The sequence below is a fragment of the Triticum dicoccoides genome, chromosome 7B, assembly GCF_002162155.2.
Source record: "Triticum dicoccoides isolate Atlit2015 ecotype Zavitan chromosome 7B, WEW_v2.0, whole genome shotgun sequence".
Lineage (NCBI taxonomy): Eukaryota > Viridiplantae > Streptophyta > Magnoliopsida > Poales > Poaceae > Triticum > Triticum dicoccoides.
This window is the reverse complement of record NC_041393.1, coordinates 79281141-79353229: the sequence shown is the minus strand read 5'-3', so window position 1 is coordinate 79353229 and position 72089 is coordinate 79281141. Positions and strand designations below refer to the sequence as shown.

The window sequence follows — 72089 nt, the reverse complement described above, 5'->3', positions numbered from 1 at the left end:
ACATATGCGTGATAGGATGATGAGACTCGTCGACAAATAGATTACAATAGTGATGATTCATATGGGTTCTAGAAAATGTAAATTCTTTTAATGATGATTGAGGTAGAGTACAATAGTATGCTAAATGTGCTCTTATGTTATTAATGTTCTTTTCTGTATGCTTAATGTGCTCTTTTGTTATTAATGTTCTTTTCCGTATGCTTGTTTATTTGATATCCTTACTAATTGTTTATTCTCTTGTTAATGCAGGTTTACTAATCATGGGCAAGTCCAGCGGCGCCGGTTTCCTCAACAAATGCAAATCACTTACTCGGAGTGGACGAGCCCACAAGGTTCCCTCCCAACTACGCGATGATGACACCTCATAGGGAGGTCGAGGGATCGGGCGAGGAGACCCTAGAGGAGAAGCGGGTGGGGGGAGAGCCCCTAGAGGAGTAGGAGGTGGGGGAGATACACCCGGGGCAAAAAACTCCGGGCCGTGTCTGAAATAGGAGGGTCTTCTTCGATGCCCACCTATATTGAGGCACCTTTTGAGTCTGAGAGGAGGAGTATGTTCCTGAGGGCGAGGAGGAGGAGGCCGAGGAGGGTGGTGGAGGGTGATGTCTACTGCACAACCTTCTTCTTGTAGACGTTGTTGGGCCTCCAAGTGTAGACGTTTGTAGGACAGTAGAAAATTTCCCTCAAGTGGATGACCTAAGGTTTATCAATCCGTGGGAGGCGTAGGATGAAGATGGTCTCTCTCAAGCAACCCTGCAACCAAATAACAAAGAGTCTCTTGTGTCCCCAACACACCCAATACAATGGCAAATTGTATAGGTGCACTAGTTCAGCGAAGACATGGTGATACAAGTGCAATATGGATGGTAGATATAGGTTTTTGTAATCTGAAAATATAAAAACAGCAAGGTAACTAATGATAGAAGTGAGTGTAAACGGTATTGCAATGCTAGGAAACAAGGCCTAAGGTTCGTACTTTAACTAGTGCAAGTTCTATCAACAATAATAACATAATTGGATCATATAACTATCCCTCAACATGCAACAAAGGGTCTCTCCAAAGCCACTAATAGTGGAGAACAAACGAAGAGATTATGGTAGGGTACGAAACCACCTCAAAGTTATTCTTTCTGATCGATCTATTCAAGAGTCCGTAGTAAAATAACATGAAGCTATTCTTTCCATTTGATCTATACTAGAGTTCATACTAGAATAACACCTTAAGACACAAATCAACCAAAACCCTAATGTCACCTAGATACTCCAATGTCACCTCAAGTATCCGTGGGCATGATTATATGATATGCATCACACAATCTCAGATTCATCTATTCAACCAACACAAAGTACTTCAAAGACTGCCCCAAAGTTTCTACCGGAGAGTCAAGACGAAAATGTGTGCCAACCCCTATGCATAAGTTCATTGAACACGCAAGTTGATCACCAAAACATACATCAAGTAGATCACGTGAATATCCCATTGTCACCACAGATAAGCACGGCAAGACATACATCAAGTGTTCTCAAATCCTTAAAGACTCAATCTAACAAGACAACTTCAAGGGGAAAACTCAATTCATCACAAGAGAGTAGAGGGGGAGAAACATCATAAGATCCAACTATAACAGCAAAGCTTACAATACATCAAGATAGTATCACCTCAAGAACATGAGAGAGAGAGAGAGAGAGATCAGACACATAGCTACTGGTACATACCCTCAGCCCCGAGGGTGAACTACTCCCTCCTCGTCATGGAGAGCGTCGGGATGATGAAGATGGCCACCAGTGAGGGATCCCCCCCTCCGGCAGGGTGCCGGAACGGGCTCCCGAGAGGTTTTTGGTGGCTACAGAGGCTTGCGGCGGCGGAGCTCCCGATCTATTGTGATCTTTGATGTTTTTAGGGTATATGGACATATATAGGCGAAAAAAGTCGGTCAGGGGAGCCATGAGGGGCCCACGAGGGTGGGGGGCGCCCAGGTGGGTAGGGCGCGCCTCCCTGCCTCGTGGCTTCCTCGTTGCGTCCCTTACGTACACTCCAAGTCTCCTGGATTGCTTCCGTTCCAAAAATAACTCTCCCAAAGGTTTCGTTCCATTTGGACTCCGTTTGATATTCCTTTTCTTCGAAACACTAAAATAGGCACAAAAAAACAGCAATTTGGGTTGGGCCTCCGGTTAGTAGTTTAGTCCCAAAAATGATATAAAAGTGTAAAGTAAATCCCATAAACATCCAAAACGGGTAATATAATAGCATGGAACAATCAAAAATTATAGATACGTTGGAGACGTATCAGAGGGGAGGTTGACCTCGAGTTGTGGGGTGACTTGCCGCCGTGTGCTCCAAAGGGGTGGCTGCGTGGTACTGCTGGAGTACCTACACCACCTTCTATCGAGGCGCACAAGTGGCACATTGAACCTGCGGGGACAGAGTAAGTGCCTCTCAATCATATTTTCAACACATGACAACATTTTCTTATTGTACACATGGCAATCCTTTGATTCTTTTGCAGGAACTGGATCCTTCACGGAAAGGGACGTAAACAGAACGACCTTATCACTATCCTTTTGAAGGAGTTTTGGCCGGGCCTATTCTGCCCGCGGCCAGACAGGGACCCGGAGCTGCGGGTTTTGGCCACGAGCTGGGCCCACTACAAGGCTTACATCCACGTGGAGTACGGGACGGCCGCTAAGGCTATGATCACCAAATTTTGGGTAAGTTCTCTTCTGAATCACTTGGCTTCAATTTCGTTCATAGTTTATCATTGAATCACTCAACTCATGCCTTGTTTGCTTCTGGTTTTATGCATCATTGCAACAACTCTATAGAGTTCTTGACGAGCACAAGGCCAGAGCCAACATGGTCTTGCTGGCGGCTGCGAAGAAGAAAGCTCGTCAGTTGCAGTATGAGGTGCGCTGGGTTGCTGTCTTGCATTACTACCACACCTACCTTCATCAAAAGATGACCAAAACTCAAGCGCAGAGGCAACGACTTACCTTGAGAAAAAGATGACCAAAAATTGCATAGGTTATTCCTCGTTGGTGCTATGGAAAGGATGACGGATGGGCGAGTTTGGTGGATAGGTGGCTCGGCGATGATGCAGAGTTTGCTGCCAAGAGTAGCAAGGCCCGGGCTAACCGTGGAAAAGACGGGACACACGGCCAAGGAAACAGGAACCACTAGGGCTTCAAGGCCATGAAGGTATATCTATATGCATGATGCATTTTTGTTCTTATTTACCGTAATGTTCTTATGTATGGCTAACTTCTGTTTGACGTTGCAGGGGGCAGGTTGAAGAGGCCGCTCTCAGACATTAAGTCGTGGAAGCTGGCCCGCAAGTGGAGTGATCGCAAGGATAGCGAGAGCAAGTACTTCGGCAACACCGAGGATGACCTGGAGGTTTACACTCAGCAGTTTCAGAGGTTGCATCTGGATGTTCCTGACGTTGTCCAGTCTCAGATCGATGACACGGCGGTGGTGGCCATCCAGGGGAAGTCCCATGGCCAGTATATGTGTTTCGATGGCTTGATCACTCCTTCGGTCTCGTACACACAGCTTCGGGCTACCAACCTGAGCTCGTTAGAGAGTACGGGGCATTCGCAACCTCCCTTAGCCTGCCAGCATGATGTAAGTACTTCCCCCTTATCTTCTTTCTCTCTAACTTTCTTAGTTTATTTTCAGCACTGCTCACTTAGAAACAACCTAAATTTTGTAGGCATATAAGGCCTTTGTCGAGCATAGGAATCTTGAGGTGCGGGAGTACTTGCAACGAGTGAAGGCAAACGATGATTACAACTGTCAAGCGATGACAGTTAGTTTTGCCCTCTTAAAACCAAGCTAAAATTTGCACTTTCATTCATTCTGACCTTCTAGTTTGCTTGTTTAACTAACATCCAGGCTATGTTGGCGTCTTGGACTAACCGTAGGGATCCACCACAAATTGGACCCCCACTACCACCTGCGGGAGAACCCCCACCGTGCCCACATTCGATGAATGGGTGGCACTAGGCAGTGATAGTCCGGTTAGTACATTTGCCTAACTACTGACAAACTAGTTCTCGTTCAATCAACACTATCATATCATATTTACCGTTAGAATCTTCTCTCAAACATGTAGGGGACCGGTGGCTCGACTCCTGCTTCGTCGACCCCAGTCACTCCGATCTGGCAGAGTGGAGGTGCTCTTGGCAGTGGCGGTTTTGGCGGAGGTGGTCTTGGCGGTGGTGGTTTTGACGGTGGTGGTCTTGGCGGTGGTGGTTTTAGCGGTGGGGGTCTTTCTTGATGTCGATGACGATACCCGTGCATGTGGTCGTCGTGCCATACCTTTCATGTTCCTACTTGTTAGTTTCTTTAGATGACGATGATGATGTTCCATGTCTTGCAATACTTATGTTCATGAAGTTTCGCCGATGATGATCTTTAGATGATGAACTTGAGTATGTTTGAATGATGATGATGTGAACTTGAGTATGTTTAGATGATGATGATGATCTTGAGTATCTTTAGATGATGAACTGTCATATTTTTGCATAATCCCATATTTTCTACTTTGAAATACTGTCAAAATGAATAGAAACAGAGAAAACAGGGAAAATAAAAAAACTGCACAGATCTATGCCGACGGCAAAGCCGTCGGCATATATATGCCCAGGATAGCCCAGTGGCTGCCACGTGGAAGGGGTATGCCGACGGCCAAGCCGTTGGCATAGATGGAAATCTATGCCGACGGCTTGGCCGTCGGCATATCTCTGCCACGTGGCAGCCCGTGGTTTGTTAGCATGTTTGACGGCGCCGTCCATTGCCGTCAGGTGAAAATCACTGCCGACGGTGATGATATGCCGATAGCCGTACGAATGCTGTCGGCATAGGCTCCTATGTCGACGGCTTTTCTATGCCGATGGTCTGACAAGACTACGCTGACGTGATCTATGCTGACGGGGATATGCCGATGGCTGTCGTCGGCATAGATCTAAGCCGACGGCAAACAGCCTATGCCAACGGCCTGGGGCCGTCGGCTTAGGGGGCGAGTCCGGTAGTGAATGGGAAGGCGATCCCTAAGGAAAAAGTAGCTCACTTATCATCGATAGAAGACACTGAAAAGTAGTTCATAAATAAGTGATGGACGGGTCTCAATTATTTTCACGAGGCTATCATGTTGACAAAAAAGTTGTTGCTCACCCTATTTTTACAACCAGAAAAATGCAAGATGGGTTCTTCGGTACAACCCCCTCCCCCCAAAAAATGTATATTGGGTAGGATGGTCATTTCACATTTGGTATAGAAATACCCACCCAACAACGTACGTCCGCCCACGTCGTCATACGCTCGCCCTTGTATTCTGCACCCGTCGCCGTACGCCCACCCGCGTATGCCGTACCCGTCGCCGTAAGTCGTTGATGTATGCCGGCATGTCTGCATGTTCGCGTCAATAGTTGTGGGGGGACGTCATGGGAGCTGCCGATGCCCGCCGTCATAACCCTAAACCCTAAACGTATCCATGTAGTCGCCGTCTCCACATAGTCACCGTCTCCCTCCATGTCGCCCTGGTCGCTGCCCCAATAGCCCGCCGCGCGTGCTCCGTCGCTCTTGCTGCTGCTGCCGTGTTCCTTTGCCGTCGCCCGGATGGCCGCCCACCCATGAATCTTGGTCACCTCCTTGCTCCCCGGACTCCGCCTGCCTCGACCGACCATCATCCTGACACCATCGACGCCTACCTCGGCCGGCCAGTAGCGTCACGCCATCAGCAAATTCGTCATCGGACAAAATGGATCCATCTGTCATCCTCGCCTCCGTGCAAGAGGTCGGTTTGACTCTATCCTTTGTGCGATGTAGTGTTAATCAATTTCGTTGTGCTTGGTGAACTAAGTGTTGTAGCGATGATGTTACATGGTGTTCGATTGATCTTAGAATTTTTTTATACATGTATAGATAGAGGAGGAGGGCGATTATGATGGCGATGATTACAGCGACGACAACGGATCCTCGTCACTGAATATGGACGGACCTACTGAGGAGAACTACATGAGTTTGGATGAATCTTATAGTGGCAATGTAAGTGTGATCAATGTTGATAAAAACATAAAAACGATCAACTACATGGACACTTACATGTTTTTTCATCATGCAGCTACATGACGAGAATGCTGATGATATGGATATGGATGATTCATTTGCTGAAACGCACTCCAGGTATGTTTTAAAATATTTAGGAGAAGAAATAAAATAATAACAGCATAAGCGCTTACATGAATTTTAAAAAATGTGCGCAGATGGACGCGGACGAGGACTTTGTGAGGAATATTGTGGATGATGAAAGTGACAAATCGCACGTTGATGCATCTCATGATGAGAGCTCGAGCAAAGTAAGTTTCAAAACTTACATATATTATATATTAAAATAATAACTGACTGACATACATGGTTTTATGCCTTAATTTACAGGGAGATGTAGATGGTCCTAGCGGGATGGATGAGCATGTTGTTGATGATCTATTTAATTTTCACATCGGATTTGATGAATATCAGCAAGATTCATTGGACAGGCATTGGAAGGTCATGAGGAAGACGTTCAGGTCACTAGGAGAGGCTTACATTTTCTATAACTTTCAGCATTAGAAAGGACTCGCTGATATTTCTGAAAGGTCCGGAGGGAGGTATGTACTTGAGGAGGTATCTGTGTTCGAGAGTTAGGAAATGACAGGCAAAATTTGTACAACGGAAGGCAGGACCCGCAGGCTTAGAGCGGAGAGTCGATGCTTCTGCGATGCGCATATAAATTTGAAGCTTGGTAAAGAGCATGACATTTGGTATGTCAGCAGTTTCAATGATGATCACAGTCACGTTATAGCTAGACAGGATGATGTCCCGTTTCACTGGTCTCAGAATCAGATAAAAGAATTTCAAAAGGATGAGATCTTAACTATGGCAGTTGCTAGAACCAGGAAACATATGATTTATGATACAGTAGGTACGGGTCATATGCAAAGGCCGGTTTTGGGAGGAAGAAGCTTTATAACATGTGTTATAGAGAGAGAATGAAGTTGCTTGCACAAGGTGATGCAGACACAGCCATTGAGATCATGATGACCAGAAAGGACAGGGATCCAAATTTCTTCTTTGAGCACACCGTTGATGATGAAGGATGGCTAACAAACCTAATCTGGTGTGATTCTCAATCACGTCGAGACTACATTGACTATTGTGATGTGACTGTCTTCGACAGCACATACAAGATGAATAGGTATGGCATGCCGTTTATACGTTTTGTCGGTATGAACAACCACCATTACACCACAGTATTCAGTTGTGCTATTGTGTATGACGAGACGGAAGATACAGATGTCTAGCTACTTCAGACGTTTTTGAGGGCTCACTGTTAGAAGAGGCCCAAGTCAGTAATTCTTGATGGAGATGCAGCTATGATTAAGGCCATCATAAAGGTACTTTCGGATGTTTGGCATTGTCTTTGCTCATGGCATATTGAGAAGAACATGCAGAAACACCTTCACCACAAGTCTCTAAAGGAGTTCAGGTCTCTACTTTATTATGCCACTTCACATAAAGTATTTGAGGAGAGATGGGCAGCGTTTACCGCCAAATGGAAGTCGGAGAAAACAAAGACATGGTTACATAGGATGTGCAAGAAGAAAAGGCTTTGGGCTGCATCATATCTGTCTGGTGGGTTTTTCCTATGTATGTGCAGTAACCACCGAAGGGAGAGTCTAAATTCAAGCCTTCACATGCATCTAGACTCTGGTATGACTATTATTGACATGATTGTGCACTATGAGAAGCTGCTTCAGACGTTTTTGAGAGCTCACTGTCAGAAGAGGCCTAGGTTAGTAATTACTAATGGAGATGAAGCTATGATTAATGCCATCAGAAAGGTACTTTCGGATGTTTGGCATCGTGTTTGCTCGTGGAATATTGAGAAGAACATGCAGAAACACCTCCACCGTAAGTCTCTAAAGGAGTTCAGGTCTCTACTTTATTATGCCACTTCACATAAAGTATTTGAGGAGAGATGGGCAACGTTTACCTCCAAATGGCAGTCGGAGAAAACAAAGACATGGTTATGTAGGATGTACAAGAAGAAAAGGCTTTGGGATGCATCATATCTGTCTGGTGGGTTTTTCTTAGGTATGTGAAGTAACCAGTGAAGTGAGAGTCTGAATTCATGCCTTCACATGCCTCTAGACTCCGTTATGACTATTGTTGACATGATTGTGCACTATGACAACTGCATCGTTTGTCTTCGTGAGAACGAGGCGCATGACGATTACACAAACACACAGACAGACACATTACTAGTCCTGGACGAGTGTAAAGACATTGAGAAATTAGCTGCCCGTGAGTTCACTGCGGCAAACTTTTATATCTTACAGAAGATATGAAGAAGGCACGGGAGCTTGAGGTCCTTGAGAGACTGAGAGGAGCAAACACTCACAGATTCATACTGACATGGAACGAAAATAGGGATATCAGATTCACTATGGACTACACCCCAGGTAACACCGAACAAACCATGAACTGCAGAGTTGCAGAAGTATGGATCGCAAAGGACTTCCTTGCAAACATATTCTTACATGTTTTGATTCCGCTACGCTTATGTGAGATACATAGGTGTTTAGTACTGCGGAGGTTGACCAAAATTGCAAGGGGTGGACTTCTCGTGAAGCACACTAGCGATTTGTTTGCGTGGGGATGGGCAGGTACAGGGGAGAGAGCTAGGTACAGCGAGTTGACTATATTATCTGCCGAAGCATCTCATAAAGCATGCCATAAACCATTTTTATTTGACAAGTTGAAGGCGGCTCTGAAGGACATAATAGAGAATGATTGCACTAAGGATGAGCCTGGTGCAAAATAAAAGTTTGTGAATGGCGATACATTTGAGCCTAATTGAGATCATGTTCTGGTTCGTGATCCCGCAAAAATTTCAACCAAAGGCGCACCAAAACAGAATATTAAAGACCACGGTAAGGGTGGTCCTGATGTCACTAAAAATGGGTGACCTAAAGCTTTTGATGAGAAAAGCCAACGTCTATGTGGCTAGTGTGGTCTTCCAGGTCATTATAAGTCCACATTGAAGGAAATATGCCCTAGAGGCAATAATAAAGTTTTTATTTTATATTTCCTTATTTCATGATAAATGTTTATTATTCATGCTAGAATTGTATTAACCGGAAACTTGATAAATGTGTGGATACATAGACAAAACACTGTGTCCCTAGTAAGCCTCTATTAGACTAGCTTATTAATCAAAGATGGTTAAGTTTCCTAACCATAGACATGTGTTGTCATTTGATGAACGGGGTCACATCATTACGAGAATGATGTGATGGACAAGACCCATTCGTTAGCTTAGCATTATGATCGTTCATTTTTATTGCTATTGCTTTCTTCATGTGAAATACATATTCATTTGACTATGAGATATGCAACTCCCGGATACCGGAGGAATGCCTTGTGTGCTATCAAACATCACAACATAATTGGGTGATTATAAAGATGCTCTACAGGTATCTCCGAAGGAGTTTGTTGGGTTGGCATAGATCGAGATTAGGATTTGTCACTCCGAGTATCAGAGAGGTATTTTGGGCCCTCTCGGTAATAAACATCATAGGAAGGCTTGCAAGCAAAGTTACTAATGAGTTAGTTGCATCATGATGTATTATGGAACGAGTAAAGAGACTTGACAGTAACAAGATTGAACTAGGTATGAAGATACCGACGATCGAATCTCGGGCAGGTAACATACCGATGACAAAGGGAATAATGTATGTTGTCATAACGGTCCAACCGATAAAGATCTTCGTAGAATATGTGGAAGCTAATATGAGCATCTAGGTTCCGCTATTGGTTATTGACCAGAGAGGTGTCTCGGTCATGTCTACATAGTTCTCAAACCCATAGGTCCGTACGCTTAAGGTTCGATGATGATATTGTATTATATGAATTATGTGATTTGGTGACCGAATGTTGTTCGGAGTCCCGGATGAGATCACGGACATGACGAGGAGTCTCAAAATGGTCGAGAGGTAAAGATTGATATATAGGACGATAATATTCGGACACCAGAAGTGTTCCGCAAGTTACCGGGTACATATCGGAGTACTGGAGGGGTTACCGGATCCCCCAGGGAGAAGATATGGGCCATATGGGGCCATAAGAGGGGAGCACACCAGCCCACAAGGGGTGTCACGCCCCCTACCCTTAGCCAGAAGGCCGAATTGGGGAAGGAACAAGGGGGGTTCGCCCCCCTTCCTTTCTCTCTTCTCCCTTTCCTTTCTTCTCCGGCAAAATAAGAAAGGGAGGAGGCCGAATTAGGGAGGGCCCCAAGTATGATTTGGCCTACTTGGGGCGCCCCTTGGCTGCCTCTCCTCCCCTCCAACCTATATATATGTGGGGAGGGGGGCGCCTACAATACACAACATCAACTGTTAGCCGTGTGTGGCGCCCCCCGCCATAGTTTACACCCCCGGTCATATTGTCGCGATGCTTAGGCGAATCCCTGTGCTGGTCACTTCACCATCACCGTCACCACTCCGTCGTGCTGACGGAACTCATCTACTTCCTTGACACCTTGTTGGATCAAGAGGGTGAGGAACGTCATCGTGTTGAATGTGTGTAGAACTCGGAGGTGTCGTACGTTCGGTACTTGATCGATCGGAGCTACAAGTAGTTCGACTACATCAACCGCGTTGTCAAACGCTACCATTTTTGGTCTACGAGGGTACGTATACATACTCTCTCTCTCTCTCATTGCTATGCATCTCCTAGATAGATCTTGCGTAAGCGTAGGAAATTATATGAAATTGCATGCTACATTCCCCAACACACATGCCCTCAAAATCCTAAGTACGATTTCCGTATGTTCATGGCAATCATGGTGTTCTCTAAATTTATTTGTTTTTTTGTGAATTAACACATATCTTACTGTTTTTGTATGCAAGAACTTTGCTTGAATTCCGAAGTATGGAAGATTACTTAGCCCTTCGATTGAAGACAATTTCATAATGGATTGCTTTGATCTACGAGATCATTTTTTATTTCTAAATGTTAGACTATGTTATACGAAACTTATTTTACTTTGTTGATGTCACACTATGTGCTACGATACCGCTATGACTATTGTTGATGCCAGACTATGTTATGCAAGATGTATTTTCACTCTATTTATTTGGATGTGTTCATGATGCACTGAGTAGACCGTCGTTGTTTACTGTTGCTATTGTGCACTGTGGCCGTCACTTATTCCGACGTCGTTCTTAGTTTTTTTTTTAAACCCGACCAGTGCGCCGGCCAGTCTGACATTAGACAGACCGCACCAACAGCACTGTCCCACGGGGCAGCGCCGGACGGCGGTAGCCAGCGAGTATATCAGAGGGGTTTGACTTCTTGTGTGGCGCCAGCTATTTAAGCCGGTCGTCGCGCCCTCTGTCGAGCGAGGTGGGACTAAACATACTCGCGCCGGTTCCCGTCGTCCCGCGGGGAAGTTGGGCCGTCGTGTGTCACGCTTAAAAGGTTTATTGGGCCAGCCCACGCTGTCATGTGTGTCGCTCCCGACACAGCGACGGTGATGAAATGTTTAGTACCACCTCGCCAGCCGAATGGCGCGCCGACCGGCTTATATACGGTACGTCGGCACTACATTCGAACTTCCCTGCTCACCCGACGGTTACTGGGCCGTCTTGGCCGCCCTGTTGGCCTATTTGCCGACGTGTTGTTTCCGAAACGCTGTTGGTGTCGCCTTCGGCTTGATATCAACGTGCAAAGTAAGATAAGCGTTGGTGTCGCCTTCGGCTTGATATCGCGTGCAAAGTAAGATAAGCCGGTGCATCGGGCGGGCATTTTTTAACAAAATATAACTACACAGAATGTGGACAGTTTTATTTGAAGTGCAATTGTACATGTAGTCTGTGATTTGAACAGTATGAATACGAGCAATTGAACTTTATAGACAACGACAGAAAGACAAAATAATAATCCAAATGTCATTCTCAGCTTAAATATTTAAACAAGTAGTGCCTTCTTCATCAAAAAATATTAGTGCCAAAATAAATGAAAACATCATTCGAGCCTACAATTTTTTTCTGTTACATAAATTTTGCCGCATTTATTTCTTCTTTGCAAGCCGGGTAACTTTGTATTTCACATCGTTGAGCGTGTTTTTCTCTGAAAAATAAGCTGTGCAATAATTAAGTCCCTCGATTTATCAATTGACCCCTGTTACAAATTCATATTAGTCCAATGTGAATTTTATTACATAATGAATTATCTTAAATATGCATATTTGAAATAAAACCAGACCTGCAAAAAATGGCTTTTCCATTTTTCACCGTCCCAGTATTGAAAGCATCGAAGGACAAATATTTCGCATGAGTTGCTGGTTCATACATACAATGATTCATAAGTTCGCATTTCAGGTAAGACATTAAAATAATGTGAAAGTATATATGCACCCATCTTCCTACTGTGGCATCTTATACGTTTTAATAGGCCATGTAGACACGTCTGGATAATTCACAGCACCGCTCGCATTCGCATCACGTATGTCTTCTCCAAGTTGATTTCTTTGTTCATATGAATGATAGCACGCAAAGGATTTAAGTTAGTTAAATTATGAAAAGATAGTTTTAATATGCCCATGTAAATTTATATCGTAGCAGCTCCTCAACTTTGTCTTTAACATCACTATCAAGTTCACGTCCCATCAAAGAATCAAGAACATGAAACTCTTCCTTCGGCCGATGCGTGGCAAAGGTAACCCAGTGGGTATTTCCCTTATTAAGAGGAATGTAAGTCTGCATCACAATGATTATACGATGTAATCAACACATACTGTTTTATTATTTATATCCCGTATATACACACATTTAGCTAGTCGAACTTACCTTATCTTTTTTTAAATACTCATCGGTGCATCTATTCACGGGTTCATTCTTCTTCGCCACTACTTTGTTCTCATTTTTTCCTGACTCGGTGTATGGTCTAAATTCAAGTAACCAATTGACCAGTCAGGTCGGCATTATATGACGATCGTCACCAACAACCCCCAACAGATACGATGAATAAGCATTGATAACCTAAAAATAATGTAAAGGATGTATAACAGTTCCAATTTGCAGTGAACAGTAATATAAAACACAACAATAACTTACATCACCGGTTAGCCATTGATGGTTAAGACTCTTATAAGCCCTCTCTACACTAAGACCTTCGCGCATGCCATCGTTGAATATTTCTTTTTTTTCTATGTTTTCGTGAGTGCTCATAAGCACGGACAAACTTAACACACGACTTTCACCACATCGTATTCATCACTAGAATTTTGAAAGAATTCTCTCGAATAGTTCTGCAGCACATAACTCTAATATGCTACTAAATCAATTATACGTACTAAGTTCAACGCGATAACAATTTGAACAAGCTGAAAATTTATAAAACTCACTTGCTTTTGCAGAACGTTTTGCACGCTTCGTCGGTTTAATAACCACATAAGAAGACTTCACAAGGTTTGATACCTTGCACTTCAGTTTCCCAACAACCTCCTCTAGTACCTCATCTTCTCCAATAGAACCAACTGATCCACGTGATGCGATTTCATCTGTTCCTAAAGATGTAATGGATTTCTCATCTGATACCTCAAGACCTTTGATAGGATCATCTTTATCACCCTTGAAACTATCCCAATATTTAGGTGTGTAATAATAAGGTCTCTTTTCTTCGGAATCATTAACATCATCTTCATCATCCACTTGCACATTCTTTTTTGCTGGCATTTTCCAATCGTCCATATCAGGATGATACACCCATTCTTTACAAGGGTCTCCACCATAGTTTCTAGATTCACTATTATCACCATACTCATTCTCTTCATCTTTTTCAATATCACCGGCTTTGTAGAAGACACTGCTCCAGGGCGACAGATCGGGCACGTCGTCGTCACCTGTGGGAAAAAACTACATGCATGACGTGAATGGCCTCGACGTCCGCGATCGACGGGCATATTCCCTTGGATAGCGATGGTGCCTAGAGATATTACTGGCATCGGGCCCACGGTGATCAGTTCGCAATCGTGCCCGCGGCTGGATTTTACCATCGATCGTGCTTTTCTTTAGTCCCATACCGCTACACGTCCACGTTGACTAGTTTATATAATTTTGTAGTGCAATTTTAATAAGTGTATGTCTTCAATGTACTCTATTTGGAGGACATGTAGGGTCAGTAGGAGTCTTCTCCGGTTCCAAATTAGCGAAGGTTGCTACTGATAGTGCATCTTCTTCAAAAAGATTTTCTCCTTGGGAATGGACCATTCTGATAAAATTTTCTCCATCGCATATGCCGAAAGGGCTAAAAAATTTCCCGGGCTATGATGAGCATGGCAAGCACGCACGCCAATTTTTTCGCGTTTCGACACTGTTTGCATTTTCTATGATTTTCCAGGCTGAAAAACCCTAAAATACAGCCCAGACGTGACGCAACATGCGTTCGGTGTCAGATTTCATTCATTTTTGGCATGGGGTACCGGGGTGGGGCCCCACACGCCCAGCCAAGAGTTTGGTAGTTTCCGTGAAAGCGATCAGGTACTTAATCTGGAAGGCGGTGGTTTCGATATGGGCGGAAGCGACCCTCTGATGCATGTGTCTCTGATAACCCACAAGTATAGGGGATCAATTGTAGCCTCTTTCGATAAGTAAGAGTGTCGAACCCAACAAGGAGCTAAAGGTAGAACAAATATTCCCTCAAGTTCTATCGACCACCGATACAACTCTACGCACGCTTAACGTTCGCTTTACCTAGAACAAGGATGAAACTAGAAGTACTTTGTAGGTGTTGTTGGATAGGTTTGCAAGATAATAAAGAGCATGTAAATATAAACTAGGGGCTGTTAAGATAAAGAAGCAATAAACTTAGTATAGCGAGTGTGGAAAAGTGGTGGTAGGAGTTGTGAAATTGTCCCTAAGCAATTGACTACTTTACTAGACCGATAGCAAGTTTTATGTGGGAGAGGCATAAGCTAACATACTTTCTCTTCTTGGATCATATGCACTTATGATTGGAACTCTAGCAAGCATCCGCAACTACTAAAGATCATTAAGGTAAAACCCAACCGTAGCATTAAAGTATCAAGTCCTCTTTATTCCCATATGCCATGACCCACTTATCTGTTTTTGTGTTTCAGTCACTCAGGCAACACACACAATAAGCAAACCATGAACATATTGCAACACCCTACAGCGGGAATCCCTCACGCTTGCGCGATACAGAGAGCATCATAGGACAGCAACATAACCACAAGCAAATTAAACCAATCATAGCAATTCACCAATTACCGATAGGACAACAAAAATCTACTCAGACATCATAGGATGGCAACGCATCATTAGATAATAATATGAAGCAGAAAGCACCATGTTCTAATAGAGGGTACAGCGGGTTGCGGGGGAGTGGACCGCGGAATATAGATGGGGGAAGGTGATGGAGATGTTGGTGAAGATGACGGAGGTGTTGGTGTAGATCGCGGTGATCATGATGGCCCCCAGCGGCGTTCCGGCGCCACTGGAAGTGAGGGGGAGAGAGCCCCCCTTCTTCTTCTTCTTCCTTGACCTGCTCCCTAGATGGGAGAAGGGTTCCCCCTCTGGTCATGGTCTCCATGGCATGGGAGGGGCGAGAGCCCATCCGAGTTGGATCTCTCTCTCTGTCTCTCTCTGTTTCTGTGTTCTTAGATTCTGCCCTTTCACCGTTTCTTATATATCTGGACATCCGTAACTCCGATTGGATTGAAACCTTCGCCACGATTTTTTTCCAGCAATTAGCTTTCTTGCGGCAAAAGAATAGCAGCAACTGCCTTACGGGGTGCCCACGAGGGTCAGGGGCACGACCCCTATCTCGTGGCCCCCTCAGGCACCGTCTTGCATTGATTCTTCTTCCCAAAAATCATAAATATTCCAAAAATATTCTCCGTCTGTTTTTATCCCGTTTGGACTCCCTTTGATATGGGGTTTCTGCGAAACATAAAACATGCAACAAACAAGAACTTGCACTGGGCACTGGATCAATATGTTAGTCCCGAAAATAATATAAAAAGTTACCAAAAGTATATGAAACTTGTAGAATATTGGCATGGAACAATCAAAAATTATAGATACGACGGAGACGTATCAGCATCCCCAAGCTTAATTCCTGCTCGTCCTCGAGTAGGTAAATGATAAAGAAGATAATTTTTGATGCGGAATGCTACCTAGCATAATCTTGATCATATATCTAAATATTAAGACACGAGTGATTCAAAGCAATAGTCTCTGATTTGACATAAAAACAATAATACTTCAAGCGTACTAATAAAGCAATAATGTCTTTTCAAAACAACATGGCCAAAGAAAGTTATCCCTACAAAATCATATAGTCTGGCTATGCTCCATCTTCACCACAGAAAGTATTTAAATCATGCACAACCTCGGTTTTAGCCAAGAAATTGTTTCATACTTTAGTATTCTCAAACTTTTTCAACTTTCACACAATACATGAGTGTGAGCCATGGATATAGCACTATAGGTGGAATAGAATATGATGGTGGGGGTTATGTGGAGAAGACAAAAAGGAGAAAGTCTCACATCAACGCAGCTAATCAACGGGCTATGGAGATGCCCATCAATTGATGTCAATGCGAGGAGTAGGGATTGCCATGCAACGGATGCACTAGAGGTATAAGTATATGAAAGCTCAAACTGAAATTAAGTGGGTGTGCATCCAACTTGCTTGCTCATGAAGACCTCGGGTATTTGAGGAAGCCCATCATCAGAATATACAAGCCAAGTTCTATAATGAAAATTCCCACTAGTATATGAAAGTGATAATTCAAGAGACTCTCTATATGAAGAACATGGTGCTACTCTGAAGCACAAGTGTGGTAAAAGGATAGTAACATTGCCCTTCTCTATTTTTCTCTCATTTTTTTTATTTTCTCTTTTTTTGGTGGGCTTCTTTGGCCTCTTTTTTTATTTGGGCTTCTTTGGCCTCTTTTATTTTTCATAAAGTCAGGAGTCTCATCCCGACTTGTGGGGGAATCATAGTTTCTATCATGCTTTCCTCGCTGGGGCAATGCTCTAATAACGATGATCATCACACTTTTATTTACTTACAACTCAATATTACAACTCGATATCTAGAACAAAGATATGACTCTATATGAATGCCTCCGGCGGTGTATCGGGATGTGCAATGATCTAGCATAGCAATGACATCAAAAAACGGACAATCCGTGAAAACATCATGCTAGCTATCTTACGATCATGCAAAGCAATATGACAATGAATGCTCAAGTCATGTATATGATGATGATGAAAGTTGCATGGCAATATATCTCGAAATGGCTATGGAAATGCCATAATAGGTAGGTATGGTGGCTGTTTTGAGGAAGATATAGGGAGGCTTATGTGTGACAGAGCGTATCATATCACAGGGTTTGGATGCACCGGCGAAGTTTGCACCAACTCTCGATGAGAAAGGGCAATGCACGGTACCGAAGAGGCTAGCAATGATGGAAGGGTGAGAGTGTGTATAATCCATGGACTCAACATTAGTCATAATGAACTCACATACTTATTGCAAAAATTTATTAGCCATCAAAACAAAGTACTACACGCATGCTCCTAGGGGAAGGGTTGGTAGGAGTTAACCATCGTGCGATCCTGACCTCCACACAAAGGATGACAATCAAAAAATAAATCATGCTCCGACTTCATCACATAACGGTTCACTATACGTGCATGCTTCGGGAGTCACAAACCTCAACACAAGTATTTCTACTAATCCACAATCACTCACTAGCATAACTCTAATATCACCACATTTATATCGCAAAACTATTGCAAGGAATCAAACATATCATATTCAGTGATCTGCAAGTTTTATGTAGGATTTTATGACTAACCATGTGAATGACAAATTCCTATCATCTCTCTAAATAGATATAAGTGAAGCAAGAGAGTTTAATTCTTTCTACAAAAGATATGCCCACACTCTAACAAATTTAAGTGAAGCAAAAGAGCATTCTACAAATGGCGGTTTTCTATATGAAGAGAAACAGGCAATCCAAACTTCAAATGGTATAAGTGAAGCACATGAAGCATTCTATAAAGCCATACTCAAAAGATTTAAGTGAAGTGCAATGAGCATTCTATAAATAAACCATGGACTCTCATACCAGCATGGTGCATAAAAGAAAAGTGAAAACTAAATGCAAAAGACGCTCCAAGACTTGCACATATCGCATGAACGAAACAAATCCCAAAACATACCGATACTTGTTGAAGAAAGAGGGGATGCCTTCCGGGGCATCCCCAAGCTTAGACGCTTGAGTCTCCTTGAATATTTACTTGGGGTGCCTTGGGCATCCCCAAGCTTGAGCTCTTGCCTCTCTTCCTTTTCCCCATATCGAGACCTCCTCGATCAAACACTTCATCCACACAAAACTTCAACAGAAAACTCGGAAAGATCTGTTAATATAATAAAGCAAATCACTACTCTAAGACTGTTGCAAACCAATTCAAATTTTGTTTTTGCATTGTTTCTACTGTAATTTAACTTTTCCATGGCTTAATCCACTGATAGAAATTGATAGTTTCAACAAAACAAGCAAACTATGCATCAAAAACAGAATCTGTCTTAAACAAGACAGTCTCTAGTAATCTGAACATTCACCATACTTCTGGTACCCCAAAAATTCTTCCAGAATTAGGAAAAATAAAAAATTTGTATAGCAAGACAGTGCAAAGAGTTTCAGAACCGTTTGACGTTCCAGTAAAAAATGTAAAATCTCACACTACAGCCTAGGTTTTTGTCCTGCACCGCACAAACCAACAAGCATTGTAAACATCCTAAAGGCAAACCTTAGTACATTATTTTTATAATACAATGGAATTGTACAGGGGTGTAATTATTTTTGATGAAAAGTTTCTGTAATTAAGATTCACAAAGTTTCCGTGAGCATGAACAAAGTTCAAGAAGCTCCCCCACTTCAACAGTTTCTCACTTTCACTTTCCTTTCTGAAAAGTTTTGGGTTCCCCTCTTTATTTTTTATTTTGTTTTAAACTTTATAAAAGCACTCAACAGAAATAAATGACTCTCTAAAACTTCTGGATTGTCTCCGTGGCAGCGCTTTCTTTAAAGCCATTAAGCTAGCATATAGTGCTCAAGTAATGGATCCACCCGAATCCCAAGGTATATCAAAGCCAATTTTAATTAACAATGATTTGTAATTTAGTAGTGAGTGCAAAGTAACATATAGCATGCAACAACGAAGTCTAACTCTCTTCCTATGCATCGGCATGTCATAAAAGAACAATTCATGCACACATAGTAAAGGCCAATGCATAGTATAAATAGTTTCTTGCAATTTCATCGTGTGGGAAACATAGAGAGGTGGAGATATAGTTCCTCTCTCATAATAATTGCAAGTAGGAGCAGCAAGCACATGCATATTATATCTATCAAAATCATCATGTGCAACGGTAAAAGGCAACCCATCAATATAATCCTTAATAAGGGCAAACTTCTCCGATATAGTGTAGTAGGGAGAATTCAAAAAGATAATAGGACTATCATGTATGGGTGCAATAGCAACAATTTCATGTTTAACATAAGGGACTGTAGCAAGTTCATCTCCATAAGCATAATTCATATTGGCATCATGGCCACAAGCATAGCAAGCATCATCAAAAAGGGGTATTTCAAAAGAATCAACGGGATCATAACAATCATCATAGCTACCATTCTTCGGTAAGCACGAAGGGAAATTAAACAATGTATGAGTTGAAGAGTTACTCTCATTAGAAGGTGGGCACGGGTAGCTAATCCGCTCTTCCACCTTTTGTTCTTCGCTCTCCTCATCATCTTTTTCATCCAATGAGCTCATAGTTTCATCAATTTCTTCTTCCATAGACTCCTGCAAAATATTAGTCTCTTCTTGGACACCGGAGGAGTCCTCAATATATGGTTTAACATAGGCATTAGAAGCATATTTATCATAACAATATTTAAGTATGGCAAATTTTTCAGATTTGTAGAGAGTAGCATCATACTTTTCAATCAAAGAAGCAATTTCATAAGCACCCTTAAAAGCAACAAATTCTTCAATTTGTTGAACATCATAGTAATTATAAACACCCTTAGCATACAAAGATGCGATTCCATTATCACTAAACTCACATTGGTAGGGAAGGTGTTTCTTAGGGTTTTCAGAACAACAAGTAACATCATATATTTCACATAAATTCCAAGCATAGCATTGCAAACAATGAATTTAATCCAGTAAAAGTTTCCTTTTTTCAGATATGCGGTGTCGCACATAACAAGCATTCTCATCTAAAGATTTGCCCTCAGGTTTTAGCACGAGCACACAGGGATAAAAAATGATCCAAGTAAAAAGCCTTAGGAGTGTGATAGATTTTGAATGGTTCTTCAACCATTGGTGTAGTAGGTACAACTAATTTTTTTTGGTAATTTGCGTTTCCTACCCATAACTAAAGATAGGAAACAACTAAGAACAACAAATAAAAATTACTTAGTGATAAAGCAAACAAGCACACATGAGAATATTCACCCACGCTATGACTCCCCGGCAACGGCACTAGAAAAAGGTCTTGATAACCCACAAGTATAGGGGATCAATTGTAGCCTCTTCGATAAGTAAGAGTGTCGAACCCAACGAGGAGCTAAAGGTAGAACAAATATTCCCTCAAGTTCTATCGACCACCGATACAACTCTACGCACGCTTAATGTTCGCTTTACCTAGAACAAGTATGAAACTAGAAGTACTTTGTAGGTGTTGTTGGATAGGTTTGCAAGATAATAAAGAGCATGTAAATATAAACTAGGGGCTGTTTAGATAAAGAAGCAATAAACTTAGTATAGCGAGTGTGGAAAAGTGGTGGTAGGAGTTGTGAAATTGTCTCTAAGCAATTGACTACTTTACTAGACCGATAGCAAGTTTTATGCGGGAGAGGCATAAGCTAACATACTTTCTCTTCTTGGATCATATGCACTTATGATTGGAACTCTAGCAAGCATCCGCAACTACTAAAGATCATTAAGGTAAAACCCAACCATAGTATTAAAGAATCAAATCCTCTTTATTACCATATGCCATGACCCACTTATCCGTGTTTGTGTTTCAGCCACTCACGCAACACAGACAATAAGCAAACCATGAACATATTGCAACACCCTACAGTGGAAATCCCTCACGCTTGCGTGACACGGAGAGCACCATAGGACAACAACATAACCACAAGCAAATTAAACCAATCATAGCAATTCACCAATTACCGATAGGACAACGAAAATCTACTCAGACATCATAGGATGGCAACATATCATTAGATAATAATATGAAGCATAAAGCACCATGTTCAAGTAGAGGGTACAACGGGTTGTGGGAGAGTGGACTGCTGAATATAGATGGGGAAGGTGATGGAGATGTTGGTGAAGATGATGGAGGTGCTGGTGTAGATCGCAGTGATGATGATGGCCCCCGGCGGCGTTCCGACGCCACCGAAAGCGAGGGGGGGAGAGCCCCCCTTCTTCTTCTTCTTCCTTGACCTTCTCCCTAGATGGGAGAAGGGTTTCCCCTATGGTCCATGGTCTCCGTGGCGTGGGAGGGGCTCGCCCCTCCGAGATTGGATCTGTCTCTCTCTGTTTCTGCATTCTCAGATTATGCCCTTTCACCGTTTCTTATATACCCGGAGATCCGTAACTCCGATTGGATTGAAACCTTCGCCACGATTTTTTTCCAGAAATTAGCTTTCTTGCGGCAAAAGAAGAGTAGAACCGCCTTATGGGGTGCCCATGAGGGTCAGGGGCGCACCCCCTACCTCGTGGCCCCCTCGGGCACCCTCTCGCGTTGATTCTTCTTCTCAAAAATCATAAATATTCCAAAAATATTCTCTGTACGTTTTTATCCCGTTTGGACTCCGTTTGATATTGGATTTCTGCAAAACATAAAACATGCAACAAACAGGAACTGGCACTAGGCACTGGATCAATATATTAGTCCCAAAAATAATATAAAAAGTTGCCAAAAGTATATGAAAGTTGTAGAATATTGGCATGAAATAATCAAAAATTATAGATAGGACGAAGACGTATCAGTCTCCTTCGCATCCGCCGAGAGGGCTCACTTTTTTTTTCTTGGGCTACAATGACCATGGCAAGCACGCATGCCAAAAAAAATCGTGTTTCAACGCTGTTTGCATTTTCTACGATTTTCTGGGCCGAAAACCCCTAATATACTGCCAGGACGTGACACAACATGCGTTCAGTGTAGGATTTCGCTCATTTTTGGCATTGGGTACCGGGGTGGGGCCCCACACGCCCTGCCAAAAGTTAGGTAGATTCCGTGAAAGCGCTCAGGTACTTCATGTGGAAGGCGGTGGTTTCGGTATGGGTGGAAGGGACCCTCCGATGCATGTGTCTCCTTCGCATCCGCCGAGAGGGCTCACTTTTTTCCCAGGCTACAATGACCATGGCAAGCACGCACGCCAAATGTTTTCGCGTTTCGACGTTGTTTGCATTTTCTATGATTTTTTGGGCTGAAAACCCATAAAATACTTCCCGGACGTGACGCAACATGCGTACGGTGTCGGATTTCGTTCATTTTTTAGCGTGGGGCACCGGGGTGGGGCCCCACACGCCCTGCCAAAAGTTGGGTAGATTCCGTGAAAGCACTCAGGTACTTCATGTGGAAGGTGGTGGTTTTGGTATGGACGGAAGGGACCCTCTGATGCATGTGTCTCCTTCGCATCCGCCGAGAGGGCTCACTTTTTTCCCGGGCTACAATGATCATGGCAAGCACGCACACAAGTTTTTCAAGTTTCGATGATGTTTGCATTTTCTATGATTTTTCAGGCCGAAAAACCCTAAAATACTGCCCGGACGTGACGCAACATGAATTCAGTGTCAGATTTTGTTCAATTTTTGGCGTGGGGTATCAGGGTGGGGCCCCACATACCCTGCCAAAAGTTGGGTAGAATCCTTGAAAGCGCTCAGGTACTTCATGTGAAAGGCGGTGGTTTCGGTATGGGCGGAAGGGACCCTCCGATGCATGTGTCTCCTTCGCATCCGCCGAGAGAGCTCACTTTTTTTCACTATTGGTTGTTTTTGTATGAAAGGAGGTCAACAAATATATGTTGCACGGGAGTAAGCCTCTTTGAACAGGTGGCAAATGAAGTATTTGGAGCTCTGCGGGGCCAGAAACCAACTCACTTAAGGCTATCGGTCTTCGTCTGGATTCAGCGGTTGTTTAGCAGGGCCATCTCCAGAACTTTGGGGCTAGGGTAGAAACCAAAATCTGGCCCAAAACATTGAACAATTCACATAACAGAAGAATTAATGCGACCATACTGTCACTTTACTATATAATTTCAAGTCTGTTTTATTTGTACCTTATGTAGGCATATATCAAATATTATGCTAAAATGGTAATGTGGTCGCAAAGCAATGAACGAACCTCATGTTATACCAAAAAGGACCATCCGTCTAGTATTTCTTTGAATATAACCTTCAATCATATCTCCGTACTATATCATCTCCAAGACATCAATTTCTGCATCATGAGCCTCAACCTCCTATTGTATTATCATCACCACCATCATCAGCATTAACATCTGCAGTGTGATTTTCATAATCAAGTTGGGAGTCTCTCACTAAATATCTATCGAGGGCACTCGTTTGAGTTCGAGCCTCAACTGCCACTCTTTGTTTTGCAGAACTAGAATCATGTTTCCTAATTCTAGTAGACATGATGATGATTCAGGAACAAAGCCTAACAAATTATAAGTGATCATTGATCAAACAGAATCTAATTAGATTCATATAGTAATGATCTCTAGATGACTCTAGATCATTCGAATACAAAGAAAATAAATTGATAAAAAACCTTGCTCTTTGGATATTAAAACACGGTCTGTGGTCTAGCGTGGATGTGTTTAGCTAGCCTGGGCTGCTTGTTTGCATGTTGCTTCAAGTTGGATTTTATTTTATTTCCCTTAATGGAAAGGTCTGGGTTCTTACTAGTTATAGCCACAAGTTGATGGGCTATCTAATTTGAGCATAGCTCTTCCTATACTCAACTCATTTTCCTTGACGAAAAAGTGTGTGTCTATATAGTACTCCCTCCGTTCCCAAATACTTGTCTTTCTAGGCATTTCAAATGGACTCAACATATGGATGTATGTAGACATATTTTAAAGTGTAGATTCACTCATTTTGCACCGTATGTAGTCACTTGTTGAAATCTCTAGAAAGACAAGTATTTAGGAACGGAGGGAGTAGACACCATGCAATCAATCAAACACACTAATGAAATATATATGACAAACAATTAACATGTTACAAGATTCAGAAAAATATTTCTAGCATGGACCCAAAGCATCATACTTCCCGCAAAAAAGAGGTCGATGTGGTAACAAGGCAGCCTCACGGGAAAGGGTGTGTCTAGGTCTCAGTCGACTGAGACTTAACCAAGTCTCAGTCAAGTGATATAGTATATAGAAAGAAAAAGGAAAAATTGAAGATGATTTTTTGTACGAATCTCAATGCAAGATCAATAGAATATAAAGTCGACTGAGACATAACGAAGTCTAAGTCGACTGAGACTTAGCAAAGCTGCACGGGAAAAGAGCAGGAGCCATCCAACTGAACCGGTAATTAGAGGTTAAGTCTGTGTCTCGTTTACGCTGACACCAGGTTCAAGTTGCATCACCAATAAGATGCCCTTTGGGTGTTTTTGTGCAGAAAACAAAAGAGGACCTTGCCCGAAACATAATACAAACACATCGTGGATATTGAATAAAATAATTTAACAAAGCCACCACACACTGTAATTAACAAATCAATTGTATCATCACGTAAGAGCAGATTGAAAACAGGCAAGCATATGTGGTTTTCATAATATATCTCTGGGATAACTCAGCTGCATTGGTATTTATATACACTTGCAATTTGCACTGTAGTCTCGGACAGACGACAACGGTTCACAAAATTAAAGGCAATCTCAGACTCTACTAGCTAACAAAAAGTACAACTAATTAACATCAGACCTGTTGAAGTATCATCTGGTATTAACTACTCAAAATCTTTAGGGCTAAAAACGAAGCAAAGCTTATTTCTCTATGGTGACGGAGATGTTGCCGCTGGTAACGGCGTTTTTGGTGAGGACGGTGGGCAGCTCGACATTCTTGCCCTTCTTGGGGGTAGATCTGTAGTAGTACCCGTAAAGGATCAGCTGGATGAGGCCGAAGATTGTACCGAGGGCATTGGGGATCTGCACAGAATTTAAAGAGGACATAACAATTAGATCGAACCGCGCTGAGGAATTCTTGATTGTAAGTCTGGATGGGTTTGTGACTTTTTTTTATCCAATGTGTATGTACATACCGTGATGTAGATGTCAAACTTGATTAGCGCATAGCCCGTCCAGCAGAGACCGTTGAGGAAGTTTACCAGTGACAGGAAGAATGGCATGTACTCCACACTCTTGGTCCTGATCACTTTACCCTGCAAATAAGCAGTACAATATTACTACTTTCATCTCAATTTTTTTTTAGTTATATTAGCATTTAGTACACTCGTTAGTTGGTAAAAGCATCCGTCATTAACAATTAGCCTGAGCTAGTAATTCGCCCTGTAAAGGAAGTTTACCTTTGAGATAGAAATAAACCGTAGGCCTTTTTGATTAAAAATATATGATGTAGCATATTGTAGAAGAACTTGGGTGCGTGAGAGGTGAATAACTCAATTCGGACTTTTTTTAACAGGGTTTTGGCACGAACGTTAAAACATGAAAGGTGAGTGCATCTTTTAGATGGACATAGTTTTTCAAGCAGAATCAACAACAAACAAGGTGTACTACTTAACAAATTGAGGTCTGTCAAAAGCATCTACTAGAACTTTAAAAATAAATTATAGGCAGGTATTTTTCTAGACAACGTATCATTACAACAACATACATGCACAACGCAGATTAATTAGCCACCTGAACTCACAAGTTAAAGCAGTTATCAAAGATCACGGGTCGACGATCCATAAGTTGGGGTGGGGTACGTACCATGATGGTGAGCGGGGAGGCGTACATGATGGAGCCGAAGATGACGCAAAGGATGCCTACGATCATGGAGCGCTTCTCATGGGTGTGGGCGCCGACGAGCACACCGGCCACCACAGCAGCCATGAACGCCGCCTGGATGGCGAGCACGCCGAGCATCTTCCACTGCACGCAAAGCACAGGCGGATGGCATGGGTTAGGGGCATGCAGGAGGATCTTCTGTACAGAAACTAATGGCGAAAAGAGACAGTAGGCCGGATGAGGGGGCACTAGGAGGGTTGCACGTACGTACCCTTGTGTTCTTGGCCGCGTAGATGATGAAGATGATGATGTAGGCGCCCTCGATGACGAGGCCGATGCCGTTGATGGTGAGGACGAGGGTGCTGTTGGGGTGGACGATAGGGAGCCCGTAGAAGAACCAGAGCAGGCAGTTCATGAGCGTCGCCAGGTAGGGGTCCGGCTTGAACTCCTCCACGTTCTTGGCCTTGCAGATACGCCAGAACGTCGGCCTGCGTATGCACAAGCAGAAAACGAGCGTCAGATTCATGCCCTAGCAACCACCTTCTATCCATGAATACATAGCCGAGAGGAGGAGGAAAGGGCTTACACAGGGGAGAGGAAGAGTCCAAAGGAGATGACATTGCCAATGATGCCGACGATGTTGCGGGCCACGTCGGCGGAAACCATGATGCTCAGCAAGATGGATCGATCGATCGCCGGGAACACAACTCGATTGCTCGGGGGAACAAACGACTTGAGGAAGGTTGGTTGTGATTTGTTTGGGGCGTGGGTGGCTGAGCTTATATAGTAGGGGGTACGCCTTCGCCTTCCCCAAGTTATATCCGATGAGGATATTGTTAAGGGTGGCCAAACCTTCTGATTTGGGTGCAGACCGTATCGAACTCCATCTCTGGCCGTGCTCCCGTACAACGGCCGGCCGTATCAATTTCTTCCTCGTCACCTAGCCAAACGATCGCCCAGCTGCTAGCTCCTCTTCCACGTAACAACTCCTACTCGATCGAATTATCCCCCGACAGCCCTACGCAAATAAACAATGTCCTCCTCTCCTGCAAGATCGAGGCAAGACGGCACTGGGGAGCCAGATCAAGGAGAGGCATGACAAGGATGGCAGCGGCACGGGGGCATAAAGTGCAGCGTATGTACAGATGGGTTGAGCACTCACTGCGTTTGTCCATGATCATGCCTACTCTCTTCATCCAACGGTGCTTGCAAGGTAAGAAGAAATCTGTGTGCATCACCTACCTTCAAGTGGAGAGGATTGATTTTTTCTGCAATTGTTCAAATTGGATGATAAAAATCAACTTTGCATGCTTACATGAAGCTAGATTCCTGGAAAATAAGTATTTTCGCACATAAACTGCTAATTATTAAATCCCATATGTTTTTTGTGTCCTGATCTTACCTTCAGCACCTGATTAACAGCATACGTGTCTCTGATGTCGGAAATTCGATCTGAATCTTGACAAAAAAACGAACACAAAATGATTAGGAGGGACTATCTATGCATTACGAGTGCATTGGGAAGGGAAACTGTGTGCTATACAAGTTAGTGCCAATGGGAAGGCGATCTCTAAGGAAAAAGTAGCTCACTTATCATCGATAGAAGACACTGAAAAGTAGTTCATAAATAAGTGATGGAAGGGTCTCAATTATTTTCAGGAGGCCATCATGTTGACAAGAAAGTTGCTGCTCATCCTATTTTTACAACCAGAAAAATGCAATTCTACGAGAAAGTAAATGCAGGATTTTTTTAGTGCATCTATACAGCAAACATGTGTGTAACAACAGTTTGATTTGGATGTTAGAAGCAATGAAAGTTGTAAAACCAAAGCGGCATTGGTTAGGGTTCTTAAGAGCCGCGCTAGCCTTTTCCTACATAGAAGTATGATCTGAACTAAGAAATCTGTTTAGTTTGTGGGTTAGAAGTACCACATATAAGCTTGGTCCATGTGAATTGGCACACTGTTTGGAACAAAATGAAACTTAGCAGTACAGTTTTATAAATTGTAGACAAACTGTAGTAATTCCCAGCTAATTTTATAAATTCATCCCAGTGAACTTTTGTGTAAATTGGTCTTTTTATTCTCTTATCTTGGAATATAAATGACGAACCTCATTTTTTTATGCATCGTAGTTTTGTATGATGGCCATGGCTACATAACAGCGATAGCATACATCAATTTGTGTTGATGTATGAATGTAAAATGTCAAAAATTGTCTCTGCTTATAATACTTATCTTCACAATAGATATATGGAGTTCGTGGTTTGTTATTTAGCTCTTCTGCAGCCCAGCTGCAATTCCTAAAGGTGATGCAGACAGTCAAAAGTGCCTCCTAGAGCAGTAGAGATGTTGTCTCTGCAACGTTAACACATCAATCGGTGTATTTGAATGTGTACACTTGCAAGCTTCAAATTTAGAACTAGCAAATTTTTGCTGCTGCTGTTACTTACAAAGAATAATGTCTCGTGTGTACATTTCCAAGGTGCTTTGAATTCTGTATAGTGAATGTACCGATTCCACTTGATCCACCATGGATCTGCATACATTGGAGATACCCAATCATCAGGAATAAATACAGCCAGGAGTCCAGGACGTTTCACCTCATTTTGCATATGAGTAGCTGTGGTAACCTAGTTCGCACTCCATTTGAGTAAGCACAATTTACTTGGCTATTTCTCAGTTAGTCGAGGCATGTTGCTCTAACAAAAGAGATTTGACATTCCAACTCATCAGGTGCTCAGTGTAAGAGATTTACAGCCAGTCAGTCCCAGTCCAAGGAAGAAGCAAGTGCGGTGAATTGCTAGCCGTTTGCAATCATCACATGCAGAACAAATTAGCAAGAGAGATTTTCTTACAAGGAAGGATTCACCGAGGGAGAGGTGACTGGCATGAAAATGGTGGACCAGACGGTGGAGGCCACCTCGGGCTGTCAGTCAGCGACGCCCCCTCCGTCACCGGGAGCAGCTGCCCTGCCGGAACCACCACCTTCTCCGCATACCCGCCGCCGGTAAGCAGCGCGCACACCTGCAACGCAACAGCATATGCAAAAAAAATAATGAGGTTCAGAGCAGCAGCAGCCATAACCAAATTCACCATGGGGGCACGCTGGGCACCTGGTACCGACGGCCCAGCGCGGCCCCGAGAGCGACGATGGTGCCGGAGCACTCGAGCCCCGGGTCGGGCGAGGCGGCGGGTACCGGCCCTGCCACTGGACCGTGTCGCCGCGATTGACGCCGGCGGCGGCCACCCCGACAAGCACCTCGCCCTCCCCCGGCGCCGGGAGGTCCTCGACCTCGCACACCTGCAGCGCCTCGGGCCCGCCGGGGCTCGCGGTCGCCACCACCACCATCGTCGCGTCCGTCCCCCTGCGCCCAGCTCACTTGCTTTCGGCTTCTGGCTCTCGGTAGCTCCGCATGTACAGGCCACTGCTCCCCTATACGGCTCTGCTGTCGGCTCTACTCGGATTTTTTTTTCTTTTGACAAAGAGCTTTTTTTGAGTAACTTTTTTTTTGAGTAACTTTTGAGAAAGAGCTCTACTCAGATATACGGCCGGGCTTCTCCAACTAGATCCGGCCCAAGAAAGTTTTTTTTTAGATAATCCGGCCCAAAAAAGCTGGACGGCAAAATGTGGTTACGACAAAACGTGGGATTGTGGACACATGGTTGGACACCCGCTATTCAACCGCACTTCCTCGATTCTCAAATAAGTGCACACAGCTATACCTAAAAATATATTGTATTAATAATATTCATAATATAATAATAATCTATACATCTATCTATATCTCTATCTAATCTAATAATAAAGGGACTAATACTTATGTCCGTACATCACGAAAATTACCCTCAAAATTATAATAAATTACCCAATATGTCATCCATAAGTGAAAACTATTTCTTTTTCTTGAAGTCGCCGTCAGTTACGGTTCTTATATCGTGGTGCCCTTATATTATATCACAACGGCACTAACATCACAGTGGCCAAGGCCCCGGTCCCCCTTTTTCTCTCCTTTTCTGTCTTATAGCAAGCGCGCCTTATCCTCCCTCGAGGAAAGTATCGTTTTCCCCCTTAAATCATGTCTGATGGATCAATTTCCCCCCAAAGTCTAAAATCGGATCAATCAGCCCCTAAACTCTGTAACACCGGATCAATTCTCCCCCAGGGTGGTTTTGGACCAGATTTCAGTGGTTTTGACTTTTCTCCTTGCTGACTGGACAGTGCTGACTGGACATATGCAACTTTCCCCAATTATTAGTTGCAATCCCTACGTCTGTCGCCGCCCCCTCGTCGCGTATCGCTCTGTCGCTGCCTCCTCGTCGTGAAGCACTCTATCGTCGTCCCCCTTGTCGCCCCCTCGTCGGCCCCTCGCCGCGGTCCATGGTGTCTGCTAGCTCGTCAAGCAGTCACCGACCGCCGCAGTCCATGGCCTTCTCAGGGCAGTCGTCGGTGCCATATCGGGAGCCACCGATGGCGTACTCGCCTGAGAAGTTGTGCCACTGTAACGTCAAGGCTCCGAGGTGGATTTCGTGGAGCATTGCCAACCCTGGTCGTCGATACTACAACTGTAGCCAGTCTTTGGTAAATCAATTTGTGCACGTCGTTGTTCTCTTGAGCAGCAAAGTTATAGTCTTTGCGCGATTCTGTTGACAAAATTGCACAAATTGTTGAATAGGGATATGATTGTCGGTACTTCAAGTGGCATGATGATCCCGTGGATCAGTTTGTCAGTACGCTACTAGGTGATCTACGAGATGTTGTGAATCGGCTGAAGACAGAGGTTAGGGAGCTCAAGACCGAGAAATCACAGCTGGAGCATGCTCTCATGGATGCCAAGTGCAGCATTGGTGATGCTGATGTTTATGTGCTGGATTTGAAAGCACAGCATGCTCAACAAATGGATGTTCTTGACAAGGAATTTCAGAGAAGCAAGTTGATGTACAAATTTGCCATCTTTTCCTGTATTGTGTGTGTTGTTATCATGGCTTTGAAGATTTTATGTACTATGTAGGATGCATCGTGTGTGTTGTCAACCACCTATGTAAGCTCCAGTCAACAATTGTATTTGAGTTTAAAATTTCAAAAGAGGAAGTCTGAACTTGTGTCTGAAGTTAACTGAACTTTTGTGATGCGGAGCATCCCATGTTCATCCCCATGTACACTCCGACCACTCTCCAAGCCCCAAGAGGACATATGACGAGACCTCGACCATACACCATTGAGCACAAGGTGAACTCACTCCTCTTCGAACCTTCACTTTCCACATGTGAGACATGGCTACTACCTCATGCATGGACCTTGCACACACTCAGGTACAACCGAGACGAACATGGAGGATCCAAGGACCAAGGCCAAGCATGGAAGAGGAGAAAGAAGAAGAAGCAGGGACAAGCTTCTGGAAAGCCCGGACCTTCCGGCCTGCCCGGAACTTCCGGCCCCCGGACCTTCCGGCCTGCCCGGAACCTCCGGCCCCCGGAGTCCAGACCAGCCCCGAGCGCGCCAACTCTCTGGTTAGCCCGGAACCCGTCCGGAACCTGTCCGGAACTTCCGGCCCGGCCCGGAACTTCCGGCCTGTCTGCGCACAGTGTATTGGGCCGAGCCCATGTACCCCTTCGCTCTCACTTACCCCTTCGTGGGCTAGCACTATATATACTCCCTCACCTCTTCCTAGTTAGAGTTATCATTGGTTTAGCTCATATTTTGTGTGAGAGCCTTGCTCATCCACTTGGTTACTTCTCCTCGGAGCTCACGACCTCTTCGGAGAAGATCCCCCAAGCAGATTCAAGACCCCTTTACGAGAAGATCCCCTCGTGGATTCAAGACCTCCTCACGGAGAAGAACGGTTACTCGTGTATCGTCCGTTGTTGAATTTGTATCTCGTGCTACTCGTGCTTCGATGATCTAGACCTTGTGTGATTGATCTCTTGTCGGTTTAGTGTTTCTCTCGTTCCTCCCCGTGATTTCCTCGTGTTCTTCCGCGCGTTCTTCGTGTTTCCCCGTAGGATCCACTCCAAATGTGAAAGATTGTCCACCTAGGGTTTCGCCCTACATCATCTTGGTATCATGAGCCACATTGATCACGTTTTTGGAGCCCCTACCCTTTGTTTTCTATCTTGATTTTGTTGATTTCGTCCTAAATCCGAAAATCCCCACCAAAAATAGCCCCAAATTTTTTTGTGATTTATTGGTTTTGATGATGTTTTGTTGATTTTGATCCATGGATTCGTTATGTTATGAGTGGATCTAGCATCTCCCCAAGTTTCCCCTCTTTCCATCCATGAAATCTCCGCAATTTTGCCCCCAAAATCATCAATTTCCGCCCCCGTTCTCAGATCTGGAATTTAGGGTTCGTCCCGGAAGAAATTCCACGACCCCCGGAACTTCCGGCCTCCCCCGGAACTTCCGTCCTACCCCGGAACTTCCGGGCTAAACAGAAAGTTTACCCAAAGTCCCCAGACTTTTTCCGCGACCCCCGGAACTTCTGGCCACCCCGGAACTTCCGGAGCCCGGAACTTCCGGCCCTAACCCCGGAACTTCCGGCCTAACCAGAAAGTTTCCCCGAAATTTCAGCTTCAGCCTCTTTCACCTTTTTCATCATAACTTTTCGCTCCGAACTCCGATTTGAGTGTTCTTTGGCTCGTTTTGAAGCTATTGACGTGCCCGAGATCCTCACGTTGGTTTCACCACCATTTGACTCCATAAAACTTTTGGAACTTTGGCATCTTTGCCTAGGCCTTCCACCATAACATCCGCATTGCCACCACCGACTTCCACAACCTAACCCATTTTGTTCCTCATAGCATTTGAGGTTGTTTGAGTAGTGACTTGAGTCTCCTAAGGTGTTTAGGATACTTAGGGACGGTTGCTTCTTCATCAACCACCACCACAACTTCCGCATAGGCTTGCCCACCATACACTTCCGCCACCCCAACTTAACCCAATTTTCTTGTGTTGAGAGTTGTGTCTCCTAAGGTGTTTCGGCTACTTAGGGACGTGCTTTCAAATTTGCCTCCGTGTATAGCCCATCATACGCTTCCACCACCATAACCCGGTCAACTTCGGCTACTCGGGTTTCCACAAATACTTCCGCAACCACCACCGCATTACCGCTACCACCATTTGACATTTGACTTTGAGATTTTGAGTTCGCGGTTTTTCCGTTTCCTAAGGTGTTTCGGCTACTTAGGGACGATACTCCATCATCTTGGTTTCTACATCAAGAACACCGCCACTCATCATCCAAAGGACGGTAACCTCCATATCATCTTCGTATCATGGTATCCCTCCATTGTATATTCCCCTTGCCATTGCATTGTTAACCCCTAGCCCATTTTGCGTTACTTGCCTATCGAGACTAGCCATTTGAGTATTGCCGGCAACGTGACTTGTGCACATTAGTGATCATACTTCCCATAGCATACATACCATATCATCGTGGTGCATATATTGGTATCATATCTTATGTCACAAGTTTGTTCCCGCATATACACAATTGCTATCTTGGTTTGTGCATTGTGCAAAAGTGGCCATAGAAAAAAAAAGCTTTTAAGCAAAAGAAAGAGAGCAAAGAAGCTTGTAAGCAAGTGCCATAGCATCATACCACATTGCATATAAGATTGTCATATCCGATCATCTTGGATCATCTTGAGAGAAACACCGGGAACCATACATACATAGCATACTTGGGATAGAAAGTTTATCCATTTTGCATCTTATAGATTGTGCACAAGTGTCATATCCGCCTATTGAGCAATCGTGCTAGCATCTCTCTTGAGTTGTGCAACACGAGCGTTTTCCGTGGATTCCACATTTTGTGCTCATTCCTTGGTTGCACGACCCCATTTATCTATCCGTGTGTGTGTTTCCGTGTGCCATTCTTTGCTATTGGTCCATTTGTTTCGCTTGCGAATTTGTGAATCTCTTTCAACATTATTGACTCTTGCTAACATTTTGCATTAAATTTTTGTGCCACTATCCTCACCAAGCTCCACCATAAGCTTTACTTGTGTAGGTGTCAGAACCGACAAGGATTGGTACCAATAGTGCTATTTCATTGTCCGCATTTGAGTGAACTTGATTCATTGTCAACATCCGTCAAGGTACATTGGTATAAGTTCTTCTCTTTCTCCCACTCATATTTGCTCGAGTCTTGTGATGGATAGGCAAGGCATTTCCTCTCCGGTCCTCGACAACAACGATGGCGTGAACAACTACATCACCAAAGCGTCTATCTTCGATCTACAACGACAAGTGCAAGGCGCACAATCAAGATTGCGAGAGCACATCGACAAGAAGCTTGCCGCACATAAAGAGGAGCAAGATACAAGGATGGAGGAGATTAGAGCCTTGATCAAGTCTTCTTCCCCTTCGTCACCTTCAAGGCGGCGACATTCAAGCCACAAGTCTTCAGAGCGTGAAAAAGATGCAAGTGCAAATCGTCCTCGTCCACATCTACATGGCGACCACCATCACGTTCGTGATCAACATCGTCATGAAGGGCAAGTCACCTCCAAGCATCATGTGCACGACGACGACGAACGACATCTTCTACGAGCTCAAGCACGACAACGACATCATCATCACGAAGATGCTCCACAAGCGCAAATGCACAAGTCCCAACAAGCCCTACTTCAGGCCAAGTCCAAGCTTCATGAGAAAAAGAGAAGACCGCGAGACGACCACCACCAAGAAGGCGCTACGGCTACAACAACAACTTCGGCATCTTCGCCAAGTGCTATCAAGGCATCTTCGCCTTTAGACGTACGGCATCTTCGCCTACTTCCCACGTGTACGCCTACATTGACTTCATCAAGTCTAAGGCGACCACCTACAAGTGAGGGCGACACTTCCATCTTCGGAAGCCCCTCAAGGAAGATGGCTGAGCATGGGAAACTCCCTTCGGTCATGGAGACGAGCTACAAGGTGCCACATCATATGGACCTCCAACACCAAGACGGCGACAAGACGGTCGAGCAAGGGCCATCCCCTTCGACCATGACGACAAGCGTGAACCTCTTCAACAACATGAAGACGGCGCCCATATTGGACTCATCCTCCGAGTCAAGCTACGTGACTGCGCATGGAGACATTTGCACCTACATCTCTCCGACACCCACATATATTGAGATGCCCCAAGTGCCATGTGAGGAGAGCCACCACTGCATGAGTGAGATGAGTGACTCCACCATACGTGACATTGAGAGCATTTCCTATGAGAGGACGAGTGTGACCACCACTAGACCCACACATGAGAGCATGCCACACATCCTAGGTGAGGTTGAGCGCCATTTGAGTGACTCCACCAACCATATGAGTGAGAGCATCCTTGAGGGAGTGAGTGAGCCACAACACTTAGCGAGTGAGATAGTTGACACGGCATGTGAGGCCACTATGATTTCTAACGACTTAACCTCTACTCCTAGTGTGTTTTCTTCTTTGGTGCTAGGTCTCCTACATGACGACACGCCTATCCTCAACGAGTCTATCCCTCCAATGGAGACGACGATGGCCATGGTGGACGATGATGCACCCCCCACATGGTTCCATCAAGATGAAGATGACAACGAGTGGATCTTCAACACCTCACCTACAACACATGAGCGATGCTCCAAAGGTAACATAGGTGATGGTGCTTCTCTTGTCCTACTAGTGGACCATCTTGACATCGATTGCTCCCATGATGTTGACCCACCTATTACCATGCTTCATGCTAGTGAAACTTCTTCATGCCTTGACTTACCAATTTATGATGGATATGATGATGAGCATGTTGACTTGCCTAGTTGTTATGCTATGCTCCATAGGATATCAAGTGAAAATTCTTTTAGTCACATCATGTTTGACAATCCATTGAACTTTTCATATGCTATGAGTGAGATCTCCCATATTGCATCATTTCAGTCTCAACATAGTGACTATGCATGCCCCATTAAAATCAATCCCATTTGCACTTATGGCATAGATGACGAGATGATGGTCATTGGCTTTTGTTTTTCGTGTGATGATATTGCCATGCTTCCTTTACATGATTTCCGCAATTCATCTACTATGCCATGCCATGATCACATTGTTCCGAATATGCATTGTTTTGAATGTTGTCAATATTCTCCATGTGATGTTGCTACTCATGCTCATGAGGAGACCCCCATAGTTTCCTCATACATATTAGGAGATCTTGATGCATTCCATGCTTTGCATGATTCCCATGATTGCGTGCACCTTATGCATTCCATGAATAACAATGCTCTAGATATTGCTCGTGATGCATTACACAATTTGAGTCTCCATTATGCTATACATAATAACAAACCTCTCATGACGGATGACCTGTTTCTATATCATGCATCTCATTTATCTGAGCATTGGATATTTTGTGCTAACCGACACTTGCACATGCGCATCATGATGGATGATGTGTACATATACCACGCACACACAATTTTCCCTTTGTCTTTGTTTTGTGTAGGTACTCATGTATACTCATCAACCTCTCAATCCCAAGAGTTGACGAAATGAGCTCTTGAGAGCAACGATGACTTGGGATCCCGTGGACTACCATTACCACCGTTCCCTTCGCACAAGGACTACACGCATATCTTCTACTTGGCTCTCACACGGCTATGGGCCATTTACCACTTGTCACCTTATGCTCATTTTACCGTGTTCAATTTGCATTTTATACTTGCTTCTAAGCCTTTGCCATGCAATTGTGACCCTTGCTTGCATCTACCCATGATTGACCCTATGTGTATTTGCATGCTTGGTGGAGATCCTTGTTGCTATTGCCATGTTTATCATGTGCCCCATGCTATCGATGCTTGTTGTTTTGGGAGAGTCATGATGTCCCATTGCTATTTACATATGGTCTCTCGCCAATACATTGATGATATTTTTCTCATATCTTGCTTTCATGCTTGTGATATGTCATGTCCATTATTCATGCCCACTATTTTCACACATGACATGCTTGCCATGATTCCCTCTAGTATGTTGCATCTTTGCACTACTAGCTTGCTTGACTTGATCGCTATGTATGCTTGCTATGTTTCATCACCCATGTTCCACTATTGCTTGCTTTCTTGGGTTGATGACAAATATGTTCATGCCTCTCACGTGATATATCTTGATCATTGTCTCTTGTGTCCATTAGTTGCCTCTTTCATATCCACTTGTATTGAGTCCAACCATATTATGCTTATTGATCTTAGAGACTTTGACACCTTACTTGTGATGCATGCTTGTTTGATTGAACCTATTGCATTTGGTTGTTCTTGCATCATATGCCTCCATACTATGAAATGCTCCCTTGTACTTTCTTATGATGAGCATGATGCATACACTTGTTGGGTATCTTACCACTCGAATGATAGGTTTTGCATTTCCGCTAACCTCATTTGTTTTTCCGAGTGTTTATCATGTTCTTTCATTTTGGAGGATTCACAAGGCGGTGTTGTTATGCGAAATATTGGTTATGTGAAGGCATACATGATGTACAACTCCAACATCTTCGGGAACTCTATTGAGGTGAACCCCTTCTCTTTGAGCCATCCTCAAATATGCATATTGGATGGGTCACTCTTTCATTGTTGTTTCCTTCTTGTTGTCTACATGATACATCTCGCGAACGGAGGAGCGACATTGGAGATTGGCTCTGTGGACCTTTACATTGAGGAGCGCTCGGACTTATTGGATGCACCTTCGAACCTCCACTCTTGCCACGACATCGAGCATTGGTACACCAACACCTCCATATTTGTTGATTGTGCTTCCTCATGTCATGCTCGATGGACATATCATACTTACCACAAGTTTGCACCTCATGCATGGATTGACTCACATTATGATTGCCTTGTTGCATCTTGTATTCCCATGTCATCCATGATATATGAGCTTGTTCACTTCCTTAGCAAATTTGTTGTGATCTTCCTTGATGGCATATTCATACATCATGATCATATTGCCCACCATCAATTGCATGATAACATATACATATTGAGCATCCATTGCTATGTTCATGCTTTTGATGCACCATCCCATTATGACATCATTTTGCACCGTGGTTGCATTGCTCATACTCATAACACAATTGTGTGCACAATGATTGCATTTGTTCCCATGAATGCTTTGCATACCATACCATTGCTCATTTTGCATGTACCACATACCGGAGACACCTTGGAGTACTTGGATTGTGCAATGCCTTCACCTACGTCCAACTACAAGTCCGTCCATGACACCCGTTTCCATGGTGATGAGGATCACGATCCGAGGTCGGATCTTTCCCAAGGGGGGGGGGGAGATGATGCGGATCATCCCACGTTCATCCCATGTACACTCTAACCACTCTCCAAGCCCCAAGAGGACATATGACGAGACCTCGACCATACGCCATTGGGCACAAGGTGAACTCACTCCTCTTCGAACCTTCACTTTCATGTGAGACATGGCTATACCTCATGCATGGACCTTGCACACACTCAGGTACAACCGAGACGACCATGCAGGATCCAAGGACCAGGCCAAGCATGGAAGAGGAGAAGGAAAAGAAGCAGGGACAAGCTTCTGGAAAGCCTGGACCTTCCGGCCTGCCTGGAACTTCCGGCCCCCGGACCTTCCGGCCTGCCCGGAACCTCCGGCCCCCGGAGTCCAGACCAGCCCCGAGCGCGCCAACTCTCTGGTTAGTCCGGAACCCGTCCGGAACCTGTCCGGAACTTCCGAAGCCCGGAACTTCCGGCCCGGCCCGGAACTTCCGGCCTGTCTGCGCACAGTGTATTGGGCCGAGCCAATGTACCCCTTCGCCCTCACTTACCCCTTCGTGGGCTAGCACTATATATACTCCCTCACCTCTTCCTAGTTAGAGTTAGCATTGGTTTAGCTCATATTTTGTGTGAGAGCCTTGCTCATCCACTTGGTTACTTCTCCTCGGAGCTCACGACCTCTTCGGAGAAGATCCCCCAAGCGGATTCAAGACCCCTTTACGGGAAGATCCCCTCATGGATTCAAGACCTCCTCACGGAGAAGAACGGTTACTCGTGTATCGTCCATTGTTGACTTTGTATCTCGTGCTACTCGTGCTTCGATGATCTAGACCTTGTGTGATTGATCTCTTGTCGGTTGAGTGTTTCTCTCGTTCCTCCCCGTGATTTCCTCGTGTTCTTCCGCGCGTTCTTCATGTTTCCCCGTAGGATCCACTCCAAACATGAAAGATCGTCCACCTAGGGTTTCGCCCTACATCATTTTGACTGAATTTTTCTGAAGCGTTGTCTGTAGTTTGCTAAACTTTTAGCACCCATTGTATTTGTGTAACGCCCCGGATACAACTATCCACATTCGTAACTCCAACTCTTGCCTTTTCCGGAGATGCGATATGATATTTCCTTCGTGGTTGGGTTTTGTCTTTTGTTTTGCATTGTGTTCATGTCAGGCATTTCATCTCATGTCATCATTCGCATTGCATCGGCACTTTGTTGCCGTCATTTTTCAAAACTTGCATTCGCTCGTCATTGCCGTTTCTCCCTTTGCCTTCATCACCTTCCCTCGGACCGCTTTGCCTTCGCTGACCGTTCCAAACCAACTGGGTTTTCGATTCCCTCTTGTCAAACCACCTAATCCCTCTCTGTACAGTGCTCAAACCTCTCGCGCGCATCCGAAATCTTCCCCGAACCCGACCCGGGTTGTCGTCACCGTTGGATCCGGATCATCCCCTAACATCTATAAAACATCTTCAGTTTCTTCTTTGACTCTCCTAACCTATTTATCTCGAACCGTCCAACTATAATCGGCGGGCCCGAGTAGCCCCTAAACTAACCTACCTGCTATATAACCAGACAAAACCCTAAAATCTAGGGAGATGTCCCATCCATCCCGTCTCGGCCGCCGCCACTTTCTTCCTCGGGATCTCTTCCCGATCCAGTTCCACCAACCGAAGCCGCTTCCTCCTTCCTCGTTTTCCCCATCGGGCCAACCATCTCCTCTCCCTCGATCCACCCATTCCCGCATCTCCTCCCCACGGCTTCCAGATCGAGCGAGCTCGATCTCCAGCAGCAGCGCCTTAGTTGCCCGCAGCTCCGTCGCTGCCGGGAACGAGCCCCTCCGCCCCGGTAAGTTCCCGATCCAGAGCTCGGCCGTCTTCCTCGCAACCCCACCGCCTCATCTCACCACCGACGATCACCAGCACCTCCAGGTCACGCCGCCGGGCCTCCCTCGTGCCCTCTCTTCCTTTCCCTCTCCCTGTCTCACCTCTCTTTGTCTCTCTTCGCCAGGGACAGGAACCAGACGAGCCCCGTGCGCCTGTGCCTCAAGGACCTCCTCGTCCCCAACCAGCGTCTCCTCCGGCCTCCTTCCGCCTCCTCCGCATCTGCATCGCCTCGCCGGAGCTCCGTATGTGTCATTGTCATCGTGTCCGTGCCGCAACCCAAGCGCTATTCCGCGCCACGCTGCCTCCTTCTGTCGGGAGCAGACAGAGGAAGGCGCCTCTGCCGCGTCGTCCGTGCCCTTCCCCGCCTCACATCTGGCTGGATCCACCTCCTCGTCCAGCCACAACCCTTCATGGCCGGATCCCGCCACCGCGCTGTCGTTCCTCACCCGCAGCTCCTCCCAGCGCCACCGGGCCTCCCTGCCTCCCCTGTCCGAGCCACAGCGAGTCCGCAGCCTGCCTCCTCTCCAGCGTCGCGCCAAGTCCCACGTCGCTGGCAGCCGTTCCCGCCGTCTGTCGCCCTGAACCTGCTGCTGTTTCCATTCTTCAGGAACGAGCAGCAGCAGCTCGCCCGCTCGTCCCCGTTGACCGTGCGCGTCGCCCGTTTGGGCCAGATCTGTGCCAGGCCCAGCGCGCCTCAGCCGCATCCACCGACTGGGCTAAAGCCCATGGGTGAGCGCCCACAGCCCCTCCTCTCTGTTGGGCCAGCCTGTTTCGGCCCGTGACATGTTTTTTTCCTTTGGACGATTTTAGCTATTTTTTCAGGAACTGCAGTTTTACAGAAAAAACCTCATGTTCATGCATTTAATATCTCACAAACCGTGCATCGGATTAAAATGATTTATATATGTAAAATTCTTAGAATTTTGTGTAGATTAATAATTTGCCACTTTCATCCATGTTAAATATGTTTAAACATGTTGTTTGATTAAACTTGCTCAAATGCCATGTTAAAATGATTTATTCCATAACTAAATAACCGTAGCTCCAAATTTAATAAACTTTATATGTAAATGGGGTGGGAAAAAATGCCTAGTTTAACATGGTGCACTTTATTTTCCTGTTTAACAACTCTAAAATTATGTAATAGGTAGTACAGTACCAAATTTGAAATATGGACATGAGGATTTTCTGGAATTGTTGTTTGTTGTTCCGGCCTCATTTAAACTTGCCTAGATAGGTAGTTTTATTATACTTCACCTCTTTCCATATTTAACAACATTTAATATCGTTGGGTACAAAATCGAGAGAGAACTAAATAATCGATGTGCTGTTTCGTCAATATGCAACTCGTTGCATATTGAGGTCCACTTAACTTGTAGTATTGTTTGTTGCACTTTGCCATGCCACGCCTCATTAAACCGGACTTGCATCATACTTGTTTGTGCATCATGCCATGTTTATGCTTGTGCATTTACCATGTTGTTTGTTTCTTTCCGGTGTTGCTTATTAGTTCCGGTAATGTTGCGATTGTGAGGATTCGTTCGACTACTCCCGTTCGTCTTCTTCACGGACTCGTTCTTCTTCCTAGCGGGATTTCGGGCAAGATGACCGTTACCCTGGATCTCACTACTATCATTGCTATGCTAGTTGCTTCATTCTATCGCTTTGCCGCGCTGCCTATCTCTTGCTGATCAAGCCTCCCAATTGCCATGTCAGCCCCTAACCTTTTCACCCTTCCTAGCAGACCGTTGCTTGGCTATGTTACCGCTTTGCTCAGCCCCTCTTATAGCGTTGTTAGTTGCAGGTGAAGTTGAAGATTGGTCCATGGTGGACAAGATTATGTTGGGATATCACAATATCTCTTATTTAATTAATGCATCTATATACTTGGTAAAGGGTGGAAGGCTCGGCCTTACGCCTGGTGTTTTGTTCCACTCTTGCCGCCCTAGTTTCCATCATATCGGTATTATGTTCCCGTATTTTGCGTTCCTTACGCGGCTGGGTGATTTGTGGGACCCCTTGACAGTATGCTTTGAATAAAACTCCTCCAGCAAGGCCCAACCTTGGTTTTACCATTTGCCTCACCACCACCTACTTTTCCCTTGGGAGTCGCGCTCTCAAGGGTCATCTTTATTTAGCCCCCCCCCCCGGGGCCAGTGCTTCTCTAAGTGCTGGTCCGAACCAGAGCCCTTTGCAGCGCCCCCTCATGGAAACTTGAGGTCTGGTTTTAGTTGTACGGATTGCTCATCCGGTGTTGCCCTGAGAACGAGATATGTGCAGCTCCTATCAGGATGTCGGCGCATCGGGCGGTCTTGCTGGTCTTGTTTTACCATTGTCGAAATGTCTTGTAAACTGGGATTCTGAGACTGATCGGGTCTTCCTAGGAGAAGGAATATCCTTCATTGACCGTGAGAGCTTGTGATGGGCTAAGTTGGGACACCCCTGCAGGGTTTGAACTTTCGAAAGTCGTGCCCACGGTTATGTGGCAGATGGGAATTTGTTAATGTCCGGTTGTAGATAACTTGACACCAGATACGAATTAAAACGCATCAACCGCGTGTGTAGCCGTCATGGACTCTTCTCGGCGGAGTCCGGGAAGTGAACACGGTTTTGGGTTATGTTTGACGTAAATAGGAGTTCAAGATCACCTCTTGATCATTACTAGCTTCACGACCGTTCCTTTTGCTTCTCTTCTCGCTCTCATTTGCGTATGTTAGACACCATATATGCTTAGTCGCTGCTGCAACCTCACCACTTTACCCCTTCCTTTCCCATTAAGCTTTGCTAGTCTTGATACCCATGGTAATGGGATTGCTGAGTCCTCGTGGCTCACAGATTACTACCACAACAGTTGCAGGTATAGTTTATGCGATGTTCATGACGCGAGAGCGATGTTGCTTGTTTTGGAGTTCTTCTTCTACTTCTTCTTTGATCGGGGGATAGGTTCCAGGTCGGCAGCCTGGGCTAGCAGGGTGGATGTCGTTTGAGTTTCTGTTTGTGTTTCATCCATAGTTGGATGGTGCTCTTATGTAAGATGATGCTGTATTTGTGTGGCATTGTATGCCTTATGTATGTATCCCTATCTATTATGTAATGTTGATGTAATGATATCCACCTTGCAAAAGCGTCTTCAAGATGCGCTTCTATCCTTGGTGGGACCTTCGAGTTCCTTTAGGATAGGGTCGCATCTTGGGCGTGACACGTTGGTATCAGAGCCTGGACCGACCATAGGAGCCCCCTTGATTGTTGGCCGTTGTTGAGTCTAGAAGAAAACTATTTTGAGTCTTAGGATTATATATATCGGAGAGTAGGATTTTTTTTTACTCCTCAGCCCCCTTCGTAGCTCTGGTGAGGACTCCTGACGTAGATGTTTTGTCTTTCCTCTCCTCAAATTTCACTAAAAAAATTTAGGATCACGCGGGTATCTTGGAATCATTCCGATGGTTTTGTGATGAGAACATTATTCTTGGTGCCTCCTGACATTTGGGGGTGTGGCAGTGTCCCGGGGAGTTGAGCTCCGAGGTGTTGTCGTCACAATTTTATCATTGCAGTTCTGGAATACCTGAGTTCTGCCGACATCGAAAATCTCTTTTATGCAGTTGTTGGTGATATAACCTCGATGTCACCCAGTACTGGGGAGTTCGGGAGTATTGCCATAGCTCATATAATGGATGCTTTTGGAAGGTTGAGGTACACGATTTCTGGAGTTTTCTTGGTTATGTGTTGACGGATGGATACAGCTGGATGTAGGGATTGTTAGTTTGGGTGAGATATTTATTGCTTCCCCTGTATCCCCAACACCAGATTGCATAACCAGAAAGTTTCAGGAGTTCATAGGTGGGAATTCAAGTAGCTCCTAGAATATCTTTCCGACAGATGCATGATATGAGATTGGGGTTCGACGTCTAGTGGTCCGCCTATCCACGGTCGTTTTTACAGTGGTCTCATTATGTCTTAAAGAGCCCTTGGCTATGCCGGTTCGGGGACACTTCGTATGTCATGTGCACTGCCTTGTACATGATGGTGTTGTACGATCGAGCCCGTGTGGGCCCCACCACGAAAACTTCGGACGAAATCTCTATCATATGTTTGTTCCGGCTTATTCTGCAAGCCAAATCCTTTGTTTTGTTTTATTTGTGGTATTCGGGTTGCTTCAATGTCCAGTGTTGATTCCATACCTTTTCTAAACGGAGTTCTCATATTTTCTATGGGAGTACTAATCCTTCTTGATCACTGAGGTTGTCATGTCAACTCTTTTCCAACCGGTGTGCTTCTCTTCAAGTGGATCCGTTCATTTTCAACATCCGCAAGATCAACTCTAAGTTTTCTCACCGGTGTTTGTTTCATCCGTCCCCAAGTTGCCTTTGTTTTCCCGCCCTCCCACCCTTTTTATTCAAGGACTCAGATTTCTTAATCATGTATCATTTTATTTGTGGGAAGTCTCTTCATTCTTTTCTTTCAGTGTTCTTATCCGGTGATTTCCCATGAAGATGCTCAACAGTTTCAAGTTCATCATTCTTCATTCTCGTATTCTTCTCCGGTGGATTAATTTCAAGTTTTCAGTGTTGATCATATTCTTTTCCTTGTTTCAAATGCTTTTTCATACTGGTGCACCTCTTAATATTTCACTTCTCTCTATTCATTTGTTCTGCAGTGCTGAAGATATCTCGGAAGACTCGTTTTTCCATTCTCAATCCGTTAAAGCTATTTGGAGAATATTATCTCATTCAAGTCATTTAATTCAACCGGGGCAATCCCCCCTTTTCACTCAATCATTCAACGGTGTATCTTTTTAGTGGGCCCTAACCCACAGGTCTTTTCCCAGGATCTTACCTGACTCTTCTAATTTTCCCGGAGCCATTCCCAAATTCTTTTCGAAGTTTGATGTAAGAATGAATTATCATCTGTCAAATGTCTTTCTGCAAGATCTTTCAAATTCTTTCGTCGTTGGGTCAACCTTTCTAATTTTCATTCTGGAGTGTCTCAATAATTCATGGTGGTGTTTATCGTCGTCATTCTCGGATTTTGAAGACCGAAGAAGAGTTCCTCTTAAATCCTTACCCGTTCTTCCAAAGATGCGTAGTTCAAGCTTGATGCCATCCTCTCATAATTGTTTTCGATTGTGAGAATTCTTTTCACCCATCCGGAGCATTTCGTGAGTTGTTTCCATTTCTTTCCTCCGAAGGCCATCAGGTCATAATTCTTCATTCTCAGCGTGTAGCTATCGTTCTCCAAATCTTACCGGTGAATCGTTCAAATATCCTCTAATCAGTTCATGTTCTCTTCACTCTCATGTATCTAAATCCCTTCAAGTATCTTCATTCGTTTTCAAATTCTTTCAGGTGAATTGTGCCCTTGCTACTCTCTTTTGCAATTTTTACGATGGTTCATTCAAGATTTCACTTCCTTTGTTATCATATCACTTCATTCGTTCTTTTTAATCCCACCGGTGGTTCCATCAATACCTTCTCAAATTTGCGCTATATCTCTCTTAATCCTTTCTACGGGAATAAGTAGTATGCCAAATCTATTGCTTGTCATCAATTTAATTTGATGAAGGATAAGCATACAATAAATCTTATTCTTATTTCCTTGAGGTGATTCAATTCTTTTCTTTCGGAGATTGTTCATGATGAAGTAATTCTCGGTTCTAGTGTTTCATATTTTCCTTTTCCGGAGTTCCAAGTTTTCTCGGTTATATCGTCGTGAAGCTCCATCTAAATCATTGCAAGGCTTCACCTTGTGTTTTCAACTTCTCTTTCTTTCTATCATCCTTTTATTACCGGAGTTCTTCATCGAGGCTCTACATGATGGTTCATCAAGGATTCTTTTCATTCTTCAATTGTTCTTCAAGACTTCTATCAAAGTTATGACCCGCCAAGCTATACTCTAAAATAAACATGGTGCCCAACACATGTTTTGTTTTGAGGAGTTCAAGTATTCTTCATCTTGCATCCGAAGTGCAAGTCTTCCTACCTTATCTTTTGAGGCGGTGTTATGCCATTCTTGATAATTTTCCTTCGTGTTTCATGATTCACAAGTTTTCAAGACTGACATATTTAAATCCATCATTTTCTGTTTGTTCAAGAGATCTTTTCAACCAATCAATCTTTTGTTGGAGTTATCTTGGGTTATATTTCACCAAAAGCTTTCCCTAAGGATTGTTGCTATTATGGTGCTTATAACGGACCCAATTTCCTCATTCATCCTCCCGGTGAAATAAGCTTTTTTTTCGTCTCCTTGTTCATGTCAATCCAACCATTTGTTTTTGTTAGTGGCCGGTTGTCACCTCATAATTTTGAGATATTCTCATAAGCCCACAACAAGTTTATTCTTTTGTTGTTGGTTTTCCAACAACTTCGTTCTAACCTTCTTGGAAGGGTGCTTTCCAAGCTCATTTGTGGCAGAAGTTGGCATTTCCTTCTCCATTCTGTTATTCCAATGATCTATCTTCTATTCTTTCTTCCGGAGGCATTGTGATGTTGCTCTCTTCAACCATCATCTCGTTTTATCAAGATCATGTTATTTTCTTGCTTATCCATATAATCGGAGTGTTGTGTTCTCATTTAAGTTCTTTTCATCCTATCAAGTTTTCCTTCTTGTTTCAGTCGGAGTGCTGCCCAAACTATATCAATCTTATCCCTTCACTATCTAGTTTTAACCGGAGTGGTTTCAATATCTATCTTATCACTAAACCTCTTGGTTCTCGTTGTATCCCTTCTTCCTCTTTTCTAATGGAGTGTTTTCAACTTTGCTCATCTTCGTTGTTTTCTTCCTTTCATTTTGCTCAACCTCTCAAGGTTCATGGTTTTCACTCGTTTGTCGAAGAAGCAACTTAGTTTACCTCTTATCTTCCTCTTCCTTTTACCTCCGGTGCCATCCTAGATCTCGGGACGAGATCCTCTCGTAGTGGTGGAGTGTTGTAACGCCCCGGATACAACTTTCCACATTCGTAACTCCAACTCTTGCCTTTTCCGGAGACGCGATAAGATATTTCCTTCGTGGTTGGGTTTTTGTCTTTTGTTTTGCATTGTGTTCATGCCAGGTATTTCATCTCATGTCATCATTCGCATTGCATCGGCACTTCATTGCCGTCATTTTTCAAAACTTGCATTTGCTCGTCGTTGCCGTTTCTCCCTTTGCCTTCATCACCTTCCCTCGGACCGCTTTGCCTTCGTTGACCGTTCCAAACCAACTGGGTTTTTGATTCCGTCTTGTCAAACCACCTAATCCCTCTCTGTACAGTGCTCAAACCTCTCGCGCGCGTCCGAAATCTTCCCTGAACCCGACCCGGGCTGTCGTCACCGTTGGATCCGGATCATCCCCTAACATCTATAAAACATCTTCAGTTCCTTCTTTGACTCTCCTAACATATTTATCTCGGACCGTCCGATTATAATCAGAGGGCCCGAGTAGCCCCTAAACTAACCTACCTGCTATATAACCAGAAAAAACCCTAAAATCTAGGGAGATGTCACATCCATCCCGTCTCGGCCGCCGCCACTTTCTTCCTCGGGATCTCTTCCCGATCAAATTCCACCAGCCGAAGCCGCTTCCTCCTTCCTCGTTTTCCCCATCGGGCCAACCATCTCCTCTCCCTCGATCCACCCATTCCCACAGATCCTCCCCACGGCTTCCAGATCGAGCGAGCTCGATCTCCAACAGCAGCGCCTTGGTTGCCCGCAGCTCCGTCGCCGCCGGGAATGAGCCCCTCCGCCCCGGCAAGTTCCCGATCCAGAGCTCGGCTGTCTTCCTCGCGACCCTGCTGCCTCGTCTCATCGCCGATGATCACCAGCACCTCCAGGTCACGCCGCCGGGCCTCCCTCGTGCCCTCTCTTCCTTTCCCTCTCTCTATCTCTCTTCGCCAGGGACAGGAACCAGACGAGCCCCATGCGCCTGTGCCTCGAGGACCTCCTCGTCCCCAACCAGCGTCGCCTCCGGCCTCCTTCCGCCTTCTCCGCATCTGCATTGCCTCGCCGGAGCTCCGTACGCGTCGCTGCCGTCGTCTCCATGCCGCAGCCCAAGCGCTATTCCACGCCGCGCTGCCTCCTTCTGTCGGGAGCAGACAGAGGAAGGCGTCTCTGCCGCGCCGCCCGCGCCCTTCCCCGCCTCAGATCCGGCTGGATCCACCTCCTCGTCCAGCCACGTCCCTTCCTGGCCGGATCCCGCCACCGCACTGCCGTTCCTCGCCCGCATCTCCTCCCAGTGCCACCGGGCCTCTCTGCCTCCCCTGTCCGAGCCACAGCGAGTCCGCAGCCTGCCTCCTCTCCAGCGTTGCACCAAGTCCCAAGTCGCCGGCAGCCGTTCCCGCTGTCCGTCACCGGCAGCCGTTCCTGCCGTCCGTCGCCCTGAACCTGCTGATGTTTCCGTTCTTCAGGAACGAGCAGCAGCAGCTCGCCCGCTCGTCCCCGTTGACCGTGCGCGTCGCCCGTTTGGGCCAGATCTGCGCCAGGCCCAGCGCGCCTCAGCCGCATCCACCAACTGGGCTAAAGCCCATGGGTGAGCGCCCACAGCCCCTCCTCTCTGTTGGGCCAGCCAGTTTCGGCCCATGACATGTTTTTTTTCCTTTGGATGATTTTAGCTGTTTTTTCAGGAACTGCAATTTTACAGAAAAACCCTCATGTTCATGCATTTAATATCTCACAAACCGTGCATCGGATTAAAATGATTTATATATGTAAAATGCTTAGAATTTTGTGTAGATTAATAATTTGCCACTTTCATCCATGTTAAATATGTTTAAACATGCTGTTTGATTAAACTTGCTCAAATGCCATGTTAAAATGATTTATTTCATAACTAAATAACCGTAGCTCCAAATTTAATAAACTTTATATGTAAATGGGGTGGGAAAAAATGCCTAGTTTAACATGGTGCACTTTATTTTCCTGTTTAACAACTCTAAAATTATGTAATAGGAAGAACAGTACCAAATTTGAAATATGGACATGAGGATTTTCTGAAATTGTTGTTTGTTGTTCTGGCCTCATTTAAAGTTGCCTAGATAGGTAGTTTTATTATACTTCACCTCTTGCCATGTTTAACAACATTTAATATTGTTGGGTACAAAACTGAGAGAGAACTAAATAATCGATGTGGTGTTTCATCAATATGCAACTCGTTGCATATTTAGCTCCACTTAACTTGTAGTATTGTTTGTTGCACTTTGCCATGACATGCCTCATTTAACCGGACTTGCATCATACTTGTTTGTGCATCATGCCATGTTTATGCTTGTGCATTTACCATGTTGTTTGTTTCTTTCCGGTGTTGCTTCTTAGTTCCGATAATGTTGCAATTGTGAGGATTCATTCGACTACTCCCATTCATCTTATTCACGGACTCGTTCTTCTTTCTAACGGGATTTTAGGCAAGATGACCGTCACCCTGGATCTCACTACTATCATTGCTATGCTAGTTGCTTCGTTCTATCGCTTTGTCACACTGCCTATCTCTTGCTGATCAAGCCTCCCAATTGCCATGTCAGCCCCTAACCTTTTCACCCTTCCTAGCAAACCGTTGCTTGGCTATGTTACCTCTTTGCTCAGCCCCTCTTATAGCGTTGTTAGTTGCAGGTGAAGTTGAAGATTTCTCCATGGTGGACAGGATTATGTTGAGATATCACAATATCTCTTATTTAATTAATGCATCTATATACTTGGTAAAGGGTGGAAGGCTCGGCCTTATGCCTGGTGTTTTATTCCACTCTTGCCGCCCTAGTTTCCGTCATATCGGTATTATGTTCCTGGATTTTGTGTTCCTTACGTGGTTGTGTGATTTATGGGACCCCCTTGACAGCTCGTTTTGAATAAAACTACTCCAGCAAGGCCCAACCTTGGTTTTACCATTTGCCTCACCACCACCTATTTTTCCCTTGGGAGTCGTGCTCTCAAGGGTCATCTTTATTTAGCCCCCCCAGGCCAGTGCTGGTCCGAACCAGAGCCCTTTGCAGCGCCCCCTCAGGGAAACTTGAGGTCTGGTTTTAGTTGTATGGATTGCTCATCCGGTGTTGCCCTGAGAACGAGATATGTGCAGCTCCTATCGGGATGTCAGCGCATCGGGCGGTCTTGCTGGTCTTGTTTTACCATTGTCGAAATGACTTGTAAACCGGGATTCCGAGACTGATCGGGTCTTCCTGGGAGAAGGAATATCCTTCGTTGACTGTGAGAGCTTGTGATGGGCTAAGTTGGGACATCCCTGCAGGATTTGAACTTTCGAAAGCCATGCCCGCGGTTATGTGGCAGATGGGAATTTGTTAATGTCCGGTTGTAGATAACTTGACACCAGATACGAATTAAAATGCATCAACTGTGTGTGTAGCCGTGATGGTCTCTTCTCGGCGGAGTCCGGGAAGTGAACATGGTTTTGGGTTATGTTTGACGTAAGTAGGAGTTCCGGATCACGTCTTGATCATCGCTAGCTTCACGGCCGTTCCTTTTGCTTCTCTTCTCGCTCTCATTTGCGTATGTTAGCCACCATATATGCTTAGTCGCTGCTGTAACCTCACCACTTTACCCCTTCCTTTCCCGTTAAGCTTTACTAGTCTTGATACCCATGGTAATGGGATTGCTGAGTCCTCGTGGCTCACAGATTACTACCACAACAGTTGTAGGTACAGTTTATGCGATGTTCATGATGCGAGAGCGATGTTGCTTGTTTTGGAGTTCTTCTTCTACTTCTTCTTCGATCAGGGGATAGGTTCCAGGTCGGCAGCCTGGGCTAGCAAGGTGGATGTCGTTTGAGTTTCTGTTTGTGTTTCATCTGTTGTCGGATGGTGCTCTTATGTAAGATGATGTTGTATTCGTGTGGCATTGTATGCCTTATGTATGTATCCCTATCTATTATGTAATGTTGATGTAATGATATCCACCTTGCAAAAGCGTCTTCAAGATGTGCTTCTATCCTTGGTGGGACCTTTGAGTTCCTTTAGGATAGGGTCGCATCTTGGGCGTGACAATTTGACAGGCACCCACCCACCCATTTAAAGCCAGTGCTCGCCCAGACACCACTCGCCCACCCACCGCTTGCCCAGTCGTTCCCCATTCTCATCCACCACTCCCTTCACCTCTCACCCACCACTCCCCTCGCTTCTCGACGCCGGTGATGCTGCCCAAGAAGAGGCAGGCTGCAAGAGATGTTCGACGTGCTCAAGAGCGGTGGGAGGAAACTGTCAGCAGGTATTGCAAGGGGAATTTAGAGAAGAGGGCCGATGTAGAGGAGATCTGCAACAGATTTCCGAACTTGCAGATGTGCGTGTACCACGCCAGGGGCCTCATCACCGTGGCAACTGATGTTGAGAAGAAGGCAATGTTCCCCGACTGCCGTGCAATTCCACATGTCTCAGTTTTTCTTTGGGCTATGCATGAGGCGAAGAAGTCACCAGATCCGCGTCAGCGTGCTAGGTCGTATGACTACCGCTCTCGCCGTCGCCCCCCTCCACCTCCAGTGGAAGGTCTCGTCGGTGTTGTGGTCACTGTACCAGCTGCAGTGAAGCAGGTTACTATCCATTCTGATAGCGATGGAGAGTACAGTGAAGATGATGAGGACGACATCGAGGGGGAGCAGGTGGTGGTGGATGTAGAGGACAACAGCGAGGTGGAGCATGTGGTAGTGGATGTGGAGGACGACAGCGAGGGGGAGGTGGCGCCTGCCGACAACAATGTGTACATGGTGGCACCGGGGATCCCGCAGCTCGGCGATAGAGCATGCCAATTGAGGCGGAGACCTACATCCGCGTCGGCATTCGCCACTCCGACCGCATCAAGAAGATGAAGAGATGCAGAAGTGAAGAAATGCAGAAGATGAAGGAGACCGCATCAAGAAGTGAAGAAATGCAGAAGTGAAGATGAAGGAGATGCAGGAGAAATGCGGTTAAGTTTCTAGTTCAGTATGCACTGAGAGTTTCTAGTTAAGTTTCTAGTTATGTACTGGAGAAATGCGGTTACGTTTGTAGTTAAGTAGTGGAGAAATGCAGTTCAGTATGCACTGTCAGAGTTTAAGTTATGTACTAAACAAATGCAGTGAACAAATATACTAAAGATGTTTAAGCATTAATGTTTTCAACTCTGTTGTCCTCTTTGTTTCAATCTAGAAAATTATACTAGCAGAAATTGTGCCTCAAATGAATAGAAGCAGAAATTTAGCACAAATGTTGTGGCACAGTATTACAACTAGGTAGAGCACAATGTTGTAATCAAATGGATGGTCATTTCTTAGCATTTAGTGCCTCCTTGTATGCAGCAAGGTTGAACACACAATGTTGTGGAAGTCTAGTTTCAGAGCTTGGCTGTGAGCTTTGTTGAGATGTAAGCTCATTGATCTTTAGAGTGCCTGGTTTTCTTCTAACTTCCATCTTCTGTGGCCTAGGTTGCACAACCACTGCCTTGCCTTCTATATCAGCAGCCTGCAAACAAGTTTTCATTAGAACAAACAAAAAGCAACCAAGTTTTCATTACTACTAACAAGTGTCATCTTAACCTGGTTTTGAAGCATAGCTTTGTGAGTCTAAAGAGCATCAAAATCCTCTTTGTCTTGCTTTTTTTGTTTTGCAGCTTCTCTGACCAAATGTGCATTTCCATGATGTTTAGATGCATCATTGTTTTTACAGCTTGATCTATTATGTCCTTGCCTTTTGCAAGAACTACAAGTGATCTTGCCACCTACTTTGCTCATCTTAGTACCCTTAGGTTTTTCTCCTTAATCTCTCCTCCTTTCTGTTTTAGGCCTTCCAGGCAAGCTAATGTGACCAGGTGGTTGTGGCTTTGGATTTGTTAAAATAGGCCAACTCTCCTCTCCCTCCAAAGGTTGTAAGCAATGATCATGTATCTTGTTGTACACATTTACAGAGTAACAAGGAGCAATATAATCATCAATTTTATGTCCTGTTTTATAGATAGCACTAATGGCATGGCAGGATGGTAAACCTGACAGCTGCCAATATCTACATGAGCAAGTCCAGAGCTGCAAGTTAACAGTAAATTTGATTTCTCATGCTCTTGCACTTCAAATCCATCTTTCCCATTCCACAGCACATGACAGAAACCTGATCTCCTTATGTTTTGCTTTAATTTTTCGAAAATGTTGGGACATATAGTTCCTTTCCAGTTAACTGACTTCCCTCTATTTTCTTGTACCCTCACCATAATTTTGCACCTGATCCACTCAAGCATTGAGACAATAGCAAGGTACCTAGCTAACAGGATGTAGTTGTTGAAAGATTCACACATGTTGTTATCAACTGAATCACAATTGGACCCCAGCTTCATGTAGGCCCTACTCCAATGAACTAGATCAGTGTTCATCATAACTTTTGCACCATCAACAGTAAATTGTGCTAGCCTTGCCCTGTTGTAGTTGAAAATCACTTTGTTTGGTGATTTTGCACATCTCCAAAACCTTTTCTGAAGATCATGGTCTGGGTGTTTTTTTCTTCCAATTAGCATATATGTGTCTTGCACACATTCTATGCTCACCTTTAGGAAAAAATGTCCTCCATTGCCCCTATAAGTCCCTTTTGCTGATCTGACATAAATACATATCCATCTCCTTGATTTCTTATTTTCAAGTCATGGTTTATTTTGGCAAGAAACCAGAACCATGACTCATAATTTTCTTTCTCCACAACAGCCCAAGCAATAGGATACATCTGGTTATTTGCATCTCTTCCTATAGCACACAACATCTGTCCATAGCAAGCACCTTTGAAAAAACAACCATCAAGGTTTATAACTTTTCTACAACCTACCAAGAAACCTTTCTTCAAGGCATCAAAACACATGTAAAACCTTTGGAATACATATGACCCATCCTTTTCATTTTGGTCCAACTTCACTGCTACTGTGCTTCCAGGATTACTTCTCGCGAGCTCTAACTGATAATTAAATAATTTGGAGTACTCTCCTTCAGTGGAATGCAATAGTTTCTGCATGACCATTCTCTTTGCCTTCTTGCACTGTGCAACTGTGACATCAACAAATAAGTCCTCAAGTACAGTTTTTCTCAAATCTTCTAACTTCCAACTTGGATTTGCTCTTATAAGCCTGCCATATTTCGTAGCAATCACAGATGATGAGACCAGTTTGTTATCTCTTCTTGGAATGCAATGGTGCTCATGTTGGGGAACGTAGTAATTTAAAAAAAAATCCTATGCACACGCAAGATCATGGTGATTCATAGCAACAAGAGGGGAGAGTGTGTCCATGTACCCTCGTAGACCGAAAGCGGAAGCGTTAGCACAACGCGGTTGATGTAGTCGTACGTCTTCACGATCCGACCGATCAAGTATCGAACGCACGGCACCTCCGAGTTCAGCACATGTTCAGCTCGATGACGTCCCTCGAACTCCGATCCAACCGAGTTTGAGGGAGAGTTCCTTCAGCACGACGGCATGGTGACGATGATGATGTTCTACCGATGCAGGGCTTCGCCTAAGCACCGCTACGATATTATCGAGGTGCACTATGGTGGAGGGGGCACCGCACACGGCTAAGATATCTCAAGGATCAATTGTTGTATCTCAAGGGGGTGCCTCCCTCCCTGTATATAAAGGAGTGGAGGAGGGGGAGGGGCCCGGCCATCCTTGGCGCGCCCCATGAGGAGTCCTACTCCCACCGGGAGTAGGACTCCCCCCTTCCTTGTTGGAGTAGGAGAGGAGAAGGAAGGAGAGAGAGGGGGAAAGGAAAGGGGGTCGCCACCTCCCTCCTTGTGCAATTCGGACTTGGGGGAGGGGCGCGCGGCTGCCCCTTGGCCGCCTCTCCTCTTCCTCCACTTGGGCCCATGAGGCCCATTAACCTCCGGGGGGTTCTGGTAACCCCCTGGTACTCCGGTATATATCCGATAGCCCCCGGAACCATTCCGGTGTCCGAATATAGTCCTACAATATATCAATCTTCATGTCTCGACCATTTCGAGACTCCTCGTCATGTCCGTGATCACATCCGCGACTCCGAACTACCTTCGGTACATCAAAACACATAAACTCATAATATAACTGTCATCTAACTTTAAGCATGCACACCCTACGGGTTCGAAAACTATGTAGACATGGCCGAGACACGTCTTCGGTAAATAACCAATAGCGGAACCTGGATGCTCATATTGGTTCCTACATATTCTACGAAGATCTTTATCGGTCAAACCGCATAACAACATACGGTGTTCCCTTTGTCATCGGTATGTTACTTGCCCGAGATTTGATCGTCGGTATCTCAATACCTAGTTCAATCTCGTTACCAGCAAGTCTCTTTAGTTGTTCCATAATATATCATCCTGTAACTAACTCATTAGTTACAATGCTTGCAAGGCTTATAGTGATGTGCATTACCGAGTGGGCCCAGAGATACCTCTCTGACAATCGGAGCGACAAATCCTAATCTCGAAATACGCCAACCCAACAAGTACCTTCAGAGACACCTGTAGAGCACCTTTATAATCACCCAGTTACGTTGTGACGTTTGGTAGCACACAAAGTGTTGCTCCGGTAAACAGGAGTTGCATAATCTCGTAGTTATAGGAACATGTATAAGTCATGAAGAAAGCAATAGCAACATACTAAACGATCATGTCCTAAGCTAACAGAATGGGTCAAGTCAATCACATCATTCTCCTAATGATGTGATCCCGTTAAACAAATGACAACTCATGTCTATGGTTAGGAAACTTAACCATCTTCGATTAACGAGCTAGTCAAGTAGAGGCATACTAGTGACACTATGTTTGTCTATGTATTCACACATGTATTATGTTTCCGGTTAATACAATTCTAGCATGAATAATAAACATTTATCATGAAATAAGGAAATAAATAATAACTTTATTATTGCCTCTAGGGCATATTTCCTTCAGTCTCCCACTTGCACTTGAGTCAATAATCTAGTTCACATCGCCATGTGATTTAACACCAATATTCATATCTGTATATGATTAACACCCATAGTTCACATCGTCATGTGATCAACACCCAAGGGTTTTACTAGAGTCAATAATCTAGTTCACATTGCTATGTGATTAACACCCAAAGAGTACTAAGGTGTGATCATGTTTTGCTCGTGAGAGAAGTTTAGTCAACGGGTCTGTCACATTCAGAGTCGTATGTATTTTGCAAAAATATTCTATGTCTACAATGCTCTGTACGGAGCTACTCTAGCGAATTGCTCCCACTTTCAATATGTATCCAGATTGAGACTTAGAGTCATCTGGATCAGTGTCAAATCTTGCATCGATGTAACCCTTTACGACGAACCTCTTGTCACCTCCATAATCAAGAAACATATCCTTATTCCACTAAGGATAATTTTGACCAATGTCCAGTGATCTACTCGTAGATCACCATTGTACTCCCTTGCCAAACCAGGGCATAGTATACAATAGATTTGGTCCATAGCATGGCATACTTTTATAGAACCTATGACTGAGGCATAGGGAATGACTTTCATTCTCTTTCTATTTTCTGCCGTGGTCGGGATTTGAGTCTTACTCAATTTCATACCTTTGCAACACAGGCAAGAACTCTTTCTTTGACTGTTCCATTTTGAACTACTTCAAAATCTTGTCAAGGTATGTACTCATTGAAAATCTTATCAAGCATCTTGATCCATCTCAATAGATCTTGATGCTCAATATGTAAGTAGCTTTAATGAGGTCTTTCTTTTAAAGAACTCCTTTCAAACACTTCTTTATGCTTTCCAGAAAAATTCTACATCATTTCTGATCAACAATATGTCACTCACATATACTTAGCAGAAAGGCTGTAGTGCTCCCACTCACTTTATTTTAAATACAGGCTTCACTGCAAGTCCGTATAAAACTATATGCTTTGATCAACTTATCAAAGCGTATATTCCAACTTCGAGATGCTTGCACCAGTCCATAGATGGATCGCTGGAGCTTGCACATTTTGTTAGCACCTTTAGGATTGACAAAACCTTCTGGTTGCATCATATACAACTCTTCTTTAAGAAAACCATTAAGGAATGCAATTTTGACATCCATTTGCCAGATTTCATAAAATGTGGCAATTTCTAACATGATTTGGACAGACTTAAGCATTGCTACAGTTGAGAAAATCTCATTATAGTCAACACCTTGAACTTGTCGAAAACCTTTTTGCGACAAGTCGAGCTTTGTAGATAGTAACACTAATATCAACGTCCGTCTTCCTCTTGAAGATCCATTTATTTTCTATGGCTTGCCGATCATCGGGCAAGTCCACCAAAGTCCACACTTTGTTCTCATACATGGATCCTATCTCAGATTTCATGGCCTCCAGCCATTTGGTGGAATCTGGGCTCATCATCGCTTCCTCATAGTTCGTAGGTTTATCATGGTCTAGTAACATGACTTTCAGAACAGGATTACCGTACCACTCTGGTGCGGACCATACTCTGGAAGACCTATGAGGTTCTGTAGTAACTTGATCTGAAGTTTCATGATCGTCATCATTAGCTTCCTCACTAATTGGTGTAGGAATCATTGCAACTAATTTCAGTGATGAACTATTTTCCAATTCGGGAGAAGGTACTATTACGTCATCAAGTTCTAGTTTTCTCTCACTCACTTCTTTCGAGAGAAACTTCTTCTCTAGAAAGGATCCATTCTTGGCAACGAATGTCTTACCTTCAGATCTGTGATAGAAGGTGTACCCAACAGTTTCCTTTGGGTATACTATGAAGACACATTTCTCCGATTTGGGTTCGAGCTTATCAGGTTGAAACTTTTTCACATAAGCATCGCAACTCCAAACTTTAAGAAACGACATCTTAGGTTTATTGCTAAACCATAGTTCATACGTGTCGTCTCAATGGATTTAGATGGTGCCCTATTTAACGTGAATGCAGCTATCTCTAATGCATAACCCCAAAACGATATTGGTAAATCGGTAAGAGACATCATTGATCACACCATATCAAATAAAGTGTGGTTATGACATTCGGACATACCGTTACGATGTGGTGTTCCAGGTGGCATGAGTTTGTGAAACTATTCCACATTATTTTAACTGAAGGCCAAACTTGTAACTCAAATATTCATCTCCACGATCAGATCGCAGAAACTTTATTTTCTTGTTACGATGATTTTCCACTTCACTCTGAAATTCTTTGAACCTTTCAACTATTTCAGACTTATGTTTCATCAAGTAGATATACCCATATATGCTCAAATCATCTGTGAAGGTCAGAAAATAACGATACCCAACACGAGCCTTAATACTCATTGGTCTGCATACATCAGTATGTACTATTTCCAACAAGTCAGTAGCTCATTCCATTGTTTTGGAGAACGGAGTTTTAGTCATCTTGCCCAAAAGGAATGGTTCGCAAGCATCAAATGATTCATAACCAAGTGATTTCGAAAATCCATCTTTATGGAGTATCTTCATGCGCTTTACACTGGCGCGACACCTTGATCTCCATCGTAGCGTCGTTGTCGTCTCGCCAACTATTGTTACTACGACTATCGCTACCGCTTAGTGATAAAGTAAAACAATTACATGGCGATTGCATAGCATACAATAAAGAAACAACCATATGGCTCCTGCCAGTTGCCGATAACTCTGTTACAAAACATGATCATCTCATACAACAATTTATATCACATCATGTCTTGACCATATCACATCACAGCAAGCCCTGCAAAAACAAGTTAGACGTCCTCTACTTTGTTGTTGCAAGTTTTATGTGGCTGCTACGGGCTTCTAGCAAGAACCTTTCTTACCTACACATCAAAAACCACAACGATTTTTCGTCAAGTGTCCTATTTTAACCTTCAACAAGGACCGGCCGTAGTCAAACTCGATTCAACTAAAGTTGGAGAAACAGACACCTACCAACCATCTATGGGCATAAGCACGTCGGTAGAACCAGTCTCATGAACGTGGTCATGTAATGCCGGTCCAGGCCGCTTCATCCAACAATACAGCCGAATCAAAGTAAGATGTTGGTGGTAAGCAGTATGACTATTATCGCCCACAAATCTTTGTGTTCTACTCGTGCATATAACATCTATGCATAGACCTGGCTCTGATACCATTGTTGGGGAACGCGGTAATTTAAAAAAAAAATCCTATGATCACGCAAGATCTATCTAGGTGATGCATAACAACGAGAGGGGAGAGTGTGTCCACGTACCCTCGTAGACAAAAAGCAGAAGAGTTTCAATAACGCGATTGATATAGTCGAACTTCTTCGCAATCCAACCGATCAAGTACCATACGTACGACACCTCCGAGTTTAGCACACGTTTAGCTTGATGATGTCCCTCATAATCTTGAACCAGTTGAGAACGAGGGTGAGTTCTGTCAGCACGACGGCGTGGCGACGATGATGATAATGCTACTAGCACAGGCTTCGCCTAAGCACTACGATGGTATGATCGAGGTGTGTACCTATGGAGGGGGGCACCGCACACGGTTAAGAGAAACATGTGTGTTCTAGGGTGTCCCCCTGCTCCCGTATATAAAGAAGAAAGGGGGAGGCCGGCCGGCCCCTAGGGGTGCGCCCAAGGAGAGTGAATCCTACTAGGACTACTAGTCCTAGTAGGATTCCATCACTAGGAAGAGAGGGAGAAGGAACGAGAGGGAGAGGGAGTAGGAAAGGTGGGCGCCGCCCCCCTTCCCTTATCCTATTTGGACTCGAAGGGGTGGGTGGCCTGCCCTGGCTGCCCTCCTCTCTCTCTACTAAGGCCATAGTGGCCCATTAGTTCCCCTTGGGGGGTTCCGGTAATCCCTCCGGCACTCTTGTTTTACCCGGAACCCTTCCGGTGTCCGAATTGTTGGGGAACATAGTAATTTCAAAATTTTCCTACGCACACGCAAGATCATGGTGATGCATAGCAACGAGAGGGGAGAGTATTGTCTATGTACCCTCGTACATCGGCAATGGAAGCGTTGACACAACGTAGAGGAACTAGTCGTACGTCTTCCCGATCCGACCGATCCAAGTACCGAACATACGGCACCTCCGAGTTCTGCACACGTTCAACTCGGTGACGTCCCTCGAGCTCTGATCCAGCTGAGTGTTGAGGTAGAGTTGCGTCAACATGACGGCGTGATGACGGTGATGATGTTCTACCGACGCAGGGCTTCGCCTAAGCACCGCTACAATATGACCGAGGTGGAATATGGTGGAGGGGGGCACCGCACACGGCTAAGGAACAATCACGAAGATCAACTTGTGTGTTATGGGGTGCCCCCCTACCCCCGTATATAAAGGAGGGAGGGGGAGGTGCGGCCGGCCCCTAGGGGTGCGCCTGGAGGAGTCCTACTCCCATCGGGAGTAGGACTCCCCCCTATTGCCTTGTTGGAGAAGGAAAGGGGAAGGGGGAAAGAGGAAAGCCCCCCCTTCCTTGTCCTATTCGGACTAGGGGGGAGGGGGCACGCGGCCTGCCCTGGACGGCCCTCCTCTTCTCCCTTAGGGCCCATGTAGGCCCATTAACCCCCGGGGGGTTCCGGTAACCCCCCGGTACTCCGGTAAAATCCCGATTTCACCCGGAACGATTCCGATATCCAAATATAGGCTTCCAATATATCAATCTTTATGTCTCGACCATTTCGAGACTCCTCGTCATGTCCGTGATCACATCCGGGACTCCAAACAACCTTCGGTACATCAAAACACAAAAACCCTAATTACGATCGTCACCAAACTTTAAGCGTGCAGACCCTACGGGTTCGAGAACTATGTAGACATGACCGAGACACGTCTCCGGTGAATAACCAATAGCGGAACCTGGATGCTCATATTGGTTCCTACATATTCTACGAAGATCTTTATCGGTCAAACCGCATAACAACATAAGTTGTTCCCTTTGTCATCGGTATGTTACTTGCCCGAGATTCGATCGTCGGTATCTCCATACCTAGTTCAATCTCGTTACCGGCAAGTCTCTTTAATCGTTCCATAATACATCATACCGCAACTAAGTCATTAGTTGCAATGCTCGCCAGGCTTAAGTGATGTGCATTACCGAGTGGGCCCAGAGATACCTCTCCGACAATCGGAGTGACAAATCCTAATCTCGAAATACGCCAACCCAACAAGTACCTTCGGAGACACCTGTAGAGCACCTTTATAATCACTCAGTTACGTTGTGACATTTGGTAGCACACAAAGTGTTCCTCCGATAAACGGGAGTTGCATAATCTCATAGTCATAGGAACATGTATAAGTCATGAAGAAAGCAATAGCAGAATACTAAACGATCAAGTGCTAAGCTAACGAAATGGGTCAACTCAATCACATCATTCTCCTAATTATGTGATCCTGTTAATCAAATGACAACACATGTCTATGGTCAGGAAACATAACCATCTTTGGTTAACGAGCTAGTCAAGTAGAGGCATACTAGTGACACTCTGTTTGTCTATGTATTCACACAAGTATTATGTTTCCGGTTAATACAATTCTAGCATGAATAATAAACATTTATCATGATATAAGGAAATAAATAACAACTTTATTATTGCCTCTAGGGCATATTTCCTTCAGTCTCCCACTTGCACTAGAGTCAATAATCTAGATTACACAGTAATGAGTCTAACACCCATGGAGTCTTGGTGTTGATCGTGTTTTGCTCGTGGAAGAGGCTTAGTCATCGGGTCTGCAACATTCAGATCCGTATGTATCTTGCAAATTTCTATGTCTCCCACCTGGACTAGATCCCGGATGGAATTGAAGCGTCTCTTGATGTGCTTGGTTCTATTGTGAAATCTAGATTCCTTCGCTAAGGCAATTGCTCCAGTATTGTCACAAAAGATTTTCATTGGACCCGATGCACTAGGTATGACACCTAGATCGGATATGAACTCCTTCATCCAGACTCCTTCATTTGCTGCTTCCGAAGCAGCTATGTACTCCGCTTCACACGTAGATCCCGCCACGACGCTTTGTTTAGAACTGCACCAACTGACAGCTCCACCGTTCAATGTAAACACGTATCCGGTTTGCGATTTAGAATCGTCCGGATCAGTGTCAAAGCTTGCATCAACGTAACCATTTACGATGAGCTCTTTGTCACCTCCATATACGAGAAACATATCCTTAGTCCTTTTCAGGTATTTCAGGATGTTCTTGACCGCTGTCCAGTGATCCACTCCTGGATTACTTTGGTACCTCCCTGCTAGACTTATAGCAAGGAACACATCAGGTCTGGTACACAGCATTGCATACATGATAGAGCCTATGGCTGAAGCATAGGGAACATCTTTCATCTTCTCTCTATCTTCTGCAGTGGTCGGGCTTTCAGTCTTACTCAACTTCACACCTTGAAACACAGGCAAGAACCCTTTCTTTGCTTGATCCATTTCGAACTTCTTCAAAACTTTGTCAAGGTATGTGCTTTGTGAAAGTCCAATTAAGCGTCTTGATCTATCTCTATAGATCTTAAAGCCCAATACGTAAGCAGCTTCACCGAGGTCTTTCATTGAAAAACTCTTATTCAAGTATCCCTTTATGCTATCCAGAAATTCTATATCATTTCTGATCAGCAATATGTCATCCACATATAATATCAGAAATGCTACAGAGCTCCCACTCACTTTCTTGTAAATACAGGCTTCTCCAAAAGTCTGTACAAAACCAAAAGCTTTGATCACTCTATCAAAGCATTTATTCCAACTCCGAGAGGCTTGCACCAGTCCATAAATGGATCGTTGGAGCTTGCACACTTTGTAAGCTCCCTTTGGATCGACAAAACCTTCTGGTTGCATCATATACAACTCTTCTTCCAGAAACCCGTTCAGGAATGCAGTTTTGACATCCATCTGCCATATTTCATAATCATAAAATGCGGCAATCGCTAACATGATTCGAACAGACTTAAGCATCGCTATGGGTGAGAAAGTCTCATCATAGTCAATCCTTTGAACTTGTCGAAAACCTTTTGTGACAAGTCGAGCTTTGTAGACAGTAACATTACCGTCAGCGTCAGTCTTCTTCTTGAAGATCCATTTATTTTCAATTGCTTGCCGATCATTGGGCAAGTCAACCAAAGTCCACACTTTGTTCTCATACATGGATCCCATCTGAGATTTCATGGCCTCAAGCCATTTTGCGGAATCTGGGCTCACCATCGCTTATTCCTAGTTTGTAGGTTCATCATGGTCTAGTAACATGACTTCCATAACAGGATTACCGTACCACTCTGGTGCGGATCTTATTCTGGTTAATCTACGAGGTTCAGTAACAACTTGATCTGAAGTTCCATGATCATCATCATTAACTTCCTCACTAATTGGTGTAGGTGTCACAGGAACAGATTTCTGTGATGAGCTACTTTCCAATACGGGAGCAGGTACAGTTACCTCCTCAAGTTCTACTTTCCTCCCACTCACTTCTTTTGAGAGAAACTCCTTCTCTAGAAAGGATCCATTCTTAGCAATGAATGTCTTGCGTTCGGATCTGTGATAGAAGGTGTACCCAACAGTTTCCTTTGGGTATCCTATGAAGACACATTTCTCCGATTTGGGTTCGAGCTTATCAGGTTGAAGCTTTTTCACATAAGCATTGTAGCCCCAAACTTTTGAAACGACAACTTTGGTTTCTTGCCAAACCACATTTCAGGTGTCTTATCAACGGATTTTCATGGTGCCCTATTTAACGTGAATGCGGCCGTCTCTAAAGCATAACCCCAAAACGATAGCGGTAAATCAGTAAGAGACATCATAGATCGCACCATATCAAGTAAAGTACGATTACGACGTTCGGACACACCATTACGCTGTGGTGTTCCGGATGGCGTGAGTTGCAAAACTATTCCGCTTTGTTTCAAATGTAAACCAAAGTCGTAACTCAAATATTCACCTCCACGATCAGATCGTAGAAACTTTATTTTCTTGTTACGATGATTTTCAACTTCACTTTAAAATTCTTTGAACTTTTCAAATGTTTCAGACTTATGTTTCATTAAGTAGATATATCCATATTTGCTCAAATCATCTGTGAAGGTGAGAAAATAATGATATCTGCCACGAGCCTCAACATTCATTGGACCACATACATCTGTATGTATGATTTCCAATAAATCTGTTGCTCTCTCCATTGTACCGGAGAACGGCGTTTTAGTCATCTTGCCCATAAGGCACGGTTCGCAAGTACCAAGTGATTCATAATTAAGTGGTTCCAAAAGTCCATCAGTATGGAGTTTATTCATGCGCTTTACACCGATATGACCCAAACAGCAGTGCCACAAGTAAGTTGCACTATCATTATCAACTCTGCATCTTTTGGCTTCAACATTATGAATATGTGTATCACTACTATCGAGATTCATCAAAAATAGACCACTCTTCAAGGGTGCATGACCATAAAAGATATTACTCATATAAATAGAACAACCATTATTCTCTGATTTAAATGAATAACCGTCTCGCATCAAACAAGATCCAGATATAATGTTCATGCTCAACGCTGGCACCAAATAACAATTATTTAGGTCTAATACTAATCCCGAAGGTAGATGTAGAGGTAGCGTTCCGACCGCGGTCACATCGAATTTGGAACCATTTCCCACGCGCACCGTCGCCTCGTCCTTGGCCAGTGTTCGCTTAATCCGTAGTCCCTGTTTCGAGTTGCAAATATTAGAAACAGAACCAGTACCAAATACCCAGGTGCTACTGCGAGCTCTAGTAAGGTACATATCAATAACATGTATATCACATATACCTTTGTTCACCTTGCCATCCTTCTTATCCGCCAAATACTTGGGGCAGTTCCGCTTCCAGTGACCAGTCTGCTTGCAGTAGAAGTACTCAGTTTCAGGCTTAGGTCCAGACTTGGGTTTCTTCTCCTGAGCAGCAACTTGCTTGTTGTTCTTCTTGAATTTCCCCTTCTTCTTCCCTTTTCCCTTTTTCTTGAAACTAGTGGTCTTGTTGACCATCAACACTTGATGCTCCTTCTTGATTTCTACCTCCGCACCTTTAGCATTGCGAAGAGCTCGGGAATTGTATTTTCCATCCCTTGCATATTATAGTTCATCACAAAGCTTTTGTAGCTTGGTGGCAGTGATTGGAGAATTATGTCAATGGAGCTATCATCCGGAATATTAACTCCCAGTTGAATCAAGTGATTATTATACCCAGACATCTTGAGTATATGCTCACTGACAGAACTATTCTCCTCCATCTTGCAGCTATAGAACTTATTGGAGACTTCATATCTCTCAATCCGGGCATTTGCTTGAAATATTAACTTCAACTCCTGGAACATCTCATATGCTCCATGATGTTCAAAACACCGTTGAAGTCCCGGTTCTAAGCCGTAAAGCATGGCACACTGAACTATCGAGTAGTCATCAACTTTGCTCTGCCAGACGTTCACAACATGTGGTGTTGCTCCTGTAGCAGGCTTGGCACCCAGCGGTGCTTCCAGGACGTAATTCTTCTGTGCAGCAATGAGGATAATCCTCAAGTTACGGACCCAGTCTGTGTAATTGCTACCATCATCTTTCAACTTTGCTTTCTCAAGGAACGCATTAAAATTCAACGGAACAACATCACGGGCCATCTATCTACAATCAACATAGACACGCAAGATACTATCAGGTACTAAGTTCATGATAAATTTAAGTTCAATTAATCATATTACTTAAGAACTCCCACTTAGAAAGACATCTCTCTAATCCTCTAAGTGATCACGTGATCCAAATCAACTAAACCATAACCGATCATCACGTGAAATGGAGTAGTTTTCAATGGTGAAACTCACTATGTTGATCATATCTACTATATGATTCACGCTCGACCTTTCGGTCTTAGTGTTCCGAGGCCATATATGCATATGCTAGGCTTGTCAAGTTAAACCTGAGTATTCTGCGTGTGCAAAACTGGCTTGCACCCGTTGTAGATGGACGTAGAGCTTATCACACCCGATCATCACGTGGTGTCTGGGCACGACGAACTTTGGCAACGGTGCATACTCAGGGAGAACACTTTTATCTTGAAATTTAGTGAGAGATCATCTTATAATGCTACCAACAATCAAAGCAAGATAAGATGCATAAAAGAGAAATATCACGTGCAATCAATATAAGTGATATGATATGGCCATCATCATCTTGTGCTTGTGATCTCCATCTCTGAAGCACCTCCATGATCACCATCGTCACCGGCGCGGCACCTTGATCTCCATCGTAGCATCGTTGTCGTTTACGCCGTCTATTGCTTCTATGACTATCGCTACCGCTTAGTGATAAAGTAAAGCAATTACAGGGCATTTGCATTTCATACAATAAAGCGACAACCATATGGCTCCTGCCAGTTGCCGATAACTTCGGTTACAAAACATGATCATCTCATACAATAAAATATAGCATCACGTCTTGACCATATCACATCACAACATGCCCTGCAAAAACAAGTTAGACGTCCTCTACTTTGTTGTTGCAAGTTTTACGTGGCTGCTACGGGCTTAGCAAGAACCGTTCTTACCTACGCATCAAAACCACAATGATAGTTTGTCAAGTTGGTGATGTTTTAACCTTCACAAGGACCGGGTGTACCAACACTCGGTTCAACTAAAGTTGGAGAAACTGACACCCGCCAGCCACCTGTGTGCAAAGCACGTCGGTAGAACCAGTCTCCCGTAAGCGTACGCGTAATGTCGGTCTGGGCCGCTTCATCCAACAATACCGCCGAACCAAAGTATGACATGCTAGTAAGCAGTATGACTTGTATCGCCCACAACTCACTTGTGTTGTACTCGTGCATATAACATCAACGCATAAAACCTAGGCTCGGATGCCATTGTTGGGGAACATAGTAATTTCAGAAAAAATTCTACGCACACGCAAGATCATGGTGATGCATAGCAACGAGAGGGGAGAGTATTGTCTACGTACCCTCATAGACCGGCAACGGAATCGTTGACACAACATAGACGAAGTAGTCGTACGTCTTCCCAATCCGACCGATCCAAGTACCGAATGTACGGCACCTCCGAGTTCTGCACACGTTCAACTCGGTGACGTCCCTCGAGCTCTGATCCAGCCTAGTGTTGAGGGAGAGTTTCATCAGCACGACGGCGTGATGACGGTGATGATGTTCTACCGACGCAGGGCTTCGCCTAAGCACCGCTACAATATGACCGAAGTGGAATATGGTGGAGGGGGCACCGCACACGGCTAAGGAACAATCACGAAGATCAACTTGTGTGTTATGGGGTGTCCCCCTGCCCCACGTATATAAAGGAGGGAAGTGGGAGGTGCGGCCGGCCCCTAGGGGTGCGCCTGGAGGAGTCCTACTCCCATCGGGAGTAGGACTACCCCCTCTTGCCTTGTTGGAGAAGGAAAGGGGAAGGGGGAAAGAGGAAAGGGCCCCCCTTCCTTATCCTATTCGGACTAGGGGGGAGGGGGCGTGCGGCCTGCCCTGGCCGGCCCTCCTCTTCTCCCGTAGGGCCCATGTAGGCCCATTAAACCCCGGGGGTGTTCCGGTAACCCCCCGGTACTCCGGTAAAATCCCGATTTCACCCGGAACGATTCCGATATCCAAATATAGGCTTCCAGTATATCAATCTTTATGTCTCGACCATTTCGAGACTCCACGTCATGTCCGTGATCACATCTGGGACTTCGAACAACCTTCGGTACATCAAAACACAAAAACCCTAATTACGATCGTCACCAAACTTTAAGCGTGCGGACCCTACGGGTTCGAGAACTATGTAGACATGACCGAGACACGTCTCCGGTGAATAACCAATAGCGGAACCTGGATGCTCATATTGGTTCCTACATATTCTACGAAGATCTTTATCGGTCAAACCGCATAACAACATACGTTGTTCCCTTTGTCATCGGTATGTTACTTGCCCGAGATTCGATCGTCGGTATCTCCATACCTAGTTCAATCTCGTTAGCGGCAAGCCTCTTTACTCGTTCCATAATACATCATCCTGCAACTAACTCATTAGTTGCAATGCTTGCAAGGCTTAAGTGATGTGCATTACCGAGTGGGCCCAGAGATACCTCTCCGACAATCGGAGTGACAAATCCTAATCTCGAAATACGCCAACTCAACAAGTACCTTCGGAGACACATGTAGAGCACCTTTATAATCAGCCAGTTACGTTGTGACGTTTGGTAGCACACAAAGTGTTCCTCCGGTAAACGGGAGTTGCATAATCTCATAGTCATAGGAACATGTATAAGTCATAAAGAAAGCAATAGCAGAATACTAAACGATCAAATACTAAGCTAATGGAATGGGTCAAGGTAATCACATCATTCTCCTAATGATGTGATCCCGTTAATCAAATGACAACACATGTCTATGGTCAGGAAACATAACCATCTTTGATCAACGAGCTAGTCAAGTAGAGGCATACTAGTGACACTCTGTTTGTCTATGTATTCACACAAGTATTATGTTTCTGGTTAATACAATTCTAGCATGAATAATAAACATTTATCATGATATAAGGAAATAAATAACAACTTTATTATTGCCTCTAGGGCATATTTCCTTCACGAATAACATGGTCCAATATATCAATCTTTATGTCTCAGCCATTTTGAGACTCCTCGTCACGTCCATGATCTCATCCGGGACTCCGAACAAACTTCTATCATCGAAAACACATAACTCATAATACATATCGTCATTGAATGTTAAGCGTGTGAACCCTACGGGTTCGAGAACTATGTAGACATGATCGAGACACATCTCCGGTCAATAACCAATAGTGGAACCTGGATGCTCATATTGGTTCCTACATATTCTACAAAGATCTTTATCGGTCAAACCGCGTAACAACATACGTTGTTCCCTTTGTCATCGGTATGTTACTTGCCCAAGATTCGATCGTCGGTATCATCATACCTAGTTCAATCTTGTTACCGGCAAGTCTCTTTACTCGTTGCGTAATACTTCATCCTGCAACTAACTCATTTGTCACATTGCTTGCAAGGCTTATAGTGATGAGTATTACCGAGAGGGCCCAGAGATACCCCTTCGAAACACGGAGTGACAAATGCTAATCTCGATCTATGCCAACCCAATAAACACCTTGGGAGACACCTGTAGAGCGTCTTTATGATCACCCATTTACGTTGTGACATTTGATAGCACACAAGGTGTTCCTCCGGTATTCGGGAGTTGCATAATCTCATACTCTGTCCATTCTGATAGCGACGGAGAGTACAATGAAGATGATGAGGATGACAGCAAGGGGGAGCAGGTGGTGGTGGATGTGGAGGACAACAGCGAGGGGGAGCAGGTGGTGGTGGATGTGGAGGACGACAGCGAGGGGGAGGTGGCGCCTGTCGACAACAACATGTACATGGTGGCACTGGGGATCCCGCAGCTCGGCGACAGGAGCATGCCAATCGAGGCGGAGACCTACATCCGCGTCGGCATTCGCCACTCCGACCGCATCAAGAAGATGAAGGAGATGCAGAAGTGAAGAAATGCAGAAGATGAAGGAGACCGCATCAAGAAGTGAAGAAATGTAGAAGTGAAGATGAAGGAGATGCAGGAGAAATGCAGTTAAGTTTCTAGTTCAGTATGCACTGAGAGTTTCTAGTTAAGTTTCTAGTTATGTACTGGAGAAATGCAGTTACGTTTGTAGTTAAGTAGTGGAGAAATGCAGTTCAGTATGCACTGTCAGAGTTTAAGTTATGTACTGAACAAATGCAGTGAACAAATATAGTAAAGATGTTTAAGCATTAATGTTTTCAACTCTGTTGTCCTCTTTGTTTCAATCTAGAAAATTATACTAGCAGAAATTGTGCCTCAAATGAACAGAAGCAGAAATTTAGCACAAGTGTAGCACAAATGTTGTGGCACAGTATTACAACTAGGTAGAGCACAATGTTGTAATCAAATGGATGGCCATTTCTTAGCATTTAGTGCCTCCTTGTATGCAGCAAGGTTGAACACACAATGTTGTGGAAGTCTAGTTTCAGAGCTTGGTTGTGAGCTTTGTTGAGATGTAGGCTCATTGATCTTCAGAGTGCCTGGTTTTCTTCTAACTTCCATCTTCTGTGGCCTAGGTTGCACAACCAGTGCCTTGCCTGTTATATCAGCAGCCTGCAAACAAGTTTTCATTAGTACAAACAAAAAGCAACCAAGTTTTCATTACTACTAACAAGTGTCATCTTAACCTGGTTTTGAAGCATATATCTTGTTGTACACATCTACAGAGTAACAAGGAGCAATATAATCATCAATTTTATGTCCTGTTTTATAGATAGCACTAATGGCATGGTAGCATGGTAAACCTGACAGCTGCCAATATCTACATGAGCAAGTCCAGAGCTGCAAGTTAACAGTAAATTTGAATTTATCATGCTCTTGCACTTCAAATCCATCTTTCCCATTCCACAGCACATGACAGAAACCTGATCTCCTTATGTTTTGCTTTAATTTTTTGAAAATGTTGGTACATATAGTTCCTTTCCAGTTAACTGACTTCCCTCTATTTTCTTGTACCCTCACCATAATTTTGCACCTGATCCACTCAAGCATTGAGACAATAGCAAGGTACCTAGCTAACATGATGTAGTTGTTGAAAGATTCACACATGTTGTTATCAACTGAATCACAATTGGACCCCAGCTTCATGTAGGCCCTACTCGAATGAACTAGATCAGTGTTCATCATATCTTTTGCACCCTCAATAGTAAATTGTGCTAGCCTTGCCCTGTTGTAGTTGAAAATCACTTTGTTTGGTGATTTTGCACATCTCCAAAACCTTTTCTGAAGATCATGGTCTGGGTGTTTTTTCTTCCAATTAGCATATATGTGTCTTGCACACATTCTATGCTCAGCTTTAGGAAAAATGTCCTCCATTGCCCCTATAAGTCCCTTTTGCTGATCTGACATAAATACATATCCATCTCCTTGATTGCTTATTTTCAAGTCATGGTTTATTTTGGCAAGAAACCAGAACCATGACTCATAATTTTCTTTCTCCACAATAGCCCAAGCAATAGGATACATCTGGTTATTTGCATCTCTTCCTATAGCACACAACATCTGTCCATAGCAAGCACCTTTGAAAAAACAACCATCAAGGTTTATAACTTTTCTACAACCTGCCAAGAAACCTTTCTTCAAGGCATCAAAACACATGTAAAACCTTTGGAATACATATGACCCATCCTTTTCATTTTGGTCCAACTTCACTACTACTGTGCTTCCAGGATTACTTCTCGCGAGCTCTAACTGATAATTAAATAATTTGGAGTACTCTCCTTCAGTGGAATGCAATAGTTTCTGCATGACCATTCTCTTTGCCTTCTTGCACTGTGCAACTGTGACATCAGCAAATAAGTCCTCAAGTACAGTTTTTCTCAAATCTTCTAACTTCCAACTTGGATTTGCTCTTATAAGCCTGCCATATTTTGTAGCAATCACAGATGATGTGATCAGTTTCTTATCTCTTCTTGGAATGCAATGGTGCTCATGTTGGGGAATGTAGTAATTCAAAAAAAAATCCTATGCACACACAAGATCATGGTGATGCATGGCAACGAGAGGGGAGAGTGTGTCCACGTACCCTCGTAGACCGAAAGCGGAAGCGTTAGCACAACGCGGTTGATGTAGTCGTACGTCTTCACGATCCGACCGATCAAGTATCGAAAGCACGGCACCTCCGAGTTCAGCACACATTTAGCTCGATGACGTCCCTCGAACTCCGATCCAGCCGAGCTTTGAGGGAGAGTTCCTTCAGCACAACGTCATGGTGATGATGATGATGTTCTACCGATGCAGGGCTTCGCCTAAGCACCGCTACGATATTGTCGAGGTGGACTATGGTGGAGGGGGCACCGCACACGGCTAAGATATCTCAAGGATCAATTGTTGTATCTCAAGGGGATGCCTCCCTCCCTGTATATAAA

General features: G+C 44.3%; 1 protein-coding gene and 1 pseudogene across 5 annotated transcripts; both read right to left on the bottom strand.

Moving 5' to 3' along the window:
- Positions 1 to 24946: 24946 nt before the first annotated feature.
- LOC119336458 (bidirectional sugar transporter SWEET6b-like) lies at positions 24947 to 29375 on the bottom strand. Of its 5 annotated transcripts, none has more exons than XM_037608493.1 (10): positions 29238 to 29375; positions 28980 to 29148; positions 28575 to 28660; positions 27525 to 28479; positions 27285 to 27390; positions 26709 to 27192; positions 26394 to 26610; positions 26105 to 26266; positions 25435 to 25554; positions 24947 to 25321 (listed from the first exon to the last, which is right to left on the bottom strand). In XM_037608493.1, the coding sequence occupies exons 6-10, from the start codon at positions 26786 to 26788 to the stop codon at positions 25160 to 25162; spliced, it is 741 nt and encodes a 246-aa protein (XP_037464390.1). In that variant the 5' UTR covers positions 26789 to 27192; positions 27285 to 27390; positions 27525 to 28479; positions 28575 to 28660; positions 28980 to 29148; positions 29238 to 29375; the 3' UTR covers positions 24947 to 25159. The 5 variants fall into 5 exon arrangements, with proteins under 5 accessions (XP_037464390.1, XP_037464393.1, XP_037464391.1 ...); XM_037608496.1 differs by having other exon boundaries at positions 26709 to 27168; XM_037608494.1 differs by having other exon boundaries at positions 27525 to 27580.
- Positions 28990 to 29551, bottom strand: LOC119338651 (annotated as a pseudogene).
- Positions 29552 to 72089: the final 42538 nt, after the last annotated feature.

Excerpts from the sequence above, each read along its gene's own strand:
- LOC119336458 (XM_037608493.1), bottom strand. The coding sequence starts at position 26,788 with ATGGTTTCCGCCGACGTGGCCCGCAACATCGTCGGCATCATTGGCAAT. Across the intron at positions 26,267-26,393 it reads ACGCGGCCAAGAACACAAGG|TGGAAGATGCTCGGCGTGCT; the intron begins GTACGTACGTGC and ends CTTTGCGTGCAG. Across the intron at positions 25,322-25,434 it reads AGTTTGACATCTACATCACG|ATCCCCAATGCCCTCGGTAC; the intron begins GTATGTACATAC and ends AATTCTGTGCAG.